Genomic DNA, 72,089 nt, shown 5'->3' with positions numbered 1-72,089 from the left:
GACCCACTTGAGGGAAGTATTGGAGGTGTTGGGAGAAAACAAGTTATTCATTAATTTAAAGAAGTGCAATTTTCTAACAACTAGGTTGCTGTTTTTGGGCTATGTGGTGAAATTTGATGGTATCCATATTGATGAAGAAAAGGTGAAAGCCATCTGCAACTGGCCTGCTCGCTAGACAGTGACGGAAGTACATAGCTTTCATGAGTTGGCCACCTTCTACAGAAGGTTTATCAAAAATTTCAGCATTATTGTTTCATCTATTACTGAATGTCTGAAGAAGGAAAAGATCAACTAGGGAGAAGAAGCAGAAAAGAGTTTCTCTCTGATCAAAGGAAAATTATGCAGTGCACCCATGTTGGCTTTGCCGAGTTTTGACAAACTTCTTGAGGTAGAATGTGATGCTTGTGGGGTAGGAATTAGGGCACTTTTGTCTCAAGATGGAAGACCCATTGCATTCTTCAGTGAAAAACTCAGTGATGCCAGGCGGAAGTGGTCCACATATGATTAAAAATTTTTTGCGGTTGTGAGGGCTCTGAAACATTGGGAACATTACTTAGTACGGAGAGAATTTATCCTATATACTGATCACCAAGCATTGAAGTTTTTGAATAGCCAAAAGCATCTGAACAATATGCATGCTCGATGGTCCACATTTTTGCAGAAGTTCCCATTTGTTATTTGGCATAAATCAGGGACTTCAAACCTTGTAGCTGATGCATTGAGTCGTATGGTTGCATTGCTTGTGACCGTGATCCAAGCAGTAGTTGGGTTTGAGTGTCTGAAAGAATTGTATGCTGAAGATGACGATTTTAAGCAAGTATGGCCGACATATTCAACAAGACAACCAGCGGGTGATTATCATATTTTTGATGAGTATTTATTTAAGGGGAATCGCCTATGTATTCCCAGAGTCTCTTTGAGGGAGAAACTCATTAGGGATCTACATGGAGGTGGTCTCAGCGGCTATTTGGGAAGAGATAAGACCATGGCACTTCTTGAAGAGAGGTAAATCTGGCCTCAGCTGAAGAGGGATGTGGAAAATCTAGTGAGAAAGTGCTATGTTTGTCAAACAAGAAAGGGGCAAGCACAAAATACAGGTCTCTACACTCCTTTACCTGTTCCTAATGATATTTAGGAGGATCTATCTATGGATTTTGTGCTCAGACTTCTGCGTACACAACGAGGGGTCGACTCTGTGTTTGTGGTGGTCGATAGGTTCTCGAAGATGGCCTATTTCAATCCTTGCAAGAAGACATCCGATGCATCCCATATTGCGAGATTGTTCTTCTGAGAGATTGTCCAGTTCATGGAGTTCCACTATCTATTACTTCTGATAGGGACTCAAAATTTCTAAGTCATTTTTGGATTACTCTATGAAAGATGTTTGACACCTCCTTGAAATTTAGCAGTACGACATACCCTCAAACGGACAGCCAGACGGAGGTGGTGAACATGACACTTGAAAATTTAATTTTTAGCATATGTAGGGATACGCTAAAACAATGGGATCATGCTCTACCCCAAGCCGAATTTGCATACAACAATGCCGTTCATAGTGCTACCGGTAGATCCCCTTTCTAACTGGTTTGTTTGAAACAACCTAGACATGCCGTTGATCTAGTATGTCTGCCTAAAAGTCTGGGACGGAATATGGCAGTGGAGAATATGGCAGATCAGGTCCGATCTGTTCAGGCATAAGTTAAACAGATATTGGAGGAGACTAACACTAAATATAAGGCATCTGCAGACAAACACCGTCGGCATAGAGAGTTCCAAGAAGGGGATATGGTGATGTTGTTCTTATGCAAAAAAAGATTTCCAATTGGGACTTACAACAAGCTCAAATCGAAAAAATATGGTCCTTACAAAGTGTTGAAGAAAATCGGCAATAACACCTATGTCATTTATATGCCTGATGATATGGAAATTTCGAAGACTTTCAACGTTTCAGATCTGTATCAATATTACTGTCAGGAGGTGCCCTTGTATTCAAATACTAACTCAAGGGCGAGTTGCTCTCAAGTGGAGGGGACTAATGCAGAATAGAAAATCATCGCTGATCGTTCGAATGAGATGAACGCTCAAAAGACTCCGAAAGTGCATGACAGTCCAAGGGAATTCGAAAGAGGATGAGGCTGTATAATTTCTATTTCTGTTAGCTGAATATTTTTTATTTCTCTCTTATTTAGAGTTTCTATTTAGTTTCTGCCATGTACTTTAAAGAAACACAACCCAAACAAATATAATCTTATGATATCCCCGCCCTTCATCAGTACCACCTCACTAATCTCCTGTGAAACCAATTAGCCAATAGAATTAAGCTCCTCACCTAACCCTTATAAATTTGTATTAAGTTCCACCTTGACTCAAAAGCCCCTCACCTTAGCCTGAAGGCTAACCTGAACCCAACCAACCCGATACAAACCATACCCAATCCAACTCCTTACATAATTACATAAATAATTCACATCTATATTTCCAATTTATATTTGTGTTTCCTATGAATTATTTATATGCTTATACTATTATATATTTAGTTGTATTAAATTACATATAGATATACTATTAAAATCAATTGATGAATGGATGAGACCTCTCCCGCTTTTTGTGAGCCCATGAGATTGCAGGTCTCCCCAATCGTAGAGTGTAGCGGACAAAGCAAGATAGCATTTCAAGCATTCTCGACGGTTCAAAAACATCCCATCTATGCTTTTAACAGTTTAAAATTTAAACAAATATATATTGTTGCCGAGGCACGATGTGAATACAAGGGAGAACACCAGTTTGTCAAACACAAATAAGAAGCGATACCAAATCCCAAATTAATGTTCTCAAACAAACAACCACGTTATTTAGAACAAAGACCGAGCATTCATCACACTATCGAACCATCGCCATGGAACTCCTCCTCCTTCAAAGCTTGCCGATGAACTCTGCCAGCCCTTTACCGGAGCTCCCATCCACAGCCACAGCCTTCACAGCCTCCTTCCCCAGCCTCGCCGCCGACGCCCGCAAGCCCTCGTCCTCCATCAGCTCCCTCACGCGCTCGCCGATCTCCTCCCCCCTCACCACCTTCTCTTCGCCCTCCCAGCTCCACTCCTTCACCCAAATCCCGAGCCCACCCCTCGCCATAACGTCCGCATTCACCCTCTGGTCCCCTAACCTCGGCCACGCCAAGATCGGCACCCCGTGCAACGCCGCCTCGGTCACCGAGTTCCACCCACAGTGGCTAAGAAACCCACCGACGGCTACGTGCCCCAGGATCTCCTCTTGCTCCACCCACCCCTTCACCACCAACCCCCTCTCCCTCACTCTTTCCAGATACTCCTCTCCTAATAATTCCTCCAACTCCACCTCTTCCTCTCTGTCCACCACCTTACTCTTCACCACCCACAAGAACCTACACCCACTCCTCTCCAACCCAGTTCCCAGCTCCTTCATCTGCTCCGCCGACATGGCGGTCCGGCTCCCAAAGCTCACGTAGACCACCGACCGTGCCGGCTGGGCGTCGAGCCAGGGGAGCGGCGAGCCTCTTTCGCAACCTATCACCGGTTTCAGCGGTCCGATGGCGACCACTGGAGGAAGCCCGGCGGGCACCACCTTCCCCCCGTTCAGCGCGTCCAGCGCCTCCTGCTCCAAGGCATGGAATGTATTGATCAAGATGCCGCAGGCTTTCTGAAGTATTCGACCATTCTCGACGAATTGAGTGGTGAAGAGATTGTTCGGGTCGTGGAGCGGCAGCGGGATGGAGGACTTGGGCACTGTCCGCAGGCCGGGGATCTCGACGTCGCCGACGCCGGCGGTGGTTTTGGCGGCGATGTACGCTGGAAAGTGTGCACAGAGGGAAAGCATCGCGGCGGAGGCGGTGAAGAGAAGGTAGCACGGAAGGCCGACGCCGGCGAGGACGGGGAGGAAGGTGGAAACCAAGGAGATGTCGACGACGACGGCGGAGACCGGCGGGGAGGCGGCGGCGAGGAGAGCGGGGAGGAGGTGGGCGGAGCGGCGGATCGCCTCGAAGCGGAGGAAGAAGGGGTCTGTGGAGGCGAAGGCGGACGGGTCGAAGTCGGCGAGGCGGAAATCGAGGGGGCGGAGGCGGGGGAAGGCGGCGAGGAGGGCGGCGACGCGGCGGGACTCGGCGGAGGAGACGGTGGGTTGGACGGTGATGAAGGAGACGTCGCAGCCGCTGTCGGAGAGGCCGACGGCGAGGCGGCAGAAGGGGGTTAGGTGGCCCATGCCAGCGCTGGGGAGGAGGGCGATGTGGGGGGCTCCCCGGCGGGGATCGCCGGAGGTTCGCATCTCCGGCGGAGGCATGGTAGAGGGGATTCAGGGGCTGGTTTGGGTTTTGTACAGCGAGTTGGGAAGGCGCGGAAGGGCAGATGGCTGCCCGAGGGTGAGGTTGCGACCGGATTTTATGAGATCGCGTCTCTTCTGCAGCTACCTACCTCCATTAAGTGGCATTTGGCTTTTATTGGATGCATGTGGATCCACTGAAGGCCACGGATGGATTCGATGTTAGGTTTTTCTTTTTGTTATAGCTTGGTAAACCATGAGCATTAGATTTACTCGATGGAATTAAAAGATCTCAGAACTAGAGAATAGAAAGTGGTCCGTTACTCAGATCCTATTTTGAACTAAAACTAGTCACAGACCGGTACATTGCACGGAATTTAGTATGTATATATAGAGAGAGAGAGTTTATAAATATCTATAAATTTTGATTGAATTGTATCTTATGTGATTATAAAAAATAGCTTTTTACTGTAAATTATTAGTGTAACAATATTTTCATGTTGTATGAAGTCGTGTCATAAATTAATGCTTGAACAGCTATGGAGATGAATAATTGTAGTGTGTGGCTACAGTTGCAAACCTGAAAAAGCATGAAAAGTATAGCTAGCATCAATACTTTATTAAGATAATAAAGTCAAGAAAGCGAAATGTATCTGTTGCTTTCTAATGCAGTGAAATGAAGAATCATCGGCAGTATATAATTGATATCAATTATCGATGATTATTTCCATGATGGATCTGCAGAAACTTGAAGTTTGTTAATATATTTCATTTTAATTCAATAGAATAATTAATATATATATATAACTTTATTTTATTGTATAATTCTTATGTCTTTGGGAGATTATTAAAAATCTCCTTGTACACTATAGTGCATCTAGGAAGTATATCATCATTATTATCTATCCAGATTTTAACTCCTTGAGATATATGTTGAGACAAAGTGGCATATAGTTGTCTATGACTGAAAACCAGTTTTCCCAAGCATAAGCCGACATGGTTTCATGTTTGGCCTCGTCTTCAGTGTTAGAATTATACCCTCAGAAACTAATTTGTAAAACAATTTTGATAATTATTGAATTATTCATTTCTCCTTTTCACATATATGTTTATTTGTTTATTGGGTATTTTATTATGACATGAGATGTTCACATGGTATATATGTTGAGTAACATTATAGAAGGACCACACCGATGATTATTGAATTATAGGCGCGGAGTGGTGGTTTTTCGGTTCCTTGTTAACTCATATTGTTTTAGACCGAGCTATATATTTTAGGCCTACACTTGTTGTGCCGCTATATAAATAGGATGATAAGCTTCGTCATTGAGGTAGAGACCTTAAGCAGACGAATGGGTGCACTGTAAGAATACATGTACTGAATTGGATCTAAATATGAATACCTTCTAGAAGTGATCACTGATGTTGAGAAGAGTATTCAGCATAATTAGTTTATATATCCTTTGACTTGAGAGGTATATGCAGATATATTTGGTGTATTCTTGTGCTTTGATTGAGTCAATTGTTGATGGTCTTCTCAAAGATCACATATACAGACAAAGTTAGGCTTTGAGTGCACTAGATAAATTTGTATTGATGCTCAATAAGGAATCCACTAACCTCAATTTGAGGTAGTATATTCAGTATGTCTGTATGAGGTTGGACCAAAAGAAAAACTAACTAGTAAGATTTATGAAAATTATTTTTATTTTATTTTATTATTACTATAAATAAAATATTTATTTGTGAAATTATTTTAGAAACAATTTTTGGGGTCTAACGGAATTACAGAATAAGAATTAAGAATTATATAAGCCAGAAATCTACTCAGTAATATTTTTTCGGTCTTATTGGCTTATGTTGCCCAGATAGACAACCCAAGAGGGGGGGGGGGTGAATTGGGTTTTAAAATAATTTTACAATTAAAACGTTGTGGATGACTAATTAATGCTTTACCAAGATGATTAATTAATTGCTATGTGCTGTGAATGAAATGAGAGTAAAAGAAAGAGACAAACAATCACAAACACAAGGCTTTTATAGTGGTTCGGAGCTAACCCTTGCTCCTACGTCCACTCCCCAAGTCTCACTTGGGAATTCACTATAACCCCTTGGATTACAGCCGGTTGTTTTACAAGCTCACAACCAAACTTGTTGTTTTACGAGCTCACAACGAACTCGGTCGGTTTTTCCTAGCTCACCGACTAGAACCACCCCGATTGTTTTTCCGGGATCACAATCGAACCCTTACACGTTGGTTTTACACTCGGCTCACCAACCAACCTCTACACCCTTGATTCAATCCCCCGATTGAACCAAGCAAAGACAAGATGGAAATAATGACAACAAACAGAAAAACAGAGCTTCTCAAAAGCAGATAAATAACAATATAAACTAGAGAGAAGTTAAGAGCCCTCAAACACGTTTGAGTTAGAGTAGAGTAGGGCTTCTTGAACTTCGGGTCTCCTCTTGAATGTCTGGTCGACTTGAATGCAGGAGGAGATCTCTTTCAATGTTTGGGAAGAGGTAGTTGGATGGAGTTATGGCGCTCTTCCCTCTTTTCGTTGAAAAACCACTTGCAGAGAATGAATGCTTGATTTCTTTGAATGGAATGGTAGTTCTTTTCCCTTGCTACAGTCCTCTGTGGCTATTTAAGCCATCCCCTACGGAAACTAGCCGTTAGACACCTTTTTCTGCCCGTTCTGCACACTCTGCACAACCTGACAATATGTCCGTTGGGGGTCGGAGTCGACTCGCGCGATCAGGAGTCGACTCGGCTGTAGCGGGAGTCGACTCATGCTTTTCTGGAGTCGACTCGGCAACTGTTCCGGATTTGAATTAAAGTAGCCTCTTCGACTGGGAGTCGACTCGTCTTGACCCGGAGTCGACTCGCCAACTTCTGGAGCTGACTTGGCATTTTCGGAGTCGGCTCATCTCATGAAATCCATGGAGCTAATTTTCAACTTGGCCCACTCGAGTCGACTCGACAATCCTGGGAGTCGACTCGGCGCTTAGAGCCCAAACTCCCGATCTTCTGTCTTTTGGCTCGTCCAGTCTTGGAGTCGACTCAAACTTCCCCGGAGTCGACTCGGCTCTCAGTTTCCGAAACATAGCCTTCTGCCTTTTTGGTGTAGCGCTGCCTTGGAGTCGACTCGAGCTGTCTGGGAGTCGACTCGGCTCTCAGAGACAGTAAATCGGTCTTCTGTCTTTTTGGGGTCGCGCTGTCTCGGAGTCGACTCGCGTATTGCGGAAGTCGACTCGAATCTCAGAGTCCGAAAACTCCTCTCTGACTTTTGCCTTGTGTACCACTGAGAGTCGACTCTCGCTTTCTTTGGAGTCGACCTGCCAACCATCGGAGTCGACTCGCGTTCCACAGGAGTCGACTCGAATCTCAGGGTCGAAATTCGCTCTCTGACTTTTCTGTCTGTAACTCCTTGGAGTCGACTCATACTACTCCGGAGTCGACTCGGTAAACATCGGAGTCGACTCGCTGACAGGTTTTGAGTTGATGCTTTCTGCTCGTCTGTCTGTTCTCAGTCGGAGTTGACTCGTAATGATCCGGAGTCGACTCGAGCCCGTGCCAGTGATTCTGATACGCTTGGAGTCGACTCGTAATACTCTGGAGTCGACTCGAGTCTCAGCCTTTGGTTCAAACTGACTTCTTAACTTATCCAAAATATTATGAACCAAGTCTAGAAACACTTTAGACAAGATTTTCACTGAAACACTCAATTGAATTCATTAGTAAAAAACCAGAAGTTGGCGAGTCGACTCCGGGTCAAGACAAGTCGACTCCCAGTCGAAGAGGCTACTTTAATTCAAATCCGGAACAGTTGCCGAGTCGACTCCAGAAAAGCATGAGTCGACTCCCGCTACAGCCGAGTCGACTCCTGATCGCGCGAGTCGACTCCGACCCCCAACGGACATATTGTCAGGTTGTGCAGAGTGTGCAGAATGGGCAGAAAAAGGTGTCTAACGGCTAGTTTCCGTGGGGGATGGCTTAAATAGCCACAGAGGACTGTAGCAAGGGAAAAGAACTACCATTCCATTCAAAGAAATCAAGCATTCATTCTCTACAAGTGGTTTTTCAACGAAAAGAGGGAAGAGCGCCATAACTCCATCCAACTACCTCTTTCCAAACATTGAAAGAGATCTCCTCCTGCATTCAAGTCGACCAGACATTCAAGAGGAGACCCGAAGTTCAAGAAGCCCTACTCTACTCCAACTCAAACGTGTTTGAGGGCTCTTAACTTCTCTCTAGTTTATATTGTTATTTATCTGCTTTTGAGAAGCTCTGTTTTTCTGTTTGTTGTCATTATTTCCATCTTGTCTTTGCTTGGTTCAATCGGGGGATTGAATCAAGGGTGTAGAGGTTGGTTGGTGAGCCGAGTGTAAAACCAACGTGTAAGGGTTCGATTGTGATCCCGGAAAAACAATCGGGGTGGTTCTAGTCGGTGAGCCAGGAAAAACCGACCGAGTTCGTTGTGAGCTCGTAAAACAACAAGTTTGGTTGTGAGCTTGTAAAACAACCGGCTGTAATCCAAGGGGTTATAGTGAATTCCCAAGTGAGACTTGGGGAGTGGACGTAGGAGCAAGGGTTAGCTCCGAACCACTATAAAAGCCTTGTGTTTGTGATTGTTTGTCTCTTTCTTTTACTCTCATTTCATTCACAGCACATAGCAATTAATTAATCATCTTGGTAAAGCATTAATTAGTCATCCACAACGTTTTAATTGCAAAATTATTTTAAAACCCAATTCACCCTCCCCCTCTTGGGTTGTCTATCTGGGCAACAAGTGGTATCAGAGCCTAAACTCTTCTATCCTAAGAGTAAAAGATCAAAATGACAACCCCATTTGGATCTTCCCACATTGAGGGTCAGTCCACCCAAAGACCCCCATTCTTTAATGGATCCGACTACTCATATTGGAAGGCTAGGATGAGAATATTCATCCAAGCCCAAGACTATGAGATGTGGACCATTGTAGTAAATGGACCATACATCCCATCCATCTATGTAGAGGGTGTCACTGTACCTAAACTAGAAAAGGATTGGGATGAACATGACATGAGAAAGGCACAACTCAATTCTAAAGCAATGAATGTGCTTTACTGTGCATTAGATAGGAATGAATTCAATAGAGTCTCTACTTGCAATTCTGCAAAAGAGATTTGGAACAGACTTGAAGTGACCCATGAGGGCACGAATCAAGTCAAAGAATCCAAAATAAATATATTAGTTCATAAGTATGAACTATTTAAGATGGATTCTAATGAGACAATCACTAGCATGTTCACTAGGTTTACTGACATTGTCAATGGCCTAAAAAGCCTTGGCAAAAACTATACTAACAGTGATCTTGTCAGGAAAATTCTTCGCTGTCTACCAAGGTCATGGGAAGCCAAGGTGACGGCAATCCAAGAAGCTAAGGACTTGAACAAGCTTCCACTTGAAGAGCTCCTTGGATCCCTAATGACTCACGAGCTAACAATGAAGCAGCACAGCGAAGAAGAGTCCTCCCATAAAAAAAAGATAATAGCTCTCAAATCTACATCATCTAACAAAGATTTGTCTTGCAGTAGCAGCAGTGAAGAAGAAGATCATGAGGGAGATGATGATGAGGCTCTTCTTGTGCGCAAGTTCAGAAAATTCATCAACCACAAGAAGTCCTATCATCAAAGGAGAGGCCCCTCAAATTCTTATCGCAAGGATAAAGGTAAGGAAAGGGAAAATGAGGGGATTGGGTGTTATGAGTGCAAGAAGCCGGGGCACATCAGAGCTGAGTGTCCCTTACTAAAGAAGGGCAGCAAGTACAAGAAGAAGAAAGCCCTTGTCACCACCTTATTGGACTCCGACGCATCATCTTCATCATCGGATGAGGAACAAGAAGAAAAGGTCAATTTCTGTTTCATGGCCAATGAAAATGAGGTAACATCCAACACGCATCTCGATTTTACCTTTGATGAATTGTATGATGCATTTAATGAATTAATGATTGAATATAAGGCCATAAATCTTAAGAATAAAGAACTAAAAATAGCTAATCAATCTTACCTACATAAATACGATAAGTTAGTTAAGGATAAGGATTGTATCACCAAAGAAAATGCAGAACTTAAAACAAGCAACCAAATCTTGATACAAAAGAATAATACCTTAACTAAAGAAAATGAAAGGCTGAACAAAGAAACATTAGAACCCAAAAACTATAAACATATAAATGAGAGTATCACAAAAGAACTAAATGATCTAAAAGCAGAAAAACAGACACTAACTAAAGAATTTGAGAAATACAAACCCTTGGTTGAAAAATTTACATATAGTTCTGAAAAATTAAATATGATACTTAATAGTCAACGAGCTGTATTCAATAGAGCAGGTCTAGGATACAAACCTAAAAACAAGCAAAAACTTCTTAGTAACTTCTTTGTTAAAGCAGGAGAAAGTAAAATTAAGAAAATAACCTGTTTTTGTTGTGGAACTGTAGGACATAAAGCAAATGTATGTGACTATAGGAAAGGAAAAAGTAAAAGAAAAATCAAAAGGGTATGGGTTCCAAAAGGAACCAACATGACTAACCATGAAGGACCCAAGAAAATTTGGGTACCTAAAATTATATGATCTGCTTGTGTAGGAGTGTCTTGCAGCCAAGGTCAACAAAAATTGCTGGTACTTGGATAGTGGCTGTTCAAGACACATGACGGGTGACAAGGATTAATTCTTCACCCTTGAAGCTAAGAAGGGAGGTGCTGTGACTTTTGGAGACAACAACCAAGGTCACATCATTGGTATAGGTAAAGTACAAATTACCCCTTCTACTTTTATTGATAATGTTAGATATGTTGACGGTCTTAAGCATAACTTATTAAGCATTAGTCAATTATGTGATAAAGGTTATGATGTTATGTTTAAACCATCACTATGCATCGTAACAAACCCAAATGACAATAGTTTAGTTTTTAAAGGAATAAGACGTGGAAATGTGTATGTTGTAGACCTTGAGGATCTTGCCAAACACAACCCATGCTTAGTTGTTAATGAAACTAAGGACAATGATGCTAGTTGGTTATGGCACCGTAAGTTAGGTCATGCAAGCATGGACACAATATCTAAACTAGTTAAAAGAGATTCGGTGATAGGTTTGCCAAAATTAAAGTTTGAAAAGAATAAAATATGTGAAGCATGTCAATTTGGCAAACAATCAAAGAACTCCTTTAAATCTATAAATTGTGTCTCAACCTCTAGACCTCTAGAACTACTACACATGGACCTATTCGGACCAACTAGAACCACAAGCCTAGGTGGAAATAAATATGGTCTAGTTATTGTAGATGATTATTCTAGATACACTTGGGTCATGTTCTTAGCTCATAAGGATCAAGCTTTTTCAATTTTTAAGAAATTTCATAAAGAAGTAACCAATGCTAGAGATACTTCAGTAATAGCTATTAGAAGTGACCATGGTACCGAATTCGAAAATCATTTATTTGATGAGTTTTGTAGTAAAAAAGGAATAACACACAATTTTTCTGCACCTAGGACACCACAACAAAATGGAGTTGTGGAGAGGAAAAACAGAACTCTAGAGGAAATGGCTAGAACTATGTTATGTGAAAGTAACCTCCCTGAGTACTTTTGGGGAGAAGCCATTAATACTTCTTGTCATATATTAAATAGAGTTTTATTGAGACCTATTATAAAGAAAACACCTTATGAACTTTGGAAAAACAGAAAACCAAAGGTAAACTATTTTCATATCTTTGGATGTAGGTGTTTTGTTCATAATAATGGAAAAGATAATCTAGAAAAATTTGATTCTAAATCTGATGAGGGCATATTCTTAGGGTACTCTACAACTAGTAAAGCATATAGAGTCTTTAATAAAAGAACCCTAGTTATAGAAGAATCCATACATGTTGTCTTCGATGATTCTAGTGATATCTCTTCTAGCAAGAGAGTTAATTTTGATGATGATACGGAAATTCTTGAAGAAAAGATTGACGAGATGACATTACAAGATAACAGTCAAAAATTAATTGAAGATGCATCATCAAGCCAAGAGACTATAGTAGATCATGGGCTAACTAAAGCTTAGAGGTATGCTCACGGGCATCCTAAGGAATTAATTCTAGATGATCTGTCTCAACCTATTAGGACTAGAGCATCCCTTAGGAACTTAAACAATCATCTAGCTTTCGTTTCACATTTTGAGCCTAAACGCATAGAAGAAGTTGAAAACGATGTAAATTGGATAAACGCAATGCAAGAAGAATTAAACCAATTTACTAGAAACAAAGTATGGAATCTAGTTGAAAGACCTTCTGAATATCCAATTATAGGTACCAAATGGATTTATAAAAATAAACTTGATGAAAATGGAATTGTCATAAGGAATAAGGCTAGACTAGTAGCAAAGGGCTATAATCAAGAAGAAGGTATAGATTTTGATGAAACCTTTGCTCCTGTAGCTAGACTTGAGGCTATTAGATTATTATTAGCATATGCATGCTCTAAGGACTTCAAACTATTTCAAATGGATGTAAAAAGTGCATTTTTAAATGGGTATATTAATGAGGAGGTATATGTAGAACAACCTCCTGGTTTTGAAAATCATCAATACCCTAATCATGTATATAAATTGAACAAAGCACTTTATGGTTTGAAACAAGCACCTAGAGCATAGTATGAGAGGCTTAGCAAATTCCTATTAGAACATGAGTTCTCTAGGGGTAATGTAGATACAACACTATTTCTGAAAAAACAAAACAAAGATATGTTATTAGTGCAGATTTACGTTGATGATATTATTTTCGGTGCTACTAACAATCGCCTCTGCGAAGAATTTGCTGATTTGATGCAGAGTGAATTTGAGATGAGCATGATGGGAGAGCTGAACTACTTCCTCGGGCTTCAAATCAAACAGTCTGCAGGAGGCATCTTCATCAATCAAGCCAAATATATCAAGAAGATGCTTAAAAAGTTTGATATGGAGGGAAACAAGTCAATCAGCACCCCCATGAGCTCATCATGCAAATTAGACCAAGATGAATCAGGTAAATCTGTAGATCAGAAACTATATAGAGGTATGATAGGATCTTTATTGTATCTTACTGCAAGTAGACCTGATATCATGTTTAGTATTTGCATGTGTGCTAGATATCAGTCTAATCCTAAGGAATCACATCTAATTGCAGTTAAGAGAATCTTTAAATACCTAATAGGAACTAAGAATATAGGTTTATGGTATTCTAAAGAATCTAGCCTAAAATTAATAGGATACACAGATTCAGACTTTGCTGGATGTAAACTTGATAGAAAAAGTACCAGCGGGTCTTGTCAATTTCTAGGAGAAAACTTAATCTCATGGTTTAGCAAGAAACAAAACTCGGTTGCATTATCTACTGCTGAAGCTGAATATGTTGCAGCCGGGAGTTGTTGTGCTCAAATCTTATGGATCAAACAACAATTAGAAGATTATGGCATTAAACAAGATAAAATACCCATTAATTGTGATAATACAAGTGCCATTAATCTAACTAAGAATCCAATTCAGCATTCAAGAACTAAACATATTGAGATAAGACATCACTTCATAAGAGATCATGTATTGAATGGTGATGTGACACTACAATTTGTTTGTACTGATGATCAATTAGCTGACATTTTTACAAAACCCCTAAGTGAAGAGAGATTTAGTGTGCTTAGGAGGGGATTAGGAGTGATTGATCCATCCTAGTGGTATTTTCCACTAGATTCATTTGATTTTGATGATTAGATTGTGATTAATATAGAGTTTCGTTTCAATGATCATCAAATCAGATCATAATTTAGTGATTTTTCCTCATTCGGCACGAACATAGCATGATTTTTAGGTGCGTGCCAGAGTTCGAGACGACTCGAGCAAGTTTCAGAGTCGGCTCGTAAGGGGGAGTCGACTCGCGCATTTGCGGGAGTCGACTCGAGATCGATGGCAGCAGAGGGGGAGTCGACTCGCATACAGACGGGAGTCGACTCGAGGTTAACAGGCACATAAGGAGAGTCGACTCGCGCCTATTTTGGAGTCGACTCGAGGTCGAGTCGACTCGCGACTCAGAGGAGTCGACTCGCAGTCGGGATCCGACTTTTTAACCCTAACTCCATCGTTTAGAAAACACTTATTTTCACCGCCGCCACTGTTCAAAACCCTAGAGCCGACTCCTAGATCGTCTCCGGCCGTCCCTAAGCTTTTTCCCGTCGACCTTTCACCGTCCATTAGCGTTTTACTCCATTCTAGGTCGACCATGCCTCGTAAAACCGTTGTTCCAAGCCGGAAGAGGCCCCAACCCGCAACCGGCACCGAGCGACGTTCCAAGGCTCGGAACGATCCCGCGAGGCCACAACCTCCGGCTCGTTCCCCGCCGAGGGCGGTTCCCTCGAGGCCGTGCGCCGGGAAGGCGGTCACCACCGGGAGATACGTCGATTTCGACTATCTCTCCCGGGAGGGCTTTACGATAGGAGAGAGACTTAGGGCCCAGGGCTTAGAGTATTTCCTCACCTTAGATCTCCCCACATACCCTGGACTAGTTAGGGAGTTCTACGGTACCGTCCATAGGGGCGATGGGGGTATAGAGGGCACGGTAGCCGGTGTCCCATTATTCATTTCGGAGGATATCATTGCTCAGGTCCTCCATCTTCCCCAAGTTGGGGTGGCACCCGCACACCCTGAGGATAGGACTGAGGCCCTTACGGCCATTCTAGGGCATCCACCCCAGTCCCCCTTGGATGAGGTATCCGCTAGCTCACTTCCAGTTGAGGTGCGGATCCTCCTGAGCATCCTGTCTAGGTCCCTCTTCCCGAAGACTGGGCGCTTCGACTTTGTTTCTGAGAGGGACCTCGCCCTTATGTTCTATATTCTCCAGGACACCCCAGTCAACTTCCCAAAACTTATTTATAGATATCTATGTGAGCCACTAGATAGACCTAGGCTCACCCTCCCCCACGGCATGATGTTCACCCTTTTGTTTAGGGAGGCCGAGATTCCCATTCCTGAGGGGGAACCCTCTCGCGCATTGCGATGGACAGATCGCATGCGTCCGGGGACCCTACACAGGATGGGGTTTCGGAAGGTAGAGGGGATCTGGGTTAGGAAGTCTTCCACCTCCACACATACCACCAGACATTCTCCTAGTCCTGAGCCAGACTCAGATTATCCTGACTTTCCCTCCACTTCTACTCCTACCCCCTCAGCCGGACCCTCCTCCTCAGCTCCTCAGGTCATGGAGGTCCGGATCGCTCCTGAGCAGCTTCGGGAGTTGCGGCAGGAGATTGTCCGAGATCTGCGAGATGATCTACTTCGGGAGCTCCGGGGTTCAGTGCCTGCTCCCACTCCTGCACCTTTGTCAGCGTTGGTCCCTTCCTTGACAGCCGTGACTGAGATGACGGCCCATGTGCGGGAAGAGATTTACAACGTCCGGAGCCTGATCCAGGCTCAATTCTCCAGTATGAGTGAGGTCACGGGCATCACTCGGAAGATGCGCGATGACATCCGGAAGGACATGAGCACCACTACTCAGGGGGCCGAGCGCTTGTCGAACGTGCTCATCGACAAGCTGGACGCACTTCAGAAGTCGGTGACCGAGCTCTCCACTACACATAGCAGGGCCACTTCGTCCATTATCTCCCAGCTCGGGCATGTTACAGATGCGGTCACCCTCCTCATGGAGCAGAACAGATTGAGAGGAGGAGCCACATCCTCGAGAGGAGGAGCCGCATCCTCCTCGAGGAAGCCTTAGATCACTTTGTGTTATTTTGACATGTACTTTTTTGCTTTACTTATTATATTCTAAAATGTATTTACATACACATCAATACAATGAGTAGACATATTCTCTTCAATTGTGTGCAATTTGATCTCTAAGTGATTGTTTGTTCTGCTTACCTCCTTTTTGATATGATGACAAAAAGGGGGAGAAATACTTAATAGATATGTAAATGGACTCAACATAAAAGGAATCAAAATGAAAAATTAAAACATAATTTGTTCTTAGTGGATTTGGTACCTCGAGGCTCATTATCTCTCTGTTGGGGCTCCTAATGGAGTAATCTCCAGAATCTATTCAAGGGATATTCGGAGATTAGTTGAATCCAACTCAAGAACAAATTGTCAGATTTTTCCTCTAAAAACCAAAAATTTCAGTTCAAAAACTTCAATGCATTAAAAGAAAATTCAGAGAATCAAAACAAAGTTGAATGCATATGTTGAGGGGGAGAATCTGAATTTTTAAGAAAGCTAAATCATTAAATATATATAAGCCAAACAATTGATTGCATGATATGAAGGCTTATATAATTCCAAATGAAAGGGGGAGCTTTAATTCCAAAATTTATTGTTTCACGCCTTTCAAGCTTGGATAAATTAAATAACCAGACACTTGAATTCATTTATGGATTTTATTTCCTTGTTTATTGAGCAATTCACTTTACATATACTCAATGTTTTGTCATCATCAAAAAGGGGGAGATTGTGGAGTGATTGATCATAACCCTATTTGATTTTGATGAGCTCAAAGCATCTGAGTATATCTCTTGTTTACTAATGAATTCAATTGAGTGTTTCAGTGAAAATCAAATAGGGTTATGATCAATCACTCCACAGCTTATGTGGAATATAGTATGGTAGAAGGATAAATACACAAATTTGTAAGCAAAGGAAATTTCACTAAATTTAATCTCCTTTTCTCAGGGTCAATTGCAAAATGTTGATGGACATTTTTGCAAATTGCAGAAGCCTATAAATTTGGAATTAAAAAAATATAAGGGGTTTTGTAAAAAAAATATTTTTCAGTGATCCTATGGCTGAGAATAGAGATCCCTAAAAATTCCATGCATATCATTGCCCAGGATTTTATGTGATGGTTATAAATAGCCAGGATTGGCCATCAGAACTATAAGTCACGTAAAAGTTGCGAGAGGCACAAAAACTCAGCGAGAGACAGTGAGCATGGGTCTCTTAGAAGGCAACTGTTTGGGTTGCTAGTGGTGAGATCTATGTTTCTATCACCCTGTTCGTTGTTTTGCAGGATTTTTCTCTTTATTTTCTTCTGCTGCGGGGAAAGAATCCTGAATTTTCAGAAAAATACATCCTTCATTCAGTTGGAATCACCTATTTTTCGGAATAAATTATCATTTTGATTATATAGAAGACAATATTATTCTTGGCATCAGAAACTTTGCTCCAATATTTGAACATGTGAATATGCCTTCCTCTACTATCAAGGTCTCTTAGTTTATGTATATCAATCTTGCAAGAGCCACAAAAACTCAGGAAGAGGTAGTGAGCATGGATCTCTTGGGAGGCAAGACGTTTGGGTTATTAGTGGTAAGATATGTATTTCTATCACTCTATTTGTTATTTTGCAGAATTTTTCTCTTGATTTTTTTTCCGCTGCAGGGAAAGGATTTTGAATTTTTAGAAAAATACATCCTTCATTCAGTTGGAATCACCTATTTTTCAGAATAAATTATCATTTTGATTATATAGAAGACAATATTATTCTTGGCATCAGAAACTTTGCTCCAATATTTGAACATGTGATTATTCCTTCCTCTACTATCAAGGTCTCTTAGTGTTTGTATATCAATTTTGTGCCATTGCATATTTCCATGTTGGATTTAAATTTCTTAACAGGCACACCTACTTTAAATCTAACTTATGATTTGGTATTTCTAGGAATTTAAGAGAGTTAAGAAACTCCACCGGATATAACTAGTCTTGATCAGCAATAACAAATAAAGCTTTGCATACTGGGTCAGGGTTTATATATATGTGTATATATATATATATTTATCACATTGGAGCCATTGAAATATGTAGTATTTTATTTCATCAATCATATCATTCTTTGGTATCAGAATAGTTCTTTTCTTGAGATAATTTGTATTTCCTAGCATCTATTGAAAGGATGGGTGTGTGTTAGGTACTAATTTCTCTGCTCGATTTACGAAATCCTGAATAAGATATTGCCATGGTAATTTATTTAATCCATATTTTTCTAAATCTCCATCTTTTGCTACAACTTATGCAGTTCCATGTACGATATCCAAAAGCTATTTGTTAAATTCAGATAATGAATCACTTGAATCGTAATTATCTAAATTCTGATTCACTCTCATATTTTTCATGAGGAGAAACAGTTTGTAATTTTCTGGTGAGAACCCATGCGGACGTGTGCTTAGTCTCACATCGGTTATTTGCTGGGTAGATCTTGGGTACTTATACAGGATCAAGGAACCCAAATAATACCTTTCGGCTAGCCATTTTGGATGAGGTCCTGGATTGTTACAAATAGTATCAGAGCGGACCTGGCCCATAACCTATGTGGAATAGGGGACACTGCAGCATGGATCCATTGGGGCTGACTACGGGCCAATCGTGGTGTTTGTGATTAGATTTGAATAGATATGAACCCTTAGCCTGACGAGGACATCAGAGCTTGAACGAGGGAAGTATGTGAGGATCCGTGCGGGCGTGTGTTTAGTCCCACATCGGTTATTCGCTGGGTAGATTTTAGGTACTTATACAGGATCAAGGAATCCAAATAATACCTTCCGGTTAGCCATTTTGGATGAGGTCCTGGATTGTTACATTTCCCATATATGTGATTTATTTTTTGAAGCTAAAATAATATCATCTCTTTTACCTTCTGATAAAATATGCAGTATACGTCTAAAATCTCCTCCTAAGATAGTTAACCTTATCATCATATGGTTTGTTACTGCAATCTTAGTTCTCAAATCTTAGTATGTCCCTGAAAGTTTTATCAATAGCTTCAAATGCATATTTATGGTCTATTAGAGATTAGGATAGTTATTTTACGAAAGCTTCATTGCATAAAGTTGGATTTTTCAGTTGTAGCTTTAACGTAATTATTCATTTAATATGATTAACCAAACAAGAGGAGTGTGGATGACTTATTGACCTTCAACCTACATTGTCCATTCCTAGTTCTATTAGTTGATTTTTAGTATTTATTTTTGTAAAGGTAATGCATCAATAGCAACAAAAAAAGCACTCTTTATATTTCTACTTAACATAAAAATGACAGCAAGTTGGAAAAAAAAATGAACAGTAGAAATTTAAAATCTACTTCAAGTATTGCTTTATACTGTAATAGAATTTGAGAAAATTCATTATCTGTCTAAAATTAGATTGAAATCTATCTTGTCTCTGTTTCGGTTGCTATAATCCTTTTCATATCTTTATATTGATTACTAATCTTCATTAAGGTCTTGCAATACTTGCTCTTTGTATGTTGTCCACAATGCAAATGGCGTCTACAAATGGAAAAATGAAATTGACATGAAGTTGAAAATTAAATGAACAAAATAATTGAAAATTTTACTCTAATTATTGCTTTCTATTATAATAAATTCTGAGAAAGCTTATTATTTAATCTAATATTAGTTGATCTATCAAACAAATCTAACTTTCTACTATAGATAGATAGATGTTGAGCTTAAATTATTTCATTGGGATTAGTAGATGGTAATATAGGCTAGTAGCTCCTTCATGGAGTGCTTATGCATGGGAAGAACTTAATAGAGATGAAAGGCTACTAAGTGTAGGTAGCAATATATTTTACTATATTGAGTAAGAGACCTTGAGATCCATGCTCACTGCCTCTCTCTGAGTTTTTGTGGCTCTTGCAAGATTGCTACTAAGCGCAGGTAGCAGTATATTTTACTATATTGGGTAATTTTGGCCCCTCAGCCTTATTAGTTAGTAAGGCATGGATGAGGATCAATGGCATATTTACTAAATCATGATTTTTTTTTTTTGCCTACCACTTAACAAAGCATGATAAAATAATTTTCATCTTAAAAATAATAAGTTAAACATAATGTTTTTATATGATAAATTAAGAAAGACAAGCGTTACTGATCTGTTAAGGTGCAATCATCTACTTTTATTTGTTGCCCTTTTAATCTTCATTCTTCTAATGATGATGCAACAACAACAATTGGCATAAAAACTATTTATATTTAATATAAAATTATCAGGAAGTTGAAAATAAAATGAACAATAGAAATGCAAAATTTACTCCAGATATTGGTTCATATTGTAACAAAATTTGTGAAAATTTACCATGTCTAAAATCAGATTAGAATATATATCACCTTTCTCTATCTCAGTTAGGGCTAAAATCGGATCGGATACTAGTATATTCATATCTATATTTGTTTTGTTTGACGAATACATATACAGATATTAATCGGATGCAAAAATTTATATCTGTATGTGTTTTAAATGGATACAGCTACAAATTAGAAACGAAAAATATGGATATAAATTAGATAATTAAACTTTATGACCACATAATCAAAGATATTATTAAGTGGATGATAAATTAAATTAATAGCATGTTAATATAGTCACTTACTTTCTTTAAAAGTTTATGAGTACTATATATAATTAAATAGGGTTACAAATGGAACCAGATATTCGGATACAGATCGGATAGTTATTTATTGATATCCATTTCTATTCATATCCGGATATATTTGGATACGAAAAAGGAAGGAAACTTTAAAGGCAATTGTGACCTTATTTTCTTAAAGTTATAGATATTCTTGGAGACATTGGAAGAATAACAAAACACACCAAACTTGATATGATGCTATTGCTAGAAATAATGTGGAGAATCATAATAGAAATTGTCACCTCAAACATGTTTCAACAATTCACATTGCCCTTTTTGAAGCCGTGACATTTGTCCATGCATGATGCCACACCAATAAATGATTGAATGTGAATAAGCAGCCAAGAAAGCAGCAAAAAATCTAGCACATGTAAGAAGATTACAATGAGCATCATTGGCAGATTTTGTCATTACGTTAATCAAGCTGTTCACCATGGTAACCAAGTTAAAAAAAGCACACCACTGTAGAATGCCATGAGATATAAAGATTAGCCCACATCTCCCTTGAAGCTTAGAAGCTTAGGTAATAGAAGCGGACCACTTCCGAACTTTGATAAGCATGTAAAACACCACCTTTCCCAACACCTAAGTGCTTGCCTCTCGCTAAAACATTCAACCCACGCCATGCGACTCCCCATGTCGGTATTAGTTCATCAAGGTGGGTTAGAGTGGGAAATTGGGATTTCAAACTATTAATTGCTCTTAGGGCTCTTTTGGTTAGTATATGTTAGATTATAGAATAATTTGACGATTCTTAAAAATTATTTATCTGGAAAAAAATGATTGCAGGAGAAAATAAATTTTACTGTATTTGGTTGATGGAAATATTACTCCAGAAAATAATATCAAAAAAAGATCATTATAATTTGTTGGAGGTAATCTTATGTGGGAAGTTGCCACATTTTTAATAATGCTCTTGAGTAAACAATTCAAGTAATAATATATTTTTTTCTCAGTCCATTTGTTGGCTATTTATGTCCTACTTACTATATAAATACGGTCAATATCAGCTATTTCGAATATTAAAATATATTTACATGAGTTAATAAATATTTTTAAATTAATTATATGCATTAAAATATATTTCTTATTATAAATAAATCTTATTATGTTTTAATATATAAATAAATATATTAATTATCAATAAATCCTATGTTAGATTTATTGATAATTCTTGATTCTTATAGCTTATTTATTTGTTCTAACATGCATTACGGATATTTATCGATAGATAAGGACTACTAACTGGCTTGACCAATAAACAAAATTATAAATTATTAGATGAAGAATACTCAATCCTAATTATTACATGGAGATTGATGTTGGAGATAGCATGTGCACAAAATTATTGATATCTTATGTTTTTATTTTTATATATATATATTTTTTAAAAAATAAACCTTTGCTTCTTGAAGCTCTATTTTTTTTAAAAAAAATTTAAAAAATAAAAATGTTTTCTCGTATATATTTATTACTTTAGTTTATTTTTCTCTTGGCGGGCCTTAAACCTCTGGCCCGGACAGGGCGGCCCATGAGCGAGGTTTAAGTTAGGCTGGAAATAAAGAATCCCCTAATGGTGTGGTCTGGGTTTGGGTGGAGACTGGAGACGGAGAAGCGAGTCCGGGTTGGGTGGAGGAGGAAAAGCGAGTTGATCTGCGAACGCACCAGGTGTTCGACCGATGCTCCGGTCGTTATTGCGGGCCCGAAGGCCGATCTGCGCGGCGTCGGAGGGCGCGCCGGGTGACCTGCTGAGGTCGCGGATCGGGGAGCGGGAGAGGGCGCGGCGGCGGCGGCGGGACCCTGCACGGGACGAGTTATTTGTGCAAGTGCCGGAGTCTAGCTCCTGGCTCGACACCGCCTCCATGCCCATGGTCCTCACCGCCGTCGCCGTCGCCCTCTTCGCCAAGGTCCTCATGATGGTATGTAATTGTTAAGCAAGTTCTGAATTTGAAAAAAAGATTGCGTTTTGGTTACCTGATGCGGTGCTAGGGTTCTGTCTTCGTAATCTGAGTCCTAACTATGACCCTAATTAAATCTTCTGCTTCTTTTTATTGTTTATTATAGCCAACATATTTGGATTGCTATCTTAATTTTCTTAACTGCTTACTTCTTAATTTCGTTCGGGGAAAAGCGTACATGAGGTTTTAAATTGCCAAGGATTCCATGGAGAGGTTACGGTTGTCCGTGCAGATGCAAGTTATTAGGGAGGGTAGGGTTTTAATTCTGCTATGATTATGAAGACATGTTTTGTGTGCAGGATTTTCTGTGAAGCGTAGTTTTGCAAAATAGTATTGTTATCTTCGCTAGAAGGGATTTCCATTAAGGGGAATTCTAAGTGTTGAAAGTTGCTGTATTCATTAATTCGCTGTTTTGATTGTGTTATGAATGGACGGGGCTAACAGTCTCAATACTTACAATCCTTTTTTTTTTCCTTCAATCTTCGTCAGCACATAGCTGGAAGTCAGAGGGCCCGTACTACCTGCCTAACCCTTCGCTCCGAGGGACCGTAGAACGGAAAGCGCCTTCTAAACAACTCGGCAGAAGGGAAGGGGCCCATGTATTTGCATGACCCCTGCAAATTTTACCCTACCTACACCCGGAGCCAATCCCCTTGCTCATATAACAGTCTAATCGAATATATGTACATGACAAAACTTGCATTAATGTGCTTACTGTATCTGTAGTGGGGAACTGAGCTTATGTTAAGAAATCAATCTGCCTCTTATCCAACTATGAGGTTTCCTAGAAATCAAATATGTTGCCGGTCAACTGGTTCTCCTGGACTTCACAAGCCAATGTCATGAAAGTGATCAATGTTAGATTTTTTTTACTTTTTTTTCAATAATTAGAATGTGAAAATCTACAGTATATTAAAAAGAACACATTTTTGAATTAGTAGCTGGATTTTTTCATTTTATTGTTCACAACTATTATTCATAACTTGCGAATTTTTCCAATAAGTGTTCTATTATCTAATAAGATGTGCATATAAACATTTAAAATCCATAACCTCCCTCTTAACACCCTCTATTCTAATCTTTTTGAAACTTTTTACCTGTTACCCTGCATCCTCTTTCCCGTGGCTCCCTAACTTGATCAAGTCATCTGCCTGTCCTACCATTTCATAATGAATCTCTGTTCTCTGGCTATTTGGGTTTTGATGGTAAGAATTCAAAGCCTAGTGTACATATTGGGCAGTTCCTTTAGATGACTGTAATTTCTCTTTGAAAATTCAGTGGTGTTTTGTTCTAAAAGGCGGTCGGCATGGTCTTACTTTTCATTAAGGTTATCACAAATTTTCTCTTAATCCAATGTCTCTCAATCATGTATCATACTTTCTCTTAGTAATGATCATAGATATGAACTCTCTTATCATATCCAGGGAATGAGATAAGCTAGATAATGGCGGATCCAAGCATGATTGTTTTTGTATCATTATTGGTTGGATTTGCGACAGAACATAAAATAGAACCAAGCATCTAAATTCTTCTTTTTTCCCCTTCAATGCTCATCATCGGAGGACAATATAGAGGAAGATTTTCATATCATTCTCCCCCATTTCTTTATGTGCATGTGATCATTGTTGCAATGAGAAGAAGGGGAATTCTCCGTCCACCCCCCAACAAAAAAAGAAGAAGAAGTTCTGTTGTCAATCCATGAATCAAGTATCATTGCATTTAACTTTGAATTGTATCAAAGCAAAGACACAGTAGTTCTTATTGTTTAATGACAATGTTTGTGTGCATGACTTTATTCTAATACCTTTAAACAAATTTGTATTTGATAAATTTTGAGTCTCTCTCTATCTCTCTAAGTAAGTTAAACTATCTGTGAATTCATATTATCTAAGAGTCAATTTTTTTACTTTTATAGTATTTTTAGATTTGGACTGAAAAAAATAACGATGTCTATGTCTGACAGATTTGTAGTGGAGAATTTTTCTCTATATTGTGATATTGCTCCATCTAGCTAAAATACTTGAGGCGGAGGATGTATTATATTTAGAGCTTTCAATGTTTCAGTTATTGATTGGTAATATCATCTTTGCATTGGAGCACGCATTCTGCATTTATTCACTTGTCAAAATAAAATATACTGTAGACTCTGCTTCTCTTTTCATGGTTTTCGAACCCATTTATCTATGTACCAATTTTATGAATTTCATTCGGTATTGCTTTTATATTTGGGCAGTATGATGAATCCAAAGCACAAGAAAGGCTGGAGCGCAAAATACAGAAGGCTCCTCCTGGAACAGGGACAGTGAGAATGCTTACTCGTGAAGAGTGGGATGAGATTCAGGAAATTAGGCCAAGAACTCCTTTTGAGTCTAAGCTTGCTCGTCCAAATGCACGTATAAGAACTGGAGAACCAGTCCACTTGGTTAGTTTCTATAGACATTTATATGTAACTGGTTGGTTTTATCTAGTTTATTGAGTGCATAATTTATTCAACATTCTATTTTTTTGTACATCAAACCATAATTGTGGGACCTTCCAAAGTCCTCCTTTTTGCCTTATTTCAAATAGTCATATGTCCTAATCTTTATGAACTAGAGTATCTTTGATTTACTTGATTGCTTTTGAAATCTGTGTTATCTTTCCATATTGTTTTTAAAAGTCGTAAGAGAATTTATTTGGCAGAAAGACACCGGAATTTGGGTGAACTTTTTTTGTTTAATATCATCTTATCTCCTATTTGGAGTTGGAACTTAATTTTCGTTTTCTTTTTTTTCCCCCAAAGTGTCTATTAGTTTACTTGGTTCGTCTGACAACTAAACTGCAGATGCATATTTTGGTTTGTAGGAGGATGTGAAAGATTGGGCAATAGATGTGTTTTCGGATGCTCTTACAAGAGTAGAAGAAAGTGCCAAGCAAAGGTGACCTGTGGGAACTAAAGAGCAACAGTACTCTTATGTGGTTCGTGTAAAGTAGTGGATTCAACCAAGAAATTCAGGTGTAAGAGTTGAGCTGGCAAACATGCTGAACCTAATTTTACAGTAGTATCGTGCAGATCATGGAGCCACATTAATACTAAGGAGAGTTGGAAAAATATGTTTCTTTGGAGAAAACTACAGAAATGGTCCACTTGTGAAATCATGCTTCAGAATTCTGTATTTTATGTCATTTTTAGTTAGCTACTATTCTCTCGCCATTCTCCAGGAAATCTAATTCCCTTGGCACTTCCTGTTTCGCTGGTATTCTAATTTGCTAGTCATGGTAACTGTGGTGCATTATGAAAATAAAAGTAAAACAATGTTGTGGAAAAAAAATTCTCCCTTCCTAAGTGTCTCCATACAGAGAGGGCCAGACACTTGAAGACAGCTGCATTCTTTCTTGGGCTTAAACTTTACGGTGTATTATGAACCTTTTGTTTACTAGTAGTTGGGCTAGTAAAATTAATACGAGCCTGAAGTGTTTAATGGATTGGGAATTAAATTTTATTGTTTGGTCTGTGTGTTTTGGACTTTGCAAAATCTGAATGTGTGAAAACTGATGAGTAGTTAATAGCATGCAAGCATAATATAGAAGTGTAATGGATCAAGCATTCATGGATTTTGTGAATTATGTCGGTGCAGTTGGTGGAATCATAGTGCATGTCATTGCTTATTATTTTGAAAGTTGAATACAGTCTTTTGATTTCGGACGCGCATATGATGTTGCATTAGCAGGACTCTATTGGAGGTCTTGCGTTGGTTTAATATAAACCAGATCTTGCATGAGTTATATGGGACTACGGCTGCTCTATTTTTCCTAGTTATAACTTCAAAGTAGAAGCATTTAATTTTGTGAGGAAGTTTGATTCTGGGAAGGGGAAACGATGTAGTTGTCTGCTGGGATCTACACTAGATGAATGATATTTTGTTGTGGTTTAAGTGCTCGCTTTGCCTTTCATGAATATGCACATGCTTGGGTATCTGGGGAGAAATATTTTGTTCCTCAAAGATTAGATGGAATAACAATGCATGCTGCCTTTTATTTGGGTTGTAGAATTTATAATTGCAGTCAAATGTTAGGGACAGAGGAATATTTATTTGCACTTGATCTTTTTCTTTTCCTCCCAATATGGAAGTAAGTGCACCTTATACTCAAATAATTCGATTAAATCTAGTTGTGGATAAAAACAAAGAATATGTTTGATTTTATTTATAATCGAAGTTAACAACATTATTAGACTAGTCTAAACACTAAATCATAGAATAAAATAAATTAGAAATGAGATTTCTTGTCGAAAAAAATACTAATTTGTTATCTGTATGTTTGCTAAGCATAGCTGATGCAAACCCGCAAGGATTAGATCCTTAGAATCCACGGACAAGATAGTATTCTAACCCCAAGAAAGCAAAAACTAGAGTTTTGGATGATCCACTAGAACTCTTGAATATGATGAAACAAGGACCCAAAGTGCTGAAATGTCACAAGGTTGATCAATCCTTGATAAGTTTAGGCAGTTCAATGAAGAATATAAGAGAAAGCTTCTCTCAAATTTGAAATTCAGAATAAACTCATTGTTTTTATTCTCTACATGACCTCAAATATAAATACTAGTTTTGGAACCCCTCTCCAAGCATGGAAAACACAAAGCATTAATTAACTACCTTGAAACACCTCTCCAAGCATGGGAAACACAAAGCATTAATTAACTACCTTGAAACATCCCTCTAAGCATGGGAAAGACAAAGCAACTAATGAGAAGTTTCAAATGATGAAAAGTTTTCATAAATTCGTGCAGCCCATTAAATGAAGATAAAAACACCATGTTGAGTTCAAATGAATGAAGTCCAGGTTCAAATGAATCAGCCCATGTATGAAATTCAGCAAGACTTCTTCATTTATGGTAGATTTGGCCCAAGTGTCATCAACAGCTCCCATCTTCTATTTGAATGACATTGATGACTGCTTGTGAATTGCTCAAACCCAGCTTTATATTTGTAGATCCACTTGAAGCTTGCCTAGCCCATATGTTTAGAACAAGCACAATCAGAGCTTCTCTAAGTCTTTTAACCTTGGACCTTGTAATAGGCCCACTTGAAATGTGTAAAGGATCACTTGATATACTTGACTCAGTTTGTTCCTCTTGATGAGTTGCATCATTCCCCCTTTCCTCAAAAGGATTCATCCTTGAATCATGACCTATATCAAAGGGATAAAGATCAGCAATATTGAATGTAGCACTAATGTTATACTCACCTGAAAGATCTATCTTGTAAGCATTGTCATTGATCTTCTCAAGAACTTGAAATGGACCATCTCCTCTAGGATTCAGTTTGCACTTCCTTTGTGCTGGAAACCTCTCCTTTCTCATATGCACCCACACCCAATCATCTGGCTCAAAAACAACCTGCTTTCGTCCTTTGCTAGCCTTAGATGCATATTGCTCATTTTTCTTCTCAATGTGCTGCTTAACACGTTCATGAAGTTGCTTCACCATTTCAGCTTTCTTCTTCCCATCAAGGCTAACTCTTGCATCAATAGGCAAAGGTAGCAAATCCAAAGGAGTTAGTGGATTAAAACTATAAACTATCTCAAAAGGTGAATATGCAGTAGATGAATGCACAGTTCTATTATATGCAAACTCAATGAAAGGCATGCAATCTTCCCAACTCTTCAAATTATTTTGAATAACAGTCCGAAGCAATTGAGTTAAAGTTTGATTAACGATCTCAGTTTGACCGTTATTTTGTGGATGATAAGCTGTAGAAAATAACAACTTAGAACCAAGCTTTCCCCACAAGACCTTCCAAAAGTAACTAAGAAACTTTACATCCCTATCAGAAACAATACTTTTATGGCAAGGAATAAAATGAGCCATTTTAGAAGAACAAATCAGCAATATGAGCGGCATCATCAGTTTTATGGCAAGGAATAAAATGAGCCATTTTAGAAAACCTATCAACTACCACAAATATTGCTTCCTTACCTTTCTTTGATCTAGGCAGTCCCAGAATGAAGCCCATTGAGATGTCTACCCATGGTTCACTAGGTACAGGCAAAGGCGTATAAAGCCCATGTGGTAAGACTTTGGATTTAGCCTTCTTACGAGCGATACCATCTATCACAAATTCGTTCTACATCACATCGCATCCTAGGCCAAAAGAAATATTCAAGCAAGATTGCTAAGGTCTTTTTGACACCAAAGTGCCCCATTAACCCTCCCCCATGTGATTCTTTGATAAGCAATTCACGCATAGAGCATTGAGGCACACACAACTTATTTTCCTTGAACAAATACCCATCAACTCTATAAAATTTACCAATTGCTCCCTTTTCACAAGCAACAAACACATCGGCAAAGTCATGATCATTGGCATACAATTCCTTGACATACTCAAAACCGAGCAACCTTGCATTTAGAGAAGTAAGAAGAATATACCTTCGGATAAGGCGTCTGCAACTATATACTCCTTACCTTGCTTGTATTTGATGACGTACGGAAATGTTTCAATAAATTCCAGCCATCGAGCATGCCTTTTGTTCGACTTTCCTTGACTCTTAAGATGCTTCAAAAATTCATGATCTATGTGAATGACAAATTCTTTGGGCCAAAGATAGTGTTGCCAAGTCTCTAACGCCCTCACAAGTGCATAAAGCTCCTTGTCGTATGTTGGATAGTTCAAGGCTGCCCCGTTTAGCTTTTCATTGAAGTAGCAATAGGCCGCATCTCCTGCATCAAAACAGCTCCTATACCAACTTCCGAGGCATCACACGCAATTTCAAAAATTTTATCAAAGTTAGGTAACGCTAATACAGATGCAGAACATAACCTATCTTTAATAACATTAAATGCATGCTCCTGTTCATTGCCCCATTTAAAACGAACAGATTTTTTAATGACTTCAGTGAGAGGTGCAGCAAGTGTGCTAAAATTCTTGACAAAACGCCTATAAAAACTAGCTAAACCATAAAAACTTCTTACCTCTATTATGCTCTTAGGTGTTGGCCACTCTTTAATTGCCCTTACATTCTTGTCATCAACCTCTATTCCTTGTGCACTTACAATAAAACCAAGAAAAATAACCTTGTCCATGCAAAAACTACACTTTTTATGGTTAGCATACACTTTTTCTTTCCTTAGCACATCAAGTACACATCATAAATGACGCATATGTTCATCAAAATCTCTATTGTATACTAAAATGTCATCAAAGTATACCACAATAAACTTCCCAATGAATGCATGCAAAACATGATTCATTAACCTTATAAAAGTGCTCGGTGCATTACTAAGTCCAAACGGCATTACTAACCATTCATAAAGTCCATGCTTAGTTTTGAATGCGGTTTTCCACTCATCTCCTTCCCTCATCCTAATTTGATGATATCCAGACTTCAAATCAATTTTAGTGAATATACTAAATCCATGCAACTCATCTAGCATATCATCTAACCTAGGAATAGGATGGCGATACTTTACCGTTATGTTGTTCACAGCTCTGCAATCAATGCGCATCCTCCAAGAACCATCTTTTTTAGGAACAAGAAGTACAGGAACCGCGCAAGGACTCAAACTCTCTCTAACATATCTTTTTGCCATGAACTCTTCAACTTGCCTCTGAAGTTCTTTTGTCTCCTCTAGATTACTTCTATAGGCTGGACGGTTCGGAATGGCAGCTCTAGGAATGAAATCAATCTGATGTTCTATGCATCTAATGGGAGGTAACACACTAGGAACATCCTCAGGAAACACATCCTCAAATTCCTGCAACAAAAAAACAGCAACACTAGGAAGAGAAGGGTTAAGGTCATTAGCAACAAAACAAGCCTCTTTGTACACAAGTACAAACAAAGGCTATTTAGCAAGATAAGCAACTTCACATCACTCTCTTTTGCATAAAAATTTACCTTTTCCTTTTCTTTCCTCTCCTCTCTTTCTTTTTCTTTTCTCTCCTCTCTTTCTTTTTCTTTTCTCTCTTGTGGCCTTTCTTTTTTTTGCGCCACTTCGTTCTTTTCTTTTTGAATTTCTTTTTTTGAATTCTCAGTCTTACTAGTATTTTCACTCTTTTTTTTAAAAGACTCTCTACCTCACTTTCTCTCTTCAACTTCAATTGGTCTTCATAGACCTGTTTTGGAGTTAATGGTACAACAGTAATCTTTTGGTTATCTTTTACAAATGAGTACCTATTCTTAAACCCATCATGTATCACCTTTCTATCAAATTGCCAAGGTCTTCCCAATAGTATATGACCAGCATGCAAAGGGACTACATCACACAGCACTTCATCACTATATCTACCAATTGAAAAAGCAATCAAAACTTGCTTGTTAACCTTAACTTCCCCACATTCATTCAACCACTGCAACTTGTAAGGTCTAGGGTGTTTAATGGTATAAAAGTGTAATTTCTCAACTAATGTAGTGCTTGCAACATTTGTGCAACTTCCCCCATCTATAATCATACTGCATACCTTATTGTTTATATGACAACGAGTATGGAAGATGTTCTTCCTTTGCTGTTCCATGTCATCTTCTTTAACTTGGAAATTCAAGGCACGTCTAGCCACAAGTGACTCTCCCTCCACTGGATATTCAATCCCATCATCACTAGCATCCTCAAGTAAAGGCATTAATTCATCACTCTCACTGCCGGTCAGCATGTCCCCATTGTCATACATGTGCATGGTCCTTTTGTTTGGACATTGTGAAGCAATATGTCCTGTTCTCAAGCACTTGAAATATTTCATATCTCTATTTCTAGAGGGTTGGGAGTCAGATTTACCTTTATTTTTGGCGGAAGCATCATTTGTACCCTTGAGTGTTTCCGTAGGAACAACTTTGTTATTCTTCTTCCAATTCGACCTCTAAGATGAACCAAAACTCGAAGTATACTTTGCTGCCCTCTTGTATTTTAACTGTCTTTCCACCTTTATTGCCATATGCACCATATCTTCTAACTCTACATAGTGCTAAAGTTCTACTACATTGGCTATATCTCTGTTTAACCCGGTCAGAAACTGAGCCATCGTAGCTTCTCTATCTTCTTCGACATTAGCCCTTATCATAGCAACCTCCATTTCTTTATGATAATCCTCCACACTTTTTGAACCTTGTGTAAAGCTCTGTAATTTTTGATAAAGGTCCATGTAATAATGACTAGGTATAAACCTTTTCCTCATTAGGGCCTTCATTTCTCTCCAAGTTTCTACAGGTCTCTCGTGATTTCTCCTCCGATTTGACACCAAATGATCCCACCATATGATTGCATAATTAGTAAACTCAACTGCTGCCAATTTCACCTTCTATTCTTCTGAGTAGTTGTGACATTCAAAAATCAATTTCACCTTTTTCTCCCACTCCAAATAAGCTTCAGGGTCATTTCTACCTTGAAAAAAAGGTATCTTCATTTTGATGCTCCCAAGGTTCTTGTCTACCTCATCTCTGCCCCTAGGGCCATTTCTTCTATAACCCCTTCCATGCCTAGCTTCTCTAGGCCTATTTCTACCCATTTCAAAATCAGATTCATAATCCTCCTCATTCCCACTTCCTGCTTCATCATCAAATTCATCCACAAGTACAGGTTCTCGCCTTGCAGGTCTTCTAGGATTAGGATTTTTATTAGGCTGTCCTCTTTGTAAATTTGCAATCACCATGTCTTGCCTATCCATCCTGTCCCTGAATTCACCGAAAACCACATTTAAACATTCAAACTGTTGTTGCATGGCATTTATCATAAATGCCATATTTTGTGTATCTTCCTGGTTAGATGTGGCTTCATCCCTATGAGACATTGTTAAAGCTGCAAGAAAATGTTAGTGAAAATAAACCTTATACACTCCCTCACGTAGTTACCCTCAAAAGATATCTCTCCACTCTTAGCTTTCTCTTGTAGCTCTTTAAGGAACTGATCAACTCAAATAAAGATTTACTCAACCTTGCAAGATTGAATTCAACACTTAACTTTAAGGGACAAAATCAAGAACTTTAATCAGAAGGCAATCGATCCCCAAAGGAACAATCAAATTTAATATCACTTGTGCCTGCGATTACAATGGTAAATTCCACCCCCCGCCCCCTTTTTTTTCTTTTTTTTTCTTGAATCTGTATATATATATATATATATATATATATATATATATATATATATATATATATATATATATATATATATATATATATATAAATAACAGGCACTCAAAAATTCAAATGAGAAAACAGAAATTGAGCTGATGGATAAAGATAAAAACAAGATGAATTAACTCACTTGATGTTTAAGAAGAAAATAGACGAAAGAGTATGATGAACAGATGAAAATAAAGGATAGTAACCTGATTTTAGGGCCGAAGCTCTGATACCAAATGATGCAAACCCACAAGGATTAGATCCTTAGAACCCACGGACGAGATGGTATTCTAACCCCAAGAAAACAAAAACCAGATTTTTGGATGATCCACTAGAACCTTTGAATATGATGAAACAAGGACCCAAAGTGCTGAAACGCCACAAGATTGATCAATCTTTGATAAGTTTAGACAGTTCAATGAAGAACATAAGAGAAAGCTTCTCTCAAATCTGAAATTCAGAACAAACTCCTTGTTTTTATTCTCTACATGACCTCAAATATAAATACTAGTCTTAGAACACCCCTCTAAGCATGAGAAACACAAAACAATAATTAACTACCTTGGAACACCCCTCCAAGTATGGGAAACACAAAACATTAATTAACTACTTTGGAACATCCCTCCAAGCATAGGAAAGACAAAGCAACTAATGAGAAATTTCAAATAATGAAAAGTCTTCATAAATTCGTGCAGCCCATTAAATGAAGATAAAAATACCATGTTGAGCTCAAATTAATGAAGCCCAGGTTCAAATGAATCAGCCTATGCATAAAATTCAGCAAGGCTTCTTCATTTATGGTAGATTTGGCCCAAGTGTCATCAACAGCTTCCATCTTCTACTTGAATGACATTGATGACTTCTTGTGAATTGCTCATGCCCAACTTTATATCTATAGATCCACTCGAAGCTTGCCTAGCCTATATGTTTAGAACAAGCCTAATCAGAGCTTCTCTAAGTCTTTTAGCCTGGAGTCTTATAATAGGCCTACTTGGAATGTGTAAAGGATCACTTGATATACTTGACTCAGCTTGTTCCTCTTGATGAGTTGCATCAATAGCCATAACTAATTCATGTAATCAATTATTGCAACTAGAGTTGCTTAACTTCAAAAACTTGAAGTTCCATATATGATTAATTCCCCGCTATGTTTCTCTAGTCCAATTATATTTCCTTTTATGTGAAATGTGTCTACTTTGGGCAAAAAATATGGACTTAACACTTTCAACAACTTAGTTCCCAGCTACAACCTTCTCAATCTACAATTAGCAAATAAAAGCATGAATGAGATAATATCCAGATTTCATTTAATGACATTAAGTTTAAGAAAAGTTTTTTAAAATATACATATAAAATTAAACTGCGAAGACTGACTCAATATTTCTAAATGAAACTAACAAAAGAGCAGATCCGAGGGGTGGATTCAGCTGCTGCTGCCGCCATAAAAAAATCATAAAAATATCCTTTTTCAGTAAATAAACAGACCAATAATTTTGATTTTTATATATAAATAATTATTTAATATTTTGTTCATTCGCAATAAAATATTTTTTTTGTGCATCGATAAAAAACATATTTTTTTGAAGACAGATTTTTACTAATCGAGTCGTGGATATCTGACATATTCATATTTAAGACTTTTTCATAGAGCGGTGACGAAACATATAATTTATACAAATCTTTCGACCTCGATTATATTTCATTAAAAAGAGAGACAGAGCTGCAAACTACAAAAGGTACATCTAAAAAAATTAAAATATAATTATTATTTCATTCATTTAAATAAAAAATTTGATAGAAAAAACTTAAAGTTCAAAAACTTCATCAGTTCTTTATTCAAAAAAAAAAAATCATCAGTTGATAGATCTAGTTTTACTCACTGAATACTCCCTGATTATGTATAAAACAAGACGCAAGATGTGTATAAAATAGACAAAAAAAAACTAAAGAGTGGGCAATCCACCCTTCTCCCGCCATAGAAGTAACCCAAAGAAATCCTAACCATAAAAACTAACGGATAAGCTCCTCCCCCATCCGAAAGACTTCCCTCGTCTCTCTCTGTCGCTTGCCATCAATGCCATGGCCCAACTCTCTAGGGTTCTTCACACCTCTGTGCTCCCCCACTTCCCCCAGAATCCATTACCTCCCTCCAGCTACAACGGCGCCTCTCCTGCAGTCCCCTTCCGCCACAGGACTCGCTGCTCGATCTCCAGTACTCCGTCCACCACCTCAAGGGCCTCTGAGGCCCGCCCCATCCCATGGGGCTGCGAGATCGAATCCCTAGAGAGTGCCTCGGCTCTGCAGCAATGGCTCTCGGAGTCCGGCCTCCCCCCTCAGAAGATGGCGATCCAGAGGGTGGATGTTGGAGAGAGAGGCCTCGTCGCCCTCAAGAACATCAGGAAGGGGGAGAAGCTCCTCTTTGTGCCTCCCTCTCTGGTTATCACGGCTGATTCGGTAAGGTTATGCAGTATTTTGTGTTTTTTCTTATTCTAGGAGACTGATGGAGGTGGTTATAGCAAACACAATTATTGAGAAAAAAAGAAGCTTGTTTATTTGTCATTTCTCTGCACAGAGGATTTCACAATTGGCGTAGAATGAGCATTTTATTGGTAACTTGATTTCTCTTGATTCATTTTAGTTGAATGTGAAATTTTCTAGGCTAGAGAATTTGCTGTTTGGCTTGATTAAGTGTTTAATTTTACCAAGGATGACAAAAAAAAAAAAAAGAAAAGAAAAGAACTACACATTGATCCTCTGATTAAGTGAAATCTGAGACCAAATTTAAAGCGAAAATGTCATGGTCCACAAGAATGATATTTAGAGTCGAGGCAAAGTGTTAGATAACTGCATATTAGGCTTGGGTGTCATGTTTGATGGGTGAGAAAATGAGATTTTTCACCCTTTTTGAGATGGTTCAGACGACAGGCTTTCATTTCATTTAAAAAAAAGAGGAATGTCCACAGAAAGAAAGATATGCAAATTCTTATGATCAGGGCATAGAATTAAAGCTGTAGGTATCCCGTGGAACTAGGCATTTAGGTTTTGAGATGTTAGGTTTAAGATGCCACTGTTGAGGCATCTATTTCCCCAGACGCATGTATGTTTTCTCTTGGACGCTTGTATAACTTCTTCTGCTGATCCATGTAAAACAACTTATTTTTATTTTTAAAAAGAGAAGAAATCTAACAAACGTCTTACTTGTGTTGCACAATGATATATCCTGCAAATAACATATTGCCATAGCCACTAAATTTCTTTAGTAAATTTTTAAAGACTAATTCAGTAACTCTACCAAAAAAAAATCAATATCAAAAATTGAATGTATGGATGATCAAGAATCATTAAATATAAAATCCACTGTGGGGCTTACTGTTGCCATTTACTTTGATCTACCTTGAAGTGTATACAGATTGAGCATATAATGCAGGATCATTTAGAATTGTCAAGTTTTCTTATGGGCATCCCCATTTCACAAATATCTAATTCTGGGAAACTTATTGGTAGAAAAAGTTGTTAAAAGATGTATGATGCACCAATTGTGACACATGATGCAACGTTTGAGATCTGCAACTGGATTCTGACCTGGTCATGTCTGGGACAAGCAGAGTTGTGGGGACCATGTCTTTATAAAACCGATATGAAAAATTATAAATCTTGAATGGTTTTCGCATCATCAGTTGAAGCTCAGGCAACTAGGACAAAACAACTCAAGGTTTCAGTGGACTAGAAAAAAGCCTAGATGAAAGGCGACATGAAAATTGGGACCAAGAATTCCATTTATCCCTTAACCATGTATAAGCAAATGAACTGATTGAATACTGTTCCCTACTATATATAAATATCCTCCCTAATAAATTCAAACCCATGTATATGGGAATGGCCTGTAGGTTAGAGAGTATTTCACTTCAGATAAATGTATGACGGAAATGAATAGTTGAGATGATTTGTAAAGCATCTTAGATCAACAGGATGAGGTTGTAGGTTATGATTATGCTTGCATTGACATGCCTTTTCATTTTCAAAATAATCATGAATCCAACCATTGGACTATGCATCGTAACTGATAATTTTCTGAAGTATCTTATTACTTTGCAATTTGTGTTCTTATGCACATTTTTGCTGTTTTCTTCAATGTGGAGATTCTTTATAAGATCTACTCAATTAATATCACACTGATGTTATCTAGTAGACTTTTTAGATTGTGTATATTTTGTTCATAGGACTGGAGTTGCCCTGAAGTAGGAAATGTTATGCGGAGAAATTCTGTACCAGATTGGCCATTGCTTGCAACTTACCTGATAAGTGAAGCAAGTCTCTTGAACTCTTCAAGATGGTGCAGTTATATATCAGCCTTGCCTAGACAGCCTTACTCGCTTTTGTATTGGTATGTTTAGAGCTTCAATTGCCTGTATGTGAGGTTGTGTGGCCAGAAGAACTGCAACCTTTCTTGCTCCCATGGTTTTTTGGGTATGTTCTCAGATTTCTTCTCTACAGCATTTATATGTCATTGCAGGACACGCTCCGAACTAGACACATATTTGGTAGCTTCACAGATCAGGGGAAGAGCAATTGAAAGGATTACTGATGTTACGGGAACGTATGCATTTTCTTTCTCTTCTTTCTATTACTATTACTTGGTTATTTTTGTGTGTATTATCATTTTCTTTGTTCCAAAACTGCAGGTACAACGATTTAAGAGTCAGGATATTTTCTAAATATCCACAGTTATTTCCTGAGGAGGTACCTAAAAATGAAACTCTTTCTCTTCATGCTAACAGAATCATGGAACAGTTTTATCGACATTTGCTTAAATCATAGATATAATAATATAGGAAACATTTCCATCCAAATTCAAAAAGAAATCTAAACCAATTTGAGTTGCCTCCGAGGCTGTAGGATTGTCCATTTCCAAGCATATGAAATACTACATCTTTGTAAATCATTCTTTCCCTCTTAAGCCTTACTGTTCTCTTCTGATTGTCATCTCATGTTTGCTTCCTCATCAGATTGATTGTATCTGATAATGGAAATGGAATGTCTTGTTTCAGGTATTCAACATGAACACATTTGTGTGGTCCTTTGGCATTCTCTTCTCACGTTTAGTGAGTGAAACAATTTGCTGAGTCCATTGTGCTTTGCTATGTAAAACTACCTGCTTAATTATGTCGTAATATCTATGTAAAATGATATTATATATATATATATATATTTCAAATGGATTTTCTAGTTCACTACGATCTACTTTTAGATCGATTTCTGATTGATGAAATTTTGACATCACAGGTTCGTTTGCCATCAATGGATGGAAAAGTTGCATTAGTTCCTTGGGCAGACATGCTTAATCATAGCTCTGAGGTATCTTACTCCATAATATGTGATTTTTGTTTCTTTGGTACATTCAGTTCAACTCTGCCCATATTACATAGTCTGCCACTTCAAGTTATTTCTATATGTTATTCATTATTTGGTGTGAATAATATCTGTTGTCCTGCATGAGACCCTCACTTTGATTGATGTTGGTTTGTACTAGGAAATTATTTGAGAAAGACCGGCATATCTTTTTTAAGATGTATGCATATAAGAAAGTGGATCCATGAATTAATCCACTTGACAGCCTTCACCGTCTTTCAGGAACCTTGTCCTGTAACGTACTCAAAAAATCTATGATATGTGTATCCTGAACAGAAGTTTAAACAAATTTACCTTTTTGTGTGGATTGGACATTTCATCAGAGATATCTGTGCATGAATTTTTCCAGGTGGAGACATTCTTGGACTATGATAAATCATCTCAGGGAATAGTTTTCATGACTGACAGGTCATATCAACCAGGTGAGCAGGTAAACAAGTTCTCTAGTTTACTTATCATATAGCTTTTATTTATTTAGTATTGGATGTAGTTATTAGAGTTTCATGATACCCTTGAAAGAAGCTAATAGGTAGAAACATGCTAGAACTTTATCAAAGTTGGTTTATTTTGTGGCAGTTTCTAGACTAGATGTGTTGGCTAGATTTATAGAATTTAATTTGCAATCCATAATTTTCTTGTAGAAAATATTAAAAGATCAAGTTTGTCACATTTTTCCATTACATATAAAGTTTTTTAGAATTTGTAAAATTTGTCTTTACAGCCTACTGGTAAAAGGTCTAGGAAGCTTAATTATCTTGCACCATGCTATGACATTAGAAAGTAACATATAAAAATAGTGACCAGGTAAACTTTCCAATGCCACCAAAACAAACACCAAAACAAACTGTCCTTTCTTTCTAATATTGTTTTTCTTCTTTTATTCCCTCTAGAATCATTCTGGGAATGCTAGTCTATATGTTTAGCTATCTTAATTTGTAAGAACCATAAACCAAGTTTAGAATAATGTCCTTCTGCACATATTTAACTAAATAATATAAATATCAATTTTCAAGAAAAAGAAAAAGAACCTAAGACTTTTTCAGATTTGTCCAATAACTTCATTGATAAAGATGAGTAATTGTTCTCAAGTTCTCAAAGGTAAATCTTCATGTGAAAAACAACTGTAAAGCATCGAGTAGGCTTTATATGTTGTGTAGCAACTTGTTGGTTTTACATATATTGTGGTGTCAGCATTTTGTGGTTCTAACTCAAATATTCAAATTTCTGAAGATCAATTTGCATTTTTTTAACACCATATGTACGATCTGTCTTGCTAGGTCTTGTGCATAACCACAACTTGAAAAACTCCACTTAAAATTCTTTACTGTACTGCCAATCTAAATACTACTATTCCTCCCTCAACAAGTCACCAGTGTAAGAAAACTGGGTCATTACTGTATAGGGGAAACATAGGGACCTAATGAGCACCAAACTATAATACAGTTAATATTGGAAGATTGGGGATTACTTGTCGTCTTATTTCTAGATGTGATATGCATGTGGAAGATTGTAATTTGTACTTTTATTCTTTGCTAATAGTTATACCAGTCGAGACTTATCCTGCACCATATCCCCTTGATCTGGATATCATGTTTTTTAAGTTTTGATAAAAAGGGTAGCTAAAATCCACTCGCTTAGAGAAACAAAACAAAGGACGTTGATGCAGTTATACAAGACATATCCTCCACCATATCCACTTGATTTGGCTATCATGACTTTTTCTTTTCTAGATAAAAGGGGTGGTTAAGATCCACCCGCTTTATAATGAAGAGAATAAAAAAAAGGAGGTTAATGCAAGATCAACCAAAGAAACAGTGCAATCTGAAACAAAATCAAAATTACAAGCTTTGACCCTTGCAAAAACAAAACTCTTGTTTTACTTAGCTTGCACTAGTATCTCCCAAGAGAGAACAAATTCCATATCACGTGTATTAGTTGCATCACTTATCTGGATTGTTGGATATTTTCAAAATAAAAAAAAGATGTTTTATTTTAAAACATAACCTGCCAACTGTTGTTGTGGTTGGTTGGCTGGCCCCTTTTCCAAACAGGCATTTGTTTGAGTCTCTTTTCAAACGGCATCTAGCGTATTTGAGAAGGAAAGTGTCCGTTGGGATGTGTCCGATGGAGGGACGCATGCTTCTGGAGAAAATGTGTATTCCCAAAAGAAAGCATGTATCCTAACAGACATGGACTACTCTATTAATAGCTAATTAAATCCCTGTATCAGAACACAACAACACACCATAATACACCATTATTATCAGATCAATTTGATTCTGTAGACATTGGTGGATGCTCATTTGTTTGCCTTGTTAGTGCAAAATGTGATCAAACATTGTGCTTCATTGTATCCTAAAGGCTTAAAGCACATTCCCCTTGCAAACCTGATTGGTAAAGGGAAAGCCTTAAGGAAAGTGGCAATGCTACATGCCTTGAAGCCATCCTCTTTTTCAAGCTTTCCATTTTTCTTCCCCCTTTGCTCCAACATGCATTAATTAGTAAAAATATTGGCATTGTGTTCCATCCAAATGGACTAAGTGGCAGCCAGCAAGTTGGTCCTAGATTTTCTAATCCATCTAGCTATCATTTTTTCACTCCAATCTTTTTTTTATTTTGCTCCTTCAAAATTTTGATATCCAAAATCCTGTTATCAAATCCGTATGGAAGTTCTTGAACAAAATTTTACATGAACTCAACCAAAACTCTATATATGAAACAAATTTTTAGGGTTGGACATCCACTTGAATTTGACTCCACATTTTGAACTATTCTCAGATTGTCCCTTTATACATGCTTCTATCTAAGTCTAAGCTCAAAGGGGCACCTGCAATTCTCTACCTTCTCCCTATCCAGCTCCTGCAGAATGCTAGCCACCTCACAATACCCAGCAATCTAGTGGAAAGCGGGGTGGCAGGCGGAGCTAGGGTATTAATAGAAGAGGGAGAGGAGGGTGCTCTGTAAGATTCAAAATCAATGGTGGAGATGAGGCTCTATGGCAGCAGATGAAGGGATCAATGGTGGCATTGTATCCACCTAGAAGAGTCCATCATGATCCATGAAAATCTTCTAAATGCCAGCCATCTGATCTTGATCGAGTGATAGCGGATAGACCCCAGAAAAAGTGGTCTCTTTTTCAGGTTCCTCTAGTAACTATTTTGGATCGGCATGTTTGTTTTTTGCTGGACGCATGTGGATAAACACATAAATTTTTTATTCCAAAGTAAATCCACATAGAAATCCACATAGTAATCTTACGCTGATGGCCTAATAGGCTATTCACACTTAGGATACTTTTGGTTAGGTGGCCACATGGATGCTCAAGACCCAATCCATCTATTCACCCACATGAGCCCGAGAAGTCAGATGGAGTGGGGGAACCCCAATGCCTTATTATGATGATAGCCTAACATGCAGTGGGCTTGAGCTAGCTTCATCCGAGGTCTGGATGTATGGGCTATTGGGCCATAGTAGGCAACTATTAGGAAGCCAAATGCAAGATAATCCAGTCTCAGCCTGCCATGTCCTAACCCGATGGCCTGAGCCCAGTACGTGTAGACGACCATACATCCATAGGGTTTAACCCCATGGGACATGCAAGGCCTGCCTTTTGATTTATACATATTCACATCAGTCCAAACTCATACAGTGGTAGAAATAAATAATCTAATATAATTATTTAAAAGAATTAGTCCACAATCACTTAATAAGAATAAGTCTAATAAATGTATCCAAAAAAAAAATAATCAAATGTTTTCTAGATCCTAAGCTTATCAGTGCTCGATCCCAAGCCCCATCTACTCTTCTGCATCTGAAAAAAATAGAAGAGAGAGAGAGATTGAGCTTTACAGGCTCAGTAAGTTACCAAAATCTCCAGTTGGATCAAGTATATTACACAAGAAATATAAATATTAGTTTGCATGATTTTTCATAAAAGCATGCCAATGAATGAAATATATCATATCTATCAATATAGAATTCAAGATATATAATACATTTGGCCAAAATAAATTTCCAAAACAAACATGGATGGATCTTCCATTCTCACTCCCTTAGTCCTTACGACTGTGGCCACGATGAGCCCATGGCAATCCTCGAAAGAGACTAAATCTTGACTACAACATGCCGTCCATTGATCATGCACCAATGATTGTCCCATTGGAGGCCCAGACGAAAACTAGCTTTAAAATCATATGGAAAACATGCTTCTATCAGCACGTGCCAGCAATCAGTCTGACTGGCTAGGGCTGAAAGAAAACTAGCTCCTGACTGCACCACATTATCAGTTGGCATGCGCTAGTGCTTGCACTACTAGAGACTCAAAAGGAGACTAGATCCTGAGCCCGTGTGATCATAGTCGGACTACATACTAGTAAAATCAACACATAACATATATGATAGCAACATATTTATCGATATAATAAAATATAATTCATGCCCAAGTAAATTATATCATACTTGATCCAATATTTTACAAATTATTTTCATGGAGCATGCATATGATCCTTAACTTAAACATAACATAATAGCAAAAGATTAATTTCCAAATAATATAGATCAAACCACGTGCATGATAAAACACTAGGGATAGAGGTAACTTGCATGTTTTGCTCTAAAATCTCTCGAAATTCACCAATTAGAAAAATCTTCCAAAAACCTAAAATAATTAAGTATCTTATTAGATTTCAATAAAACATTATATAATTTGAAATATCTTGTGGTAAGGTCCAGTCTACCTCTAAACCACCAAATCTAGCTAACATCCAGGGGTCTTGACTACCTCTTGGATCTAACAATTAATTATAGCCTGACACTAACACAGGTATTTCACAATGAGATGGAGTTCATGGTTACTTGAATGTAAAGGAATCGGTCTTGATCATGCCTCCTTGCTCTCCGGATCCGAGTTTCCACCTGATCAGATTAAAATTTCCGAGTCAGATCTAATTTATCAATGAAAAAAAAATTAGACTAATTAAAGGAGATTTGACTTAGTCTGGGTCAACCAACAAAGATAGAAAAGAGAGATAGATTCGGTCTAGGTTCAATCAGAGGCCTAGGTTTGATCTGTTGCTGACATGGGTAAATCATGGTACCAGGTGCATAGAGATGGGCACTGGGCCGGGCCGCCCACGGCCCGGCACGGCACGGCACGGAGCGGGCCCGCCAGCTACAGTGCCGGGCCGTGCCTGGCACGGCCCCTTTGATAGGGCCGTGCTGGGCTAGCAAATCCTGGCCAGCGGGCCGTGCCTGGCACGGCCCGCTTAGGGCCAGGGCCGGCACGGCCCGGTCTAGGCACGCGGGCCAAGCACGGCACGGCCCGCGTGCCAGCACGGCACGGCCCATAAGGGCCTGGGCCGGGCTGGCACGCGGGCCTGGCACGGTCCGGGCCTGGGCCCGGCTCGGCCCGATAAAATTTTTTTAATAAATTAATAAATATTGAAGACTAAGAAATTTTGATTTATGAATATAAAGCCACCTTAATGGTGGGGGGTTTGGCATAGACCCCTACCAGTTTATTAATTTCAATCAAAATGGTACATGAAGGGAGGTTTGAACCTTGGTCTGACCTCTAGATTCTAGAATACAATAAGAAACTAAGAAAGGGCCGAGGTTTGGACCTTGGTCTGACCTCCAGAATACAATAAAAATGTACAATTATAAAAAATTAAGAAATCTTACTAATCATCAGTGATTCAGTGAATCAGTATTCACTCTTCAGTCTTCAGTCTTCAGTCTTCACTCTTCAGTAGTGTTTGTATCATCATCATCAGAGGATGTTGTACTATGTCCACCTTTATCTTGAAGTCTTGCCTCAGCATCCAGCCAATCCTTGAAGCAGAGAAGCATCTCCACCGTTTCGCCCGTCATCCTACTTCTCTTTTCGTCAAGAACACGCCGACCTGCACTAAAAGCGGATTCCGATGCTACCGTGGACATCGGCACAGCTAAAATATCGCGTGCAATTGCAGACATAACAGGATATTGATTTCTAACACTCTTCCACCAAGATAATACATCTAGATTCTCTATTTGATTTTCATCATATGCAGACTGAAGATCATTTCGTAAATAAAATTCTAGTTCACTACTTAAAGATGAAGAAGATGAAGAGGAACTTGAAGCATGTGTGTGTCTTCTCTGTGCAATGAATGAAAAAATAGATGACGAACGAGAACTACTAGAAGGAGGAATAGAGGTTTGTATTTGTGTTCTAGATCCACGAATTTTTTCATCATATATAGCATAAATATCATAAAGAAGTTGTCTTACCTCATCTTTAGCAGAATCAGCATCTTGATTCATATTTTCAGAGTATGCATCAAGTAAAATTAGCACGCCATTTAATTTAACTCTAGGATCAAATACAGCAGCTAAGTTATGCATAGGACATATCCTGTCCCAATACTCATTCCATTTAGATTCCATTAATTCAATAATAGGCATTAAAACATCATCATATCTATGTTCTGCAAATTTTTGACTAATTATATATGCTTGTTGTAAAAATGAACATGAAGTAGGGTAATAAATACCAGAAAGAACATTGGTAGCATTATAAAAACTAAGCAAAAAATCTTCCAAAATTTTTCCTTTATTCCAATCAGTTTCAGTCAATGTAAATCCTAATCCACGATCATTAATATATGCACTTAATAAATTTTTATATGGGTATGCATCATGTATCATGCTATATGTGGAGTTCCAACGAGTAATTACATCAAGTTTAAATTTTTTAAAACGTTTACCATGATTTACGCATAATTCCTTAAATTCTTGAAGTCTTGATCTAGAAGCATGAATAAAAGAAACTGCATTTCTAATTTTTGAAATCACATCTTGAATCATGCCCATGCCAGCTTGAACAGAAAGATTTAAGATATGACATGCACATCTAATATGCAGTAAATTTCCATCTAATATGGGATGCAATGAGTCTTTTAATAATACAACAGCAGAATTATTATTAGATGCATTATCAAAAGTAATAGACATAATTTTTTCATTAATATTATATGAACATGCAGTTTGATAAATTATATTTGAAATTTGTTGCCCAGAATGTGGAAAATCAAAAGCACGAAAAGCAAGAATACGTTTATTTAATTGCCAATCATTATCAATATAATGAGCAGTAATGGCAATAAAACAATTACTACCTACAGATGCTGACCAAATATCAGAAGTTAATGAAATTTTTACATTTAAAGTAGAAAGTGTTTCAATTAAATTTTGTTTCATTGCTAAAAAATTTGTCATAGCTACTCTTCTAAATGTACGCCTGCTAGTTCTTTTGTAAGCAGGTTGTAGGTTTAATTGAACATATTCTTCAAAATTAAAAGATTCACATAAACTAAAAGGTAATTCATCCTTAACTATCCATTTTACAAGTGCTTTTCTTTGATTTTCATGATTATATGCAAAATTACCTACAAGTAATCCCCCTTGTATATTAAGGGTACTTTGAGTTTGAGCATGAGAATCATGCATCCTATGACTCTCTTGATGTCTTTTTAAATGCCCTGTTCCCCCACTACTACTACAACTATAAAGTTTGGCACATTTTTTACATTTAGCTTTCCAGACTCCCTCAACCATAACTCTATCAAATTCATTCCATACAGTACTAGTCCTCTTACGAGAAGAGGTTTGACCTTCACTCGGTTCACCAGTTCTAGAGGAACTAGGAACAGGGGGTTGGGGATTAGTTTCTTCCCCCTCAGAAACAGGAATGCCAAACTGACTTTCCTCAAAAGATGACATATCTATGATTATTCAAAAAATAAAAACTAACCGCAAGGAGGAATTGAGTAGAGGGTCGGAGGGCAGAGGCAGCGCCGAGATTCCGAGCTTCCTCTTGTGCTCTCAACAGAAGCGACCTTCTCTTCTCAACAGGGACCTCCTCTTGTGTAGCACTTGAACAAACTAAAAATTAAATTGCTAGAAGAGCACTTTAGAAGAGAGAAATAATAGCAGTAGAGAAGGAGAGAATGAGAGGTTTGGTGTGGTGAGAATGAGGGAGGAATGGGCTATTTATAGAAGCCCAAAAATTTTTTTTCCCAAAATACCCCTCAATTCAGCCGTTATTGAGCTGTTGGGAGGGGTAAAACCGACATTTTCCCGAAAATAGCCGTTGAAAACGGCTATTTTCCTCCCCCCTCTCCAGACGGGCCGTGCCAGGCACGGCCCGTCTGGAGCCGTTACGGGCCGTGCCAGGCACGGCCCGTTAAGAGACGTTGCGGGCCGTGCCTGGCACGGCCCGTTTGCGCCCGTTACGGGCCGTGCCTGGCACGGCCCGTGGCATGCCGTGCCCGGCCCGGCCCACCAATAGAGGGGCCTGGGGCCGGGCCGGGCTGGCCTTCCGTGCTGGACGGGTCGTGCCTGGCACGGCCCGTTTATTCTTTTGGCCCGGGGGGCCTGGGCCGGGCCGGCCCGGCACGGCCCAGTGCCCAACTCTACAGGTGCACAAGTCAGAGAAGAGAAAATAACAAGTACGGAGAGAAAAAAAAAGAGAATTTATAGGAAATAATAAATGAAGAAAAATAAGAAGAAAAGAGAAAGAAGTTAGAAGAGGAAGATGAAAATGGAAGGAGGATGAAGAGAGGGAAGAGAAGAGGCTAGGGGAAGGTGAAGATGGCTGGGTTGTGATGATTGTGGAAGGCTCAGTGGTGGCGGGCAGTGCTCTACGGGCGACAGTCAACAGTAGCTGGTGGCAATGCAGGCCAGCAGAAATGGGTTGAACATGAAGAAGAAACAGTCATGCAAAGAAAAAAAACAGAGAAGGGAAGAGAAGAGGGGCAGCACCCCTAGCTCCCTTATTGGCCAACGGCAGTGGATTCCGGTGGGAAGAAGACAATGTCTCGGAACAGCAAAATAGGGTTTTGCAAGGAAAAATAGGGTTTTGGGGCGGTGGAGCTTGGTTGTGGCAGCATGGCGGTCGCCGGAGATGAGGAAGAAGGATAAGGGGAGAGGAAGGGTTTAGAGAAGGGTTTTTGACAAGATAGGCTCGGCTCAGTGAATGGATAAGGCCGGCTGTTTGTCAGTTGGCAGCGGTCCCAACAACCGGTGCCCGTTCCTCACCGGTCTGCATGGAGTCCTCACCGGCCATGCCCTGCATCCATATTCCCACGGCGGGAGCTCTGGCAGGGGATCGCGATTTCCTTGTTTCAATTCTATTTTTTTTTTTTTTGAATTTGAATTGAAATCGGCTTGGTCTGCCAACTCCAACTTGAGACAGACCCCAATTTGGGCCGATTCTCTCACAGCCCAAATCCATTTGCTAGTTCCCATTGTTCCATTGCCCACATCCATCATACCACAAGTCTAGAATCATAACATTATACTATTATTTTAGGATATGTAAGGAATTAAATAAATATTGACATATTTACTAAGAGGAAAAGAAGAAATCAGATCATAGCATATATTTTAGGCATTCACAAAATACAACGATAATCTGCTACTAATAAATGAATATATGATAATGTCATGATGATTTATTACAATATATTGCTTTATGAACGAAAGAAATATGTCTCACGCTGTTATTTTACAAGTTACAACCTTTTAAAGTAAAAAGAACTGTGGAAGGACACTGAATATAATTTCAGGCTTAAGAAGTTGAAGGTGATGATTTCCTTGCTCAGCATGGCATCCCGTAGCTCTCAAACCATAATACAAGTAAAACTTGATAAAGAGGCACCTGAATTTAATGAAAAAGTATTTAGTTATAACAGTGAACATCTAAATTAGAGTTGGTGCAGTTTTCTCTTCCATGAAATCCTTCCATGAAACATATAAAGACTTCTCTGAACAAAGTTCAGACAAGAACAAACAACATCTGTTAATTTCTGGACCGACTTTTGAAATTAAATTATGATCATACACAAATTTGTCTCCTGTGCTAAAACAGACTGCTCTTTGTTTCCTGAACAAACTCTACTTCTTGCTATTATCAAGTTTAATCTAACCAAGTGACTGTTGACCTATTTTTCATGATGTATATTTTGAAGTTTATTTCTATGTGCCACAATAGGGAGTACAACTTGACAGAACATCTCCATCTCTTTATTTTTGTGAAATGAAGGTACAAAAAGGAGCATGATTTAGGCTGTCATATAAAAAACTCTGTATTTTGCAATTTGCTTTATGGTTTATTAATAACATGAGAAAGACCTTGTTTTAAATTTCTTCATGTAGAATCTTGTTCTTTTAATTTAAAATTGTTTAGTCCTGATGATAATCTTTGACATTCATAATAGCTTATATCTTGAATGGATAACTCATTATAAGGTGTACTCTCTGTCTCTGCTATGATGCTTAAATATTTCAACAGGTATTTATATCTTATGGCAAGAAATCCAATGGAGAGCTTTTGCTCTCATATGGTTTTGTTCCGAAAGAGGGTGCAAATCCAAATGACTCAGTTGAGTTGTCATTGTCTCTTAACAAATCTGACAAATGCTACAAGGAGAAACTGGAAGCCTTGCAGAAGTATGGTTTGTCAATGTGAGTACTGTATACCCATCAATGAGTACAGTTGGAACCTGAGTATATAAGGAAAAAAAAAAAGAAGAAAGAATATAAAATAAGTTGAATAATTTAAGCAAACTCATATTCAACTTTAATGAAATAAGAAACTATGTGAAATAAATGACTCTTCATTCTTAGAACCATTTTTCACATTTTGCTATCTGAAAGAGCTCTATTTTGTTGGTCATTGTACTTGTTAAGACAAACTGTTTGGAAATCATTAATTACTATTTCTGCACCATAACTGGAATATCTTATACTAAACTACTTCGCAGAGCAAAGTGAGCGAGATAAATTGAAATTTCCTGAAACTGGAAATGTTCATCTTCATAATGAGGTTGCAATTTCAATTTATGTTGAGTTACATGTAGTTGCCAGTGTTGCTTGTCATTAGCATGATCATATCCTGAAACTTACTCATCCTTTTAAATATATGTTTTGTTTGAAATATGTTATTTGTGAATGATAATTTACTGGAACAAAATGCTGACAATTAAAGATCACTAATTGTCTATATTATTTTAAAAAGCATATTTACTTTGTTCATTATATTATTTTGTAGGAAATATTCAAGTTTATGTCTATGGTCATGATTCTTTTTTGAGCAGGCCTCAGAGATTCCCTTTGCAGATCACTGGCTGGCCACTGGAGATGACAGCATATGCTTACCTTGTGGTTTGCCCACCAAATATGAGTCAACAATTTGAAGAGGTTTGACAAATTTATATTATAATAGAAATATGTGAATAACTTCTTGAATGTCTCTATAATTATTCTTATTGCTTGTAAGGTACAATAATTGAAATAATATGATTGTCAGTTAGGTTGGAGTTGACTGCTCTTCTTTGATCTGTTTTCTTTTTTGCCAACCTTTAAATTCAGAAATATAAGATTATTAGGAAACAAGGTTGGCGGAACTGTCCCAAACCGTCTAGTTCGGGGCGTCCCGAGCTGTACCAATGGCTTATCAGGACAGTTCCAGCAAAGAATCTGAAACGCCGCCCTGGAGAAGGAGAAGAGAAGAAAAGAGATAGCGAGCGAGAGAGGGAGGGAGAGAGAGGGAGGCCGGCGGAGGGTGGCGGAGGCCAGCGTTGGTGCAGGTGGTGGAGGCCGTGGCCGAACCCCTGTTTCGTTCGAGTGGAGGAGGGAGGGAGAGGGAGGGAGGCCAATGGAGGGTGGCAGAGAACGTCCGCACCAGTGCCGGCCCGATTCGCTGACTGCTTCGAATGAAAAAGGAGTTCGGCCACGGCCTCCACCGCCCGCATGCCGGCCTCCCTCCCTCTCCCTCTCCCTCCCTCCCTCCCTGACTCATTCTCTCTTTTTCTCTCTCCCTCGGTTTTCTGTGTTGGTACAGGCTTGACACGGCATGGCGCGGGTCCGTTTGACTCGTGTTGCCGGGCAACCGGTACGGTGCCCGGTACCGGCACAGCAGACCTTGGCAGGAAAGAACCTGAATTCAGAAAAAAAAATCAATATAGTTCCATCTTCTATGTGAACGATGTCTGGTTTCATAGTTTTATGCCAGATGGTGGAGTTTACATATAGCCACTCATAGAAATAGTCCTATGCACTAATTGATTTCTTTTGACACTCATCTATTCATTAGAAACTTGTTTCTGTTTTCTGGTAGAAGTTCTAAACTCGAGGACATCCAATATAATAGACAAGTTAGTTGCCATATTGTGTTTGAAGTTACTCATATTGTATGTGGTGACAAAAATTCTGAGAGATTATGCAAGGTGGAGAGATATGAATTAGTCTTCAACAAGTATAAATCTAGACCTCTGGACAATATTTGATGCTCTTGAGTACTATGTTTTTATTTATTAATTATTAATTATTATTTTTAATAAAGGTTCCAACTGAGAATATAAAATACATGAATAAAACCTGGATATCAGATCCTGTATTGTGCTTATTCTTTATAGGTAGCAAGAGCAATATGCTTAAAACTTGGTCAACAACCTTGTTTTCCAAGGATTGGACTGGTTTATGACAATCCTGATGTTTTCGAAAAGACAATTTTCTTTGAAAGGCAGATTTTGATACATTTGTCAAATTTTGACAGCCTACATCTGATGGTAAAATTTACTGGAAAATGTTAAGGAATATGGGCTCTTATCAGTAATTCTGTCACATCCTTCATTGGCAAAAAATGATTGTGAATATCTACTGGTCTTGCATTTTTTTCTCATATATGATCATATTGCAGTTTTCACTGCCTTGTTTTCCACCTTTGATAAATTTGAAGTAATATGCTTAGTTGAGAATTATCCTGCCACTCATGAATTAACAGATGGCTGCTGCTGCATCTAATAAAAGTAAATCTAAGACCGGAATCAACTACCCTGAATTGGAGGAGCAAACTCTTCAGTTCCTATTGGATTGCTGTGAATCAAGTATAGCAAAGTACACCAAATTCTTAGAGGTAGTGAGTTTGTCCCATGACTCCCATCTGTTCTATAATTTCTAGTAGCATTTGATAACTGAGAGTATAAGTTCTCCGTACTGGTCTTCTAATTCTTGAACCAAAGCTTATTTTTCCACTTCCTTCATTTAGAGATTTCTCTCAAGATAATTTTACATGCCTTTTTACATTAATATCAATCACTTTATTTCATTTGCACTACATCTTCGGTTAAGGTTTTCTAGACTCATGGATAGGGTAGATAGGGTTGCCACTGAAGCTTGTGCCTTTTACTTAATGAACTGATCCTTCCAGTCAGTTTCTTGGTTCTTGAAAGGCTTGACCATAACATGTTTTATGAACTTCCAGGGTGGTGGTGCCCCTGATTCAGTTCCAACAAATGCAAAGCAAGCCAATCGAAAATCGCTATTGAAAAAGCTAGCAACAGAGCTTTGCACCAGTGAGCGGAGGATCCTATATCGTTCACAATATGTAAGCTGCAATAGCTACTGAACTCTACCTTAAATGTGATTCTTATTCTCCAATACAGATGTAATCTGCCAATTTACAGCCACTATTATGAAGTTGTTTTCCACAAGATAGCGAACCTTCTATAAATTATGCTTCAATATACTGTATCCATAAACTCTTTCAAATGAGCTGGATGTAGTCACCCTGATTGATTAATACAATGGACATGATATATCACCAAATTAGTATAATAGTAACTTCTGTTGCTTTTGTAGGTATTGCGAAGGAGGTTAAGGGATATGAGGAGTGGTGAATTACGGGCATTAACTCTATTTAATGGATTCAGAAAGCTTTTCAAATAGGGGAATGTGAGGTACCATGTTGTTCTGTAGCCAAAACATGCATGCTTCACCTTATTTTATTTCACATGCAACAAGTGGTATTCCTCTCTAGTTGACTGGTCTTTCCTATAATCTACATTCATCAAATGCTGAACTGATGCAGGTTGATAGCGGACAATACTGCAGTTGAGAAAATTGTTTGTCGTGGAGTATGTCAACAACCAGATCGTGATCTTTATTCCATTGTCATCCACATGGAAACTCCTGAAATTTCATGAGGAATTAAATTGCAACAAGATACTGGTATCATAATATCTGGTGCAAGTCACCTCTACTGACATTTAGTTAGACCATGTTATTAAGATATAAGTCATTTTGTAACCTGATAGCCCAATGGACTGCCTTCCACAATCACCATTCCCTTCTTCCGTGTAGTCCACATGAGATCTCTCGGATATGGCTATAGCTATTGGTCGCTCCAGTGGAACTTGGGATTGTTGCAATTTGTGATGTAAAACTTAGTTTTCAGGAGTTTCAAGGATGTTACAAGTGTGGTGGGAAAAAAATATTTATATATTATATCTAAAATGGAGATAGCTTATGTGGAGTTCTTCATTCGCTACGTGGACACTAGTGTTAGTGATGCCTATAGTGTTGTTCTTCGGTCATTATTAAAGTTCATTGCTTAATATGCAACATATATTAATGATATTGGTATTAATATACTCAGTCATTATTAAAGTTCATTGCTTAATATATAATAAAAATTTGGTTATTGAAGTATTCTATTTATTGGAAAAATTGTGTCCTGTACGTCGCACAGGTCCGGTATTAATAATGTCGATGTCATGGTGTTTTTACTCTGTTATAATTAAAGTTCATTATTTAATGTGCAATAAACATTTGATTATTGAAGTTTTTTTATTTATTATAATTTGTTATATTCTTATATTGCATTTCTAAAATAATTGTAAAAAAGAGAAATATCATACATGCATCGCAGTAGTTACATACTAGTTGTTAAGAAAACTAACCTTTCTCTCGTGCAAAATATATTTAAAGGAGATTGTACATGGAAAAAAAAGTTAGTTTTTCTATAGTTGCAACTGCCGGAGAAATCAAGCTCCTGTGAAATTTTATTGGACCAACTTTGGACCAACTTTGGTTTGCCATGACCAGGGCTAGACTTGATTTTCCTTATTTTGAGTCAAATATTTGAACACAAATTTGACTAACTGGTTATAGCTATTGAATACAGTCAAGCCTCTGGCTTTGGTATGATTAACCTATGTTCTTTTCAACATGGGAGCCAAAAAGAAATTTTTTCTATGGCAATTTATTTTTGATTTATGTCTAAGCAAAGGCAAATTTTTTTTGAACGCCTAAATATGATCTTTTTGCTTTTCCTCACGTTTAGGACTCTTATGGAATGCCAATATATGGTGTTTTTCTTTCTTATAGGATGTCTTCTCCCTAAGTTTAGGATTATTTGTAATTGCTTAAAAAGCATTTCAAACGTGCCTATATAAAAGCATGCCCTATGTTTGTTTTTAGAGAAAATTTAATTCAAGTTTCAGTGAATTAAGGAATTAAGCCTTTGGCTTGTTTTTCTTTTTTTGGGTGTTCTATATCTCTAGGCTTTTCTTTGGGTGGTGAGCGTGTTCTTGCTTTGTATCTCAGAGAGATTATCTGTGAGTGATGATCGCTAGAACTCTGTATTCCTAGAATGGATTTTTTTGGATGGTGTTTTTTTTTTATATTAAACTATGTATCCCTTGGGTGGATTTCTTTGGGTGATGAGTTTTTATCTATCAATTGTTCTAGTTCTTGGAAATTTTGGGTTTACCACTATTCTCAAATTCTTGGTTGGTGTTGGAGTGTTCGTTGTTGTCTTTTTCCTCTATTTTTGGGCATCAAATTTGGTATCAGAGCATCCCAGGTTGTCATGGCTACTCGAGGGTGTGGTCGAAGAGGGCAAGAAGTTGAAGGACCAAATCGCGAGCGGGATCTTCGTGATGATGCGAATGAAGAATTGCGGAGAGAAGTGCAGCGGCTTCAACAAAATTTGGCACGTCTTCAAACTTTGAGACATAATATCCCAAATCATGAATCAGAGGAAGAAGAATCATATGATGAGGAAGAAGAGACCAATCCTTTTCATCATGATCATAGCCCAACATCGAATCGTTCTCGAAGGAGTCACAAGTTTCAACGAGAGTTCGACATCAAAGTTGATTTTCTTGATTTTGAAAGAAGGGCGCATCTTGATGAGTTCATTGATTGGTTGCATACGGTGGAGTGCATTTTTGAATACAAAGATGTACCAGAAGATCGCAAGGTGAAAATTGTAGCCATCAAATTGAAGAAACACGCCTCTATCTGGTGGGAGCATTTTAAGAAACAGAGGGCACATGAAGGAAAAAGGTGAATTGTGACATGGGAAAAGATGAGAAAGGTGCTGAGATAGAAATTTCTTCCAGATAATTATAGATAAGATGTTTTTTTCAAATTTCATAATTTAAGTAAAAAGAATTATCTGTAGAAGATTATACTGCTGAATTTGAGTATCTAATGTTGCGGTGTGATATTTAGAAGCCCGAGGAGCAAACCATAGCCCGTTATCTTGGCGGATTACATGGTGAAATTTGTGACGTGATACAATTGCAACCTTATTGGACTTCTAATAGTGTGTGCAAGCTTACAGCTAAGGTGGAGAAGCAATTGAAGGAGCATCGTAGGGGAGTTTTTTGCTCTACAAGTTGTGACACTCCATGTAATCGGGAGAGTGTCAGACCTTCCAAGGTTAGTTCCACCAAGGCGTCCTTGTCAAAATCTCTTCTAAAGCAGAAGACCAGTAGTTGGTTCTAGTTGATGCTTCAAATGCCAAGATATAGGCCATATTGCATCTGATTGTCCTAACCACAAAATTATTTCTCTTGTGGAGGGAGACGAAGGTGAAGCCGAAGATTTGGATGAACCAACATATGATGAGGAGATAGAAGAAGATGAAGTGCTTTATGCCGATCAAAGAGTATCTTTGGTGGTTTGTAGGAGCTTGAGCGCAGTATATGTAGAAGATGACGAGTGACAGCACTTCTCATGGTAAAGTCTGTGATGTGATCATTGACGGGGGGAGCTATGAGAATGCCGTGGCAGCAACAATAGTGGAAAAATTGAAGCTCAAAATGAAAAATCATCCTCAACCATACAAGCTTTCTTGGCTTCGCAAGGATAATGAGGTAAAGGTTCACAAGTGTTGCCTTATTCAATTTTCTATTGGCAAGAAATATTCCAATGAGTTGCTTTGTGATGATATATCTATGGATGCTTGTCACTTATTACTTGGTCGTCCATGGCAATATGATAGAAAAGTGATGCATGATGGGTTCAAAAATACATATTTCTTTGTGAAGGATGGGATGAAGATTGTGTTAGGGCCTACTAAGATAGAGAGCAGTCCCAAGCCTTCTAAAGAGGAGGGAAGTAACCTTTTATCCAAAACTGAAGTTAGAAAGGCCATAGTGAAACTCGTAGAACCTATGCCCTTATTGTTCTAGAGGAGAATGAGGAGAAGCGTGAGTTGCCTCCTATCATGAATACTTTGCTTCATGAATTTTTTAACATTGTTCTCGATGAAATTCTACCTGGACTACTACTTATGAGAGACATACAACATTGCATCGACTTCATACCCGGTGCTAGACTCCCAAACAAGGCAGCATATAGGATGAATCTTAGGGAGCAAGAAGAGTTACAGAGGCAAGAAGACGAGTTGATTGCTAAGGGGTTAGTGAGGGAAAGTATGAGTCCATATGCAGTCCAGCTCTTCTTGTGCCTAAAAAGGATGGTTCTTGGCGTATGTGCGTTGATAATAGAGTAGTGAACAAGATCACAATTAAGTACCGGTTTCTAATTCCACGTCTTGATGACCTACTTGATCTATTACATGGTGCTTCTATATTTTTGAAGATTGATCTTAGGAGCAGTTATCATTGGATCCGAATGAGGCCAGGAGACAGGTGAAAGACTGCATTCAAGACAAGGAATGGATTGTATGAGTGGATGGTTATGCCATTCGGATTGTTGAATGCTCCGAGTACTTTTATGCACCTTATTAATCAGCTCGTCTGCCTTTGATTGGATTTTCTTTGAATCATGTATTTAAACCTTTTATTGGTTTATTTGTTGTAGTTTACTTTGACGATATTTTAGTGTACAACAAGTACATTGATCAGCATTTGATGTATCTTCGTTAAGTTTTTGAGAAGCTTCGGAAACAAAAGTTGTATGCGAACTTGAAGAAGTGTCACTTTTGCACTACTAGCATCATCTTCTTAGGCTTTGTGGTCTCAAGTGATGGAATCAAGATAGATCCAAGCAAGGTGGAGGCGATCACAAGCTGGCCTGCTCCGAAGTCTGTTCATGATATCCGAAGTTTTCATAAGTTAGCTTCATTTATCATCGATTTATGAAAAATTTTAGTACTATTATTTCTCCTATCACTGATTGCTTGAAATGGGGAGTCTTTAAGTGGACTGAAGAAGCTCAGAAGACTTTTGAGGTTTCAAAGAGAAAGGTAACTGAAGCTTCTATATTAACATTGCCAAATTTCGAAAGCATATTTGAAGTAGATTGTGATGCTTCTAATGTGGGCATTGGTGCCGTCCTTAGTCAAGAAGGTAAGCCTATTGCCTATTTTAGTGAGAAGTTAATTGAGTCTTGGAGGTGATATTCTAATGATAACAAGGATAGATATTATCGTGCGAGCCTTGGATCACTGGAGCCATTATATTTTGCCCAAAAAATTTGTTCTCTTTTCTAATCATGAAGCACTGAAGTACATCAATAGGCAACCCAAATTGAACCGACGACATGCTCACTGGGTAGAATTTTTGTAGACCTATTCATTCACCATTAAGCATAAGTCCGGACTTCAGAATAAGGTGGCTGATACCCTAAGTTTCTATGTGTTGCCCAAGGAGACAACCCAAGAGGGGAGGATGAATTGGGTTTGGATTAATTATTGACAAATTAAAACTTGATTAGTAAATAATTAAACCTAATGCAAGCAGGTTAATTAAGATACTTGATGAGAAGATTGGAAGAGACAAATAGCTAATGCAAACACAAGAAAATTTTATAGTGGTTCGGAGCCAACCCTTGCTCCTACGTCCACTCCCTAAGCTTCACTTAGGAGTACACTATAATCCCTTGGATTACAGCCGGTTGTTTTACAAGTTCACAACCCAACTTGTTGTTTTCGCGAGATCACAACAAACTCGATCGGTTTTCATAGGCTCACCGACTAGAACTACCCGATTGTTTTTCCGGGATCATCAAACCCTTACACCGTTAGTTTTAACTTTGGCTCACCAACAAATCTTACAACCTTTGATTCAATCCCCCGATTGAATCAAGTGAGAAAAACAGTTTGGAAAAATATACAAGGAAAGCTTCTTAAAAAGCAAATATGAATCAATATGAATAGAGTAAAGTTAGAAGCCCTCAAACAGATTTCGGAAGAGGAAGAAAGGGCTTCTCGAACTCTAAGTCTTCTCTTTGAGTGCACTGAAGATTTGATGTCAGAAGAAGAGCCTTGAATGCGAAGGAAAAACTTCTAGAAATGAATTGAATGCGTTTCTTCCTTCTTTTTCTTGTCTTTTCTCTCAATGGACTCTTGGTAGTTGGAAACGACTTAATGCACAGATGGAGTAACTCTCTTGTTTTCTACTACTGTTTACTCTGGCTATTTAACCAGTCCCTTTTGAAAAATAGCCGTTAGACACTGATTTGTAGCCGTTCTGCACAGTCTGCACCTCCTGACAATGTATCCGTTGGGGTTGGAGTCGTCTCGCTCGATCTGGAGTCGACTCGGCTGTTGCTGGAGTCGAGTCATGCTTTACTGGAGACGACTCGCCCACTGTTCAGGATTTGAATTAAAGTGCCGTCCCAACCTGGAGTCGACTCGGTCCAATCCTGGAGTCGACTCGCCAAGATCTGGAGATGACTCGGCATTTTGGAGACGGCTCGTTCTCAGAATTCTAGAGATCTATTTTTTCTGCATTTCTCTTTCGCGTCGACTCGGATCCTCTTGGAGTCGACTCGGCTCTCAGAGCCCGAAAAACCGATCCTCTGTTTGTTGATCTGAGCTGCCTCGGAGTCGACTCGCACTTTGTTGGGGTCGACTCGGCTGACTTGGGGTTGACTCTCGAATTCTCGGAGTCGACTCGTTCACAGGGTCACTGAGTTTGGTTTTCTGCCTTTCAGTCCGCTTTCCTCTGAGAGTCGACTCTTGGCACGATTAGGAGTCGACTCGCCAAACGTTGGAGTCGACTCGCATCCTTCTGGAGTCGACTCGGTAACAGGGTCTAGAAAACACCTCTCTGTCTTTCTGTCTGTTACTCCTTGGAGTCGACTCGGATCTGTAGAGAGTCGACTTGTCAAGCATCGGAGTCGACTCGAAGCCTTCTGGAGTCGACTCGGTAACAGGGTCTAAAAACCATCGTTCTGTCTTTCTGTCTGTTACCCTTTGGAGTCGACTCGGAACCGTCGGGAGTCGACTCGGCAAGCATCGGAGTCGACTCGGTGACAGGGTCTGTCCCCCTTTTTGATGATAACAAAACATTGAGTATTTGTAAAGTGAATTGCTCAAGCAAGAGATGATTTATAGTAAAGTTTTGAAATGAATTCAAATGTCTAGTCATTTAATTTATCCAAAATTGAAAGGTATGTGTTGGCGGAGGCCTGAGGGGCCGAGTCAACGTTGGCGGAGGCCTGGAGGGCCGAGTCAGTCCTGCCGCCTGCCAACGTGGATGCGCTGGAGGAGTAGGGTGGGTATACCACTAGGGGGTCCCTGAACCCACTGGCGAGGCCCTGTCGGAGTCCGGAGTTGGGCGAGGCTTGGTCGGAGTCGACTCGTGGCGCTATGGGCCCCTGCGCTAGTTTAAGAAAATAAAGTTGCGCCTTCACTAACACCTGCGGGTTTTGGTGTAATGGTAGCGCTTGATCCTGACAATTGGTATCAGAGCCATAGGTCTCGAGTTCGAAACCCAGGCATCACGTTGGGGGGGGGGGATTGTTGGCGGAGGCCTGAGGGGCCGAGTCAACGTTGGCGGAGGCCTGGAGGGCCGAGTCAGTCCTGCCGCCTGCCAACGTGGATGCGCTGGAGGAGTAGGGTGGGTTATACCACTAGGGGGTCTCTGAACCCACTGGCGAGGCCCTGTCGGAGTCCGGAGTTGGGCGAGGCTTGGTCGGAGTCGACTCGTGGCGCTATGGGCCCCTGCGCTAGTTTAAGGAAATAAAGTTGCGCCTTCACTAACACCTGCGGGTTTTGGTGTAATGGTAGCGCTTGATCCTGACAATAACAAGTCAAATTGCACAGTTTTTTTTGAAAGAAAATTTCTATTCATTGTATTAAAGTCAAGATTGAGTACAAAAGTAAATACATATCAGAAAAGTCCTCAAGGGACTATACATCATAAAATCAAAAATACACTAGGGTCGTCTAGTAGTGGAGGATGTGGCTCCCCCACTTAGTCTAGCATGTTGCATGACCAAGCTTATCCCCTCAGATACATTCCCTAGTTGTGCGATGATCTCAGAGGTGGCCCTAGATTGTATCTCAGTTAGTTGGATCACAGTCTCCTGAATAGTGTCAAGCTTGAGGATTAATGCATTTGCAAGCCTTTCCGCACCTTGACTCTGGCTTTCCATCTCTCTGATGCTGTCTCGCATCTTCCTCGTGTCTTTCTTTATGTCGCTAAGGCTCCAGTATTGACCCTGGACTAGGCTCCTTATGTTGGATATCTCCTCCTTAAGGTCTGCTATCATCTTGGATACCGCTGCTGTGGAGGGAATGACGTCAGTGGAGGGAGCACTAAGTGGACCTCGCAGCTCTCTCAATATGTCATCTCTCAGCTCCCTCACTATCTCCTCTCTCATCTCCCGGAGTTGCTCAGTGTTGATCCGGACTTCTAGGGGTTGCTGAGGTGGTGGAGCTGTAGATGGTCCAGCTAAAGTGGATGGGAATGAGGGACCAGAAGTGGATGGAAAAGTGGGAGGAGCTGTGTAGTGGTCCTGGTCATGGTCAGGGCTAGGTGAATGGTGAGTAGTAGGGTCAGATGGTGTGGATGAAGATGTTCTCCTAACCCAGACTCCCTCTACTTTATGGAAGCCTATTCTGTGAAAAGTCCCCTCACCCATATGATCAGTGTGCCTGAGGGAGCGTGTGGGTTCTCCCTCAAGGATAGGGACCTCTAATTTCCTAAAGATAAGTGTAAAGAGCATACCATAGGGAAGGCTTAGCCTAGGCTTATCTAAGGGTTCACAGAGATACCTATAGATTAGCTTTGGAAAGTTTATGGAAATGTCATGTAGAATGTAGAACATCAATGCTAGGTCCTTTTCTGAGACAAAGTTAAACCGACCAATCTTAGGAAAAAGGGTCCTAGATATGATGCTCAGGAGGAGTCGCATTTCAGTCGAAAGCTGATTTGCAGACACCTCCTCTATGGGGGACTGGGGTGGTCTCCCTAAAATGGCCGTAAGGGCCTCTGTCCTATCTGTAGGATGTGTGGGAGCGATCCCATCGCGAGACAAGTGGAGGATCCTAGCAATGAGATCTTCGGAAATGAGAATGGGGACATTGGCCACTACCCCTTGGACACCACTGCCACCCCTTGTGACGGTCCCATAAAATTCCCTAACTAACCCTAGGTAGGTAGGGAGGTCAAGAGAACAGAAATATTCTAAGTTTTGGGCTCTAAGGTGATGCCCTAGGTTGAACCCTTCCTGGGAGAGGAAGTCAAAGTTGACTTGTCTTCCGTTAGAGACAACCCTCCCGGCGCACGGTTGCGAGGGAACCATCCTCGGCGGAGAAGGAACCGGAGGTGGTGGCCTCACGGGTTCGTTTCTCGCTTTGGACCGTCTCTCGGCGCCGCTCGCGGAGAGAGGTCTCTTCCGGCTCGGGACAACTGTTTTTCTAGGCATTTTTGACCTAATACGGAAGGATGGACTCGAAGGACGGAAGAAAACAAGGAAGAAATGACGGGAAAAAGGGTCGGGGACGATGTAGGAGACGACTCTAGGTTTTTGAACAGTGGCGGCCGAGAATAGAAGTGGAGAAAAAGATATTTCACTTAGGGTTAAAAGTTGGATTTCCGACCTCAAGTCGGCTCCGGTAAGTCGCGAGTCGACTCGACATAGAGTCGACTCCTAAATATGTGCGAGTCGACTCCTCCACGAGCCGACTCTAAAATCTATTCGAGTCGACTCGAACTCTGGCACATAACCAAAAACCCAGTTAATTCTGTGCCAAAGGAGAGAGATATGGAAATCTTTAGAACTTAATGAATGATTTGATGACCATAGACGAGAAATCCTATATCCAACATAAGCTAATCATCAAAATCAATGAATTATAGGAGAGTATCACAAGAATGGATCAATCACTCCTAACCCTCTTCTAAGAATACAAAATCGATCTTCACTCAAGGATTTTGTGAAGATATCAGCAAGTTGATCATCAGTGCAAACAAATTCAAGCATCACATCACCATTTAACACATGATCTCTTATGAAGTGATGTCTTATCTCAATATGTTTAGTTCTTGAGTGTTGAATTGGATTTTTAGTTAGATTTATGACACTTGTATTATCACAATTTATGGAAATCTTATCTTGTTTAATGCCATAATCTTCAAGTTGTTGCTTGATCCATAAAATTGAGCATAACAACTTCCGGCAGCAACATATTCGGCTTCAGCCATAGATAGTGCAACCGAGTTTTGTTTCTTGCTAAACCATGAAATTAGGTTCTCTCCTAAAAATTGACAAGACCCGCTGGTGCTTTTTCTATCAAGTTTACAACCAGCGAAGTCTGAATCAGTGTACCCTATTAAGTTTATGCTTGATTCTTTAGAGTACCATAGACCTATATTTTTTGTTCCTATTAAATATTTAAAGATTCTCTTAACTGCAATTAGGTGTGATTCCTTAGGATTAGATTGATATCTAGCACACATGCATACACTAAACATGATATCAGGTCTATTTGCTGTAAGATATAATAAATATCCTATCATACCTCTATACAGCTTTTGATCTACTGATTTACCTGATTCATCTTTGTCTAGTTTGCATGATGAGCTCATAGGAGTGCCAATCGACTTATTTCCATCCATATCAAACTTCTTTAGCATTTCCTTGATGTATTTAGTTTGATTGATGAAAATTCCTTCCTTGGATTGTTTGATTTGAAGTCCGAGGAAGTAGTTCAATTCTTCCATCATGCTCATCTCAAATTCACTCTCCATTAATTCAGCAAACTCTTCGCAAAGACGATTGTTAGTAGCACCGAAAATAATATCATCTACATAAATCTGCACTATTAATATATTTTTGTTTTTCTTTTTTAAAAATAGAGTTGTATCAATATTTTCTCTAGAAAATTCATGGTCTAACAGAAATTTGCTAAGTCTTTCATACCATGCTCTAGGGGCTTGTTTTAGACCATAAAGTGCTTTATTTAGTTTATAAACATGATTGGGGTATTGATCATTCTCAAAACCAGAAGGTTGTTCTACATAAACCTCCTCATTAATATACCCATTCAAGAAGGCACTTTTTACATCCATTTGGAATAATTTAAAATCTTTATAATATGCAAATGCTAGTAACAATCTAATTGCCTCAAGTCTCATCAAAGTCTATACCTTCTTCTTGATTATGGCCCTTTGCTACTAGTCTAGCCTTGTTCCTAACTACAACTCCATTTTCATCAAGTTTATTTTTGTATATCCATTTAGTTCCTATTATTGAGTATTCAGTGGGTCTTCAACTAAGTTCCATACTTTATTTCTTGTAAATTGGTTAAGTTCCTCTTGCATAGCATTTATCCAATTTACATCACTTTCAGCTTCTTCAATGTTTTTAGGTTCTAAATGTGAAACAAATGCAAGATGATTATTTTAGTTTCTAAGAGAGGCTCTAGTTCTAACAGGTTGAGATGGATCATCTAAGATTAACTCTTTAGGGTGACCGTGAGCATACCTCCAAGCCTTTGTAAGCCCATGTTCGGCAATTACCTCTTGGCTTGTTGAAGTTTCTTCAACTTACTTGGGTTCATCCTCTTGTAGAGTCATGTGATCCATATTTTCTTCAATTATTCCTGCATCATCATCAAACACTACTCTCTTGCTGGAGGAAGCATCCTTAGACTCATCAAAAACAACATGGATGGATTCTTCAATAACAAGGGTTCTTTTGTTGAAGACTCTATAAGCCTTACTTGATGTAGAATATTCCAAAAAGATACCTTCATCAGATTTGGAATCAAATTTACCTAAGTTATCTTTTCCATTATTATGAATGAAACACCTACAGCCAAACACATGAAAGTAGGTTACTTTGGGCTTTCTATCTCTCCAAAGTTCGTAAGGTGTTTTCTTTATAATTGGTCTTAATAGAACTCTATTTATTATATGACATGATGTGTTAATGGCTTCTCCCCAAAAATACTTTGGGAGGTCACTTTCACACAATATGGTCCTAGCCATTTTCTCTAGGGTTCTATTCTTTCTTTCCACAACTCCATTTTGTTGTGGTGTCCTAGGTGCAGAGAAATTATGAGTTATTCCCTTTTTACTACAGAATTCATCAAATAGATGATTTTCAAATTCCGTTCCATGATCACTCCTAATTGCTATAACTGAACTATTTTTTGTATTTGTTACCTCCTTGTGGAATTTCTTAAAAACTGAAAATGTTTCATCCTTATGAGCTAAAAACATGACCCATGTGTATCTAGAAAAATCATCAACTATGACAAGTCCATACTTGTTTCCACCAAGGCTTGTGGTCCTAGTTGGTCCAAAAAGGTCCATATGAAGTAGCTCAAGGGGTCTAGTTGTAGAGACACAATTTATTGACTTAAAAGAGCTTTTAGATTGTTTGCCAAATTGACATGCTTTACAGATTTTGTTTTTCTCAAATTTCAACTTTGGCAAACCAATCACGGAATCTCTTTTAACTAATTTAGATAATGTGTCCATGCTTGCATGATCTAATTTACGATGCCATAACCAACTTGCCTCACCAAGCTTAGTATCATTAGCTACTAAGCAGTAGCTATTTTTAGCAAGATCATCAAGATCTACTACGTAAACATTGCCACGTCTTAGTCCTTTGAAAACTAAACTATTATTAGTTGAGTTGGTTATGATGCACATAGATGGCTTAAACAATACATCAAAGTCTTTATCACATAGTTGACTAATGCTAATTAAATTGTGCTTAAGACCATCTACAAACCGAACATTATCAATAAAGGTTGAAGGTGTGATTTGTATCTTACCAATACCCATGATGTGACCTTGGTTATCATCTCCAAAAGTCACCACACCTCCTTTCTTAGGTTCTAAGGCGAAGAATTGCTCCTTGTCACCCGTCATGTGTCTTGAGCACCACTATCCAAGTACCAACAGTTTTTATTGAGCTTGGCTGCAAGACACTCCTACACAAGGAAATCATATAATCTTAGGTACCCAAGTTTTCTTGGGACCTTTAAGGTTAGCTATGTTGGTTCTTTTTGGAACCCAAACCTTTTTAATTTTTCTTTTAGCTTCTATTTTTCTATGGTCACACACATTAGCTTTATGTCCTACTTTTCCACAGCAAAAACATGTTATATTTTTAGTTTTACTTTCTCCAGCTTTTACAAAAAAGTTTTTAAGAAACTTTTGCTTATTCTTAGGCTTATACCCTAAACCAGCTCTATTAAACACGGCTCGTTGACTATTAAGAATCATCTCCAATTTTTCAGAACTATATGTAAACTTTTCTACAATCGGTTTGTATTTTTCAGGTTCTTTTGTTAAGTTCAGTTTTTCTGTTTTTAGTAAGCTTAAGTCTTTTGTAAGATTATCTTTTATAGTTTGATTACTGTTTTTATATTCTGAAATCTCTTTAGTTAATTTTTCTTTGTCTTTAATCAAGGTACAGTTTTTTTGAGTTAATAAATGGTTGCTTGTTTTAAGTTCTAAGTTTTCTTTAATAATGAAGTCCTTTTCCTTAATCAGACTATCATTTTTATGACTATAAGATTTATTAGTCAACCTCAAATCTTTGTTTTTAAGAGTTAAGGATTTATACTCATCCATTAGTTTATTAAAGGCATCATACAATTCATCAAAAGTAAACTCTAACTGAGTTTCAGATGTTACCTCAATATCATTTGCCATAAAGCAAAAATTTGCTTTTTCCTCTTGTTCCTCATCCGATGATGATGATGATTGATCGGAGTCTGTCAAAGTGGAGACAAGAGCTTTCTTCTTCTTGTATTTGCTGCCCTTCTTCAGCAAGGGACAGTCGACTCTGAAATGTCCCGGCTTCTTTCATTCATAGCATCCGATTCCCTCACTTTCCCTTTCCTTACCTTTATCCTTGAAGGAACTTGAGGAACCTCTCTTCTGATGAAAGGACTTCTTCCGGTTAATGAACCTTCTGAACTTTCGCATTAGAAGAGCCTCTTCTTCATCTCCCTCATTGTCTTCTTCTTCGCTGCTGCTACTGCAAGATAGATCCTTGTTAGAAGAAGTAGATTTGAGGGCCATTACCTTTTTCTTATGAGAGGATTCTTCTTCGCTGTGTTGTTTCATTGTGAGTTCATGCGTCATTAGGGATCCAAGAAGCTCCTCGAGTGGCAGTTTGTTCAAGTCCCTTGCTTCTTGGATTGTTGTGACTTTGGCTTTCTATGACCTTGGTAAAGAGCGAAGAATTTTTCTGACAAGATCACTGTTAGTATAACTTTTGCCAAGGCTTTTTAGGCCGTTGACAATATCAGTAAATCGAGTAAACATGCAAGAGATGGTTTCACTAGAGTCCATTTTAAATAGTTCATATTTATGAACTAGCATATTAATTTTAGTTTCTTTAACTTGATTTGTGCCCTCGTGGGTCACTTCAAGTCTATCCCATATCTCTTTTGCAGAATTGCAAGTAGAGATTCTATTGAATTCATTATGGTCTAAGGCACAATAAAGAACATGCATTGCTTTAGCATTTAGTTGTGCCTTCCTTCTATCATTATCATCTCAATCTTTCTCAAGCTTGGGTATAGCAATGTTATCAACATAGATAGAAGGGATATGTGGTCCATTAATTATAATGTCCCAAACATCATAATCTTGAGCTTGAATAAATATCCTTATTCTAGCCTTTCAATAGGTATAATTAGCTCCATTAAACAATGAAGGTCTATTGGTGGATTACCCTTCACTAAAGGAAGATCCAAAAGGGGTTGTCATCTCAATCTTTGACTCTATTTACGGATTGGAACACCAATTGATATGAGAGCACCTGCTCTGATACCACTTGTTGCCCAAGGAGACAACCCAAGAGGGGGGGTGAATTAGGTTTGGATTAATTATTGACAAATTAAAACTTGATTAGTAAATAATTAAACCTAAAGCAAGCAGGTTAATTAAGATACTTGATGAGGAGATTGGAAGAGACAAATAGCCAATGTAAACACAAGAAAATTTTATAGTGGTTCGGAGCCAACCCTTGCTCCTACGTCCACTCCCCAAGCTTCACTTGGGAGTTCACTATAATCCCTTGGATTACAGCCGGTTGTTTTACAAGTTCACAACCCAACTTGTTGTTTCCGCGAGATCACAACGAACTCGGTCGGTTTTCACAGGCTCACCGACTAGAAACATCCGATTGTTTTCTCGGGATCACAATCAAACCCTTACACCGTTGATTTTAACTTTGGCTCACCAACAAACCTTACAACCCTTGATTCAATCCCCCGATTGAATCAAGTGAGAAAAATAGTTTGGGAAAAGATACAAGGAAAGCTTCTTAAAAAGCAAATATGAATCAATATGAATAGAGTAAAGTTAGAAGCCCTCAAACAGATTTCGGAAGAGGAAGAAAGGGCTTCTCGAACTTTGAGTCTCCTCTTTGAGTGCACTGAAGATTTGATGTCAGAAGAAGAGCCTTGAATGCGAAGGAAAAACTTCTAGGAATGAATTGAATGCGTTTCTTCCTTCTTTTTCTTGTCTTTTCTCTCAATGGACACTTGGTAGTTGGAAACGACTTAATGCACAGGTGGAGTAACTCTCTTATTTTCTACTACTGTTTACTCTGGCTATTTAACTAGTTCCTTTTGAAAAATAGCCGTTAGACACTGATTTGTAGCCGTTCTGCACAGTCTGCACCTCCTGATAATGTATCCGTTGGGGTTGGAGTCGACTCGCTCGATCTGGAGTCGACTCGGCTGTTGTTAGAGTCGACTCATGCTTTACTGGAGACGACTCGCCCACTGTTCAGGATTTGAATTAAAGTGTCGTTCCAACCTGGAGTCGACTCGCCAAGATCTGGAGATGACTCGGCATTTTAGAGACGGCTCGTTCTCAGAATTCTAGAGATCTATTTTTTCTGCATTTCTCTCTCGAGTCGACTCGGATCCTCTTGGAGTCGACTCGGCTCTTAGAGCCCGAAAAACCGATCCTCTGTTTGTTGATCTGAGCTGCCTCGGAGTCGACTCGCACTTTGTTGGGGTCGACTCGGCTGACTTGGGGTCGACTCTCGAATTCTTGGAGTCGACTCGTTCACAGGGTCACTGAGTTTGGTTTTCTGCCTTTCAGTCCGCTTTCCTCTGAGAGTCGACTCTTGGCACGATTAGGAGTCGACTCGCCAAACGTTAGAGTCGACTCGCATCCTTCTGGAGTCGACTCGGTAACAGGGTCTAGAAAACACCTCTCTGTCTTTCTGTCTGTTACTCCTTGGAGTCGACTCGGATCTGTAGAGAGTCGACTTGTCAAGCATCGAAGTCAACTCGAAGCCTTCTAGAGTCGACTCGGTAACAGGGTCTAAAAACCATTGTTCTGTCTTTCTGTCTGTTACCCTTTGGAGTCGACTCGGAACCGTCGGGAGTCGACTCGGCAAGCATCGGAGTCGACTCGGTGACAGGGTCTGAAATTCATCTTTCTGTCCTTCTGTCTGTTCTCAGTCGGAGTCGACTCGTAGTGTACCGGAGTCGACTCGAGCTTGTGCCAGAACCTCTGAAACACTTAGAGTCGACTCGCAATCTTCCGGAGTCGACTCGAGCTTCAGACTTTGGCTCAATTGAGTTCAACACTTAGCCAAATTACTTTGAACCAAGGCTCGATGCTCTTAAAGATAAATTCATATATATTCGTTTGAAACACTAGATTGAATTCATTAGTACAACATGAAATATACTCAGATGCTTTGAGCTCATCAAAATCAAATAGGGGTATAATCAATCACTCCACACTATGGCAATTTATTTTTGGTTTATGCCTAAGCAAAGGCAAATTTTGGAACGCCTAAATATGGTATTTTTTCTTTTCCTTCACGTTTAAGACTCTTATGGAATGCCAATATATGGTGTTTTTCTTTTTTATAGGATGTCTTCTCCCTAAGTTTAGGATTATTTGTAATTGCTTAAAAAGCATTCCAAACGTGCCTATATAAAGACATGCCCTATGTTTTGTTTTAAGAGAGAATTTAATTCGAGTTTGAGTGAATTAAGGAATTAAACCTTTGGTTTGTTTTTCTTCTTTTGGGTGTTCTATATCTCTGGGCTTTTCTTGCTCTGTATCTCAGGGATATTATCTGTGAATGTTGATCACTAGAACTTTGTATCCCTAGGGTGGATTCTTTTAGGTGGTGAGTTTTTTTTCCTATCAAACTCCGTATCCCCTGGGTGGTGAGTTTTTATCTATCAATTGTTCTAGTTCTTGGGGATTTTGGATTTACCTTTATTCTCAAATTTCTGATTGGTGTTGGAGTGTTCGTTGTTGTCTTTCCCCTTTATATTTCCGGCATCACTTACAAATAACTTTTTATCGTAATTATGATTCGGCTATCTATGTTGCCAGTACCAGGCTACCAGCCTCCAAGCTTTCTACTGTCATCTGAATCCGGACGCATGGATATGAAATGCAGAACTAAACAATATTGCATAACATTACTGATTTCCGTGTTCGGAATTGGATAAGATGCAATCAGAGATCCATTTGGGTAAGGTATAATGTTTCATTCGAGACAGATTCATAAATAAATTCATCTATAGAGGCCGTAAGGAGTGACTGCAACATGCACGACCAATGCATAACCTTTCTTCAGAAAGAAGCAGTGCACCTGTTTGCCAACTCATCTTGAAACACATCATTTTAAGTCGCTTATACAACAGACCTGCTGCAGTGCTCCACTAATCTTAGAATGAGTTTTAATTTGATCCTAAAGTGTGCATTCCTTGATGCTGCTGGAATTCGCAATGTGCTTTTTATTTTCTTTTCAATGTGTTAATGAAAATGCACTAAGAATCAGGTTTTCTTTTGACCTGGAATAAATAAAAGGAATAAAGGAAATAGGAGAAAAGAAATTAGAGTAGCGGAGGATATTAAAGGCTTTTTATCAATGGAAGTGTATTCGTACCCGTACTGAATGATACATCCGGTTTAGCAAAAAAAAAAAACGCTTAATACTTTTTTAACGATGGGATTGTGCTTGATGCAAGAGATGATGGATTTGGATCGGTGTTCCATGAGTGCTGTATTTTTTCGGTTGAATCCATGAGAAATTGATGTAAACATGGACTAGCTGCTGGTCTCTCAAGGTTTGTTAAGTTTTGCTCGTTCCAGGTTGAATGATTGAACGAGGCTAGACGGGATAAGAAATTATTTTGGTAAAAGCCACCGAACATATCTCTATAAAACCAAATTACAAGATTGTTCTACTTCTTTTAAATGAAAGATAGTGTGTATTTTGTTCTAAAACATTAATTTATCAAAATTTTAAGTCTTTTATCATATTTTACATCCAACTTAGCAGTTGATACTTTAAGCATGCTTCTCTTTCACATGCTGGGATACTAATATGGATGAAAGATGCGATCATAATTATTAGAATATAGCATGTCTAATCCATGCGACCAACAAGAGAAGAGAGAATACAAAAGACAGATGAATAAGAGTTTGCATGGATGCCTATTTAGTTCTATATCAACCGTGCGCTCGAGAGATTTTAAGTATTTAAAAAATATTAAGGGCTTAATCAATAACTTCCTAGTAAGTTTTTTTTTTTGGGCTAAAATAGGTATTTTATATAGTACAAGCACAAATACACCCAATAAAGTCAAAAAACAAAAGGTCGTGGAGTTTTCGAGGCAACTCCTCCTCCCGGCCCACATGGTGCCTCATGAGTGACTGGCTATATAGGCAGTCACCCAATCCACAGCTTCATTAGCCTCTCTAAATACATGCTTGGTCTAGAAGATCACCCCATCTCTTATCATCATCCAGATGTCTCGAAGCAGGAGATGAATCACACCACCACCCCTTTAGCCAGTCACCCAATCCACAGCTTCATTAGCCTCTCTAAATACATGCTTGGTCTAGAAGATCACCCTATCTCTTATCATCATCCAGATGTCTCGAAGCAGGAGATGAATTACACCACCACCCCTCGGACCCTCCTGGATCCAACTAATCACTGTGGCCGAGTCACCCTCCAGTATGATCGAGCTGGATGAGTTAATCTAATTCATGATCCATGTAGATTAGAAAGAACTGCAACATAGATTTCTTATAGATTGACTACAAGTTTTAGCCGGTTATGTGATTATTGGTTAAATTTGCTAGTGGGCCTTTCAGTAACAAAGTTGTCCAAATTTAAACTTATTTTTTGTTATTGCTCAACAAATACGGATAGGCTGCCAAAATATTTATTTTTATTTTTATTTTTATTTTTGGACTATTTCTTGCTTTGTGCGTGTCACCCTTGTGCAGGCTAATCAAATATGTATTGTTCCAATCTTATCCCATGTCCTCCATTTTTTTTCCGGATTGAGCAAAGATGTTGGCCTCGTTGGCTTCCGCTTGATTGCTGGGTATCCTCTAAGCCATCCGGATCCGACCCGTTAAGGTGGCCGCGTGCTCAAACGTCTAAATCCACATTTCGCACGTGCGGTGCCCACCCAATGACCCACGTCGCTCCAAAACCTTCTCCACCGGCACCTCGAGTCGCCGGAGGCTAGAACCGAGGGTGGATATAATTACCCTGGTTTCCGCCTCTCCTCCTCCTCTCTTCTTCTTGAGGTCGGGAAGGAATGGTGGGAATCGCTATCGGAACCTCTCCTAGAATCAGGGCTTCGGGTCCGTGCTTTTCCGCCCGGAAATCTAGGAGAATTCTCTCCTCGAGGATTTGGGTTGGGGGAATTCCGATGGATTTCGGACGGAAATCGACTCCCCTCCGCTGCACCAGAGCCGAAGAGGTCTGTAAGGTTCTCTGTAGCTCTTCCGGTTTGGTTAGTTATTAATGATTTGAGTTTGATACCTGTTTTTTTTGTTTTTTAATATCTTTGTGGTGGGAAATATGCATTAAATTATTATTATTATTCCCAATTATCCTTTTAGGAATTTGAGATTGATGTGGTTGATTCCCGTATTTCAGTTCTAAAGGGGTTCTAGATGAGTTTGATTGTTATAGTTTTACTTAAAAAAGAAGCTTGGTGGAGCTCTTTCGTGATTGTTGTTATTATTTTTATTTTGAAAAAATATAAGAATCCATGTAGTAAATGGAGCATCTGGGTCGGGAAAATAGTGTCTTTCTTTTCTTGTTCTGTTTTTCTTCCAATTTCTGGCTCAGCAATTTTAGCTGTAGGTGATGTAAAGTAAGCATATGGATGAAGAAAATAATAATAAGATATTTAGAACTGGATTTCATTATTAATTTTATTTTTAATTTACGTAAGTGGTGAAGAAGGTTAACAGCTTGTTCCTTGCATTTTTAAATCAGAAATAAAGGTCCGCTGTAACTTTGCACCATGATTGGCAGGGTACAACGCATGAGAGGGAGCATATTTATGGTTATTGTGGATTTGTTTTTAGATTAGAAATTTCTGAGCAGAATGGTTCGAGTTAGCTAGTTGTTGATTTATCTTGTTTTGCTTTTTCCTCTTCTTATGAGAACTTTGCATAAGAATGTGGGGCAAATTTTATTTCCATTTTATTAATGCACGTGGAGATTGACATTGACCTGGGTTTTGTGTGGTGGTTCTAATTTTAAGTTTTTGCATATTTTGTGCTAACTTGA

At 38.8% G+C, this 72,089-nt stretch overlaps 4 protein-coding genes and 1 long non-coding RNA gene across 6 annotated transcripts; 3 read left to right on the top strand and 2 right to left on the bottom strand.

The window, feature by feature from the left end:
• Positions 1-2,719: 2,719 nt before the first annotated feature.
• LOC103716468 (UDP-glycosyltransferase CGT-like) lies at positions 2,720-4,612 on the bottom strand. Its single transcript, XM_008804476.6, has one exon. The coding sequence runs from the start codon at positions 4,309-4,311 to the stop codon at positions 2,914-2,916; it is 1,398 nt and encodes a 465-aa protein (XP_008802698.4). The 5' UTR covers positions 4,312-4,612; the 3' UTR covers positions 2,720-2,913.
• A 17,714-nt stretch (positions 4,613-22,326) lies between these two features.
• Positions 22,327-26,198, top strand: LOC103716469 (cytoplasmic dynein 2 light intermediate chain). The gene is made up of 3 exons (XM_008804477.4): positions 22,327-22,667; positions 24,940-25,128; positions 25,551-26,198. Exons 1-3 carry the CDS (start codon positions 22,428-22,430, stop codon positions 25,626-25,628), a joined length of 507 nt encoding a protein of 168 aa, XP_008802699.3. The 5' UTR covers positions 22,327-22,427; the 3' UTR covers positions 25,629-26,198.
• Positions 26,199-30,034: 3,836 nt separating this feature from the next.
• On the bottom strand, positions 30,035-31,363 carry LOC120111147 (uncharacterized). Its single transcript, XM_088713989.1, has 3 exons — positions 30,767-31,363; positions 30,160-30,444; positions 30,035-30,052 (listed from the first exon to the last, which is right to left on the bottom strand). Exons 1-3 carry the CDS (start codon positions 31,361-31,363, stop codon positions 30,035-30,037), a joined length of 900 nt encoding a protein of 299 aa, XP_088570115.1.
• A 3,390-nt stretch (positions 31,364-34,753) lies between these two features.
• Positions 34,754-52,584, top strand: LOC103716470 (Rubisco methyltransferase family protein). Of its 2 annotated transcripts, XM_008804479.6 has the most exons (13): positions 34,754-35,255; positions 37,022-37,185; positions 37,315-37,398; positions 37,484-37,541; positions 37,850-37,903; positions 38,085-38,156; positions 38,560-38,640; positions 48,547-48,719; positions 49,352-49,454; positions 51,040-51,171; positions 51,520-51,642; positions 51,897-51,994; positions 52,126-52,584. In XM_008804479.6, exons 1-12 carry the CDS (start codon positions 34,881-34,883, stop codon positions 51,981-51,983), a joined length of 1,506 nt encoding a protein of 501 aa, XP_008802701.4. In that variant the 5' UTR covers positions 34,754-34,880; the 3' UTR covers positions 51,984-51,994; positions 52,126-52,584. The 2 variants fall into 2 exon arrangements, with proteins under 2 accessions (XP_008802701.4, XP_008802702.4); XM_008804480.6 differs by lacking the exon at positions 37,850-37,903 and having other exon boundaries at positions 34,793-35,255.
• Positions 43,173-46,765, top strand: LOC149768245 (uncharacterized). The gene is made up of 2 exons (XR_016399165.1): positions 43,173-43,309; positions 46,673-46,765. It is a non-coding gene; the product is annotated as an uncharacterized LOC149768245 (long non-coding RNA).
• Positions 52,585-72,089: the final 19,505 nt, after the last annotated feature.

The sequence above is a fragment of the Phoenix dactylifera genome, chromosome 2 (genome assembly GCF_051530095.1).
Source record: "Phoenix dactylifera cultivar Ajwa chromosome 2, Ajwa_hap1_PhDact_Kaust_v1.1, whole genome shotgun sequence".
Classification (NCBI taxonomy): Eukaryota; Viridiplantae; Streptophyta; class Magnoliopsida; order Arecales; family Arecaceae; genus Phoenix; species Phoenix dactylifera.
The sequence above is the reverse complement of the archived record's forward strand: the minus strand, read 5'-3'. Positions and strand labels throughout refer to the sequence as shown.

Coding starts and splice junctions, on each gene's coding strand:
- LOC103716468 (XM_008804476.6), bottom strand. CDS start 4,311: ATGCCTCCGCCGGAGATGCGAACCTCCGGCGATCCCCGCCGGGGAGCC.
- LOC103716469 (XM_008804477.4), top strand. CDS start 22,428: ATGCTCCGGTCGTTATTGCGGGCCCGAAGGCCGATCTGCGCGGCGTCG. Junction 22,668..24,939: donor TCGCCAAGGTCCTCATGATG/GTATGTAATTGT, acceptor ATATTTGGGCAG/TATGATGAATCCAAAGCACA. Junction 25,129..25,550: donor CTGGAGAACCAGTCCACTTG/GTTAGTTTCTAT, acceptor TTTGGTTTGTAG/GAGGATGTGAAAGATTGGGC.
- LOC120111147 (XM_088713989.1), bottom strand. CDS start 31,363: ATGCACATGTATGACAATGGGGACATGCTGACCGGCAGTGAGAGTGAT. Junction 30,445..30,766: donor AGTTGAAGAGAGAAAGTGAG/GTAGAGAGTCTT, acceptor TTTTTGTTGCAG/GAATTTGAGGATGTGTTTCC.
- LOC103716470 (XM_008804479.6), top strand. CDS start 34,881: ATGGCCCAACTCTCTAGGGTTCTTCACACCTCTGTGCTCCCCCACTTC. Junction 35,256..37,021: donor TGGTTATCACGGCTGATTCG/GTAAGGTTATGC, acceptor TTTTGTTCATAG/GACTGGAGTTGCCCTGAAGT. Junction 48,720..49,351: donor CAGAAGTATGGTTTGTCAAT/GTGAGTACTGTA, acceptor TTTTTTGAGCAG/GCCTCAGAGATTCCCTTTGC.